At 42.6% G+C, this 72,089-nt stretch overlaps 1 non-coding gene and 1 pseudogene across 1 annotated transcript; one reads left to right on the top strand and one right to left on the bottom strand.

Moving 5' to 3' along the window:
* Positions 1–45,727: 45,727 nt before the first annotated feature.
* Positions 45,728–55,372, top strand: LOC103696240 (annotated as a pseudogene).
* A 2,779-nt stretch (positions 55,373–58,151) lies between these two features.
* TRNAG-CCC lies at positions 58,152–58,223 on the bottom strand. Its single transcript has one exon. It is a non-coding gene; the product is annotated as a tRNA-Gly (tRNA).
* Between the last annotated feature and the right edge of the window lie 13,866 nt (positions 58,224–72,089).

Below are 72,089 nucleotides of genomic sequence, written 5' to 3'. Positions count from 1 at the left end.
CTCCCTCCAGTCGCATATATACCAGGCTGGGGGGTCTTTCAGGGGGGTTCGTCATCGTGGGGCACGATGGAGCTGCCACTGACACGGCCGTTACAGGGCGTCGTGGGGCAGCGCTGGGTACGGCCGTGACAGGGCGTAGTGGAGCTCCGCCTTGTACGGCTGTTACAGGGGATCGTGGAGCAGCGCCAGATACAACCGTTGCAGGGAGCAGTGGAGCAGGAGGCTGCGGCGTGCCTCTGGGGAATAGCCTGTCGTTGTCGAGAGATGTCCGACTCGGGGTCGGGCTGCGAAGACGAAGATGTCCGACTCGGGGTCGGATTGCTGGATCAAGGGGCTGCCGACTCGGGGTCGGGCTGCGGAGACGAAGATGTCCGACTCGGGGTCGGATTGCTGGATCAAGGGGCAGCCGACTCGGGGTCGGGCTGCGGAGCCGAAGGTGTCCGACTCGGGGTCGGATTGCTGGATCAAGGGGCTGCCGACTCGGGGTCGGGCTGCGGAGCCGAAGATGTCCGACTCGGGGTCGGATTGCTGGATCAAGGGGCTGCCGTAGTCTTCCTGGGCGCGCGTGCCGGTCACGTGGGGCATGGTGGCTAAGTTCCCCCGTAACAGTAGCCCCCCACTTCCGAGCCTGGAACCAGAAGGGGAACGGGTGAAGGGAGTGATGCTTCGTGATTGCCGCCATCCCTCGGAGAGGCGCGCGCGCTTCGAGCTCCCCGCCTTCTTTATGGCGTATGGCGGTTGTTGCTGACCTGGCAGTCTGAGGATTTCGGCGGACATCCCTCCTTAATGGCGTCGATTCGCCTTTGGGGCGCGAGCGACCCTTTGGCAGCCAGGCGTCCTCACCGTGGCGTCACCCACCTTTCCGCCTATTTAACCGGGGGCCTCCTCCGTCCGCCTTTCTCTTTACAGACATCTCCGAGTTTCTCCTTTGCGCTGCCGTCATTGCCGTCGGACTGTTCGCTTGCTCCTCCTTTGACGCTCTCGGAGCCGTTCTTCCTTTTCTTCCGGTGAGTTGCCCCATTCTTCAATTTAAGGCTCTCCATACTTTCTCCTTTTGTATTAGGGTACTCCAGTCGTTCCGGTCCTTTCCCCCTTCTTGACCCCGTCCTGACCGTAGATTCACTGGTCATTAGGGATGGGCGAAGTGAGAGCAGACCGCATTAAGTCGGAGCTGGTCGCTGAAGACCTAGATAGGTTCGTGGCTCGATACCACCTTCCCGAGGCCTGCAATGTTACGCTCCCGGGGCCTGAGGAGAGGATGTCCCATCCTCCTCCAGGGAAGGTCGCCATCAATGAGGGCATTCTTCAGGCCGGGTTTCGCTTTCCCCCCTCGGACTTAGTTGTGCAGGTGCTTCGGGGTTTAAAAGTGGCGCCGACGCAACTGGTGCCGAACTCATGGCGCGCCCTGACGGCCTTCCAGGTTCTCTGCCGCATGCACGAGGTTCCCGCTACCCTGAATGTCTTTTGGGAATGCTACGGCCTGAGCGGCCACCCCCAGGACAAAGGGTGGTGGTGCTTTGCGGCGCGGCGAGGGTGCGGCCTCGTCAAGGAGGCTCCTTCCTCCATTCACGGCTGGAAGGAGCGTTTCTTTTTTATTGACGTAGATCCCTCTTGGGGAATCAGGGCAACCTGGGAGACGCCGATGAAGTCCCCGATTGGCCTATCGAGGTTGTCGAGGGAGAAATCCGATGGCGTCGCCGTCTTGAAGGGGTTGGTTGCCGAGGGCCGGCTCCCCCCGGTGGCTTGCCTTATTTCCGAGGATACCTTGGTGAACGTTGGTCTGAGCTCGGTCCCCGCTGACCGTGAGCCCGCCACCATTTCTTTTTTAGCTCTTTTCTCCTCTTTCGTCTCGTTCTTTCCTTCAGTTTCTCAACCTCCGACCACCTTGTCCTTTTTGCAGAGGTCGACGACGTCATGCGGTCGGACAAGGCAACGGCTGTTGGTAGGACGTCCCTACTGGAAGCAGTCCGGAGGAAGAAACGAGCTCCTCCGAGCGGGGCCCCACCGGCGAAGAAGTCCCGCCGGCAGGCGACTCCGACGCCGACGGACGGGTCCGGACCCACCGATCAGGGGGACGCCGCGGGCGCGGACCGGGAGTTGACGCTGTATCAGCCCTCCGATGCCGAGACTACCGTTTCTCCGGAGGCATCACCCGGGCGCGCCCGAGATGGACGGGTCGGACGTGATCGGTCCCCAGCCCAGCCTTCGACTCGGTCGGCTCCGGATGATACGAGGAGGGACGCGCCGAGGCCCCGGCCGAGCGGGACCCTGTAAATTCCAGGGGCGGTCCCCGCCCCTAGCATGGTCAGCATGACTCTTCCCCAAGCGATGGGTAAGGGTAAGGCTGCAGAACCACCGTCCGACTCCGGGGAGAAGTCGGGGTCGGCCTTCACTTTCGCCGGCGCCCGAAACCTCATCGAGACGGTACTGCTGGAGAAGGACCGCAGGCAGGTCCGGGAGATGAGGGTCCCTGACGTTGGGGCTGCCAGCTGCGTCTGTCTCATGTCGGTGAGTGTTCTTTTGGTCGCTTTCATCATTTATAGGCTCTGTTGATCCCCGCCTGACGCCCTCGTTTTTCCTATCTCTTAGCTCGCCCAGTACATGATCCGCCTGGAGGAGTGCTACGAGGAACAGGCGAGGCTTCTGGCGAGGGCCGAGAGCCAACTGAAGGCAGTAGAGGAGGGAGGTCAGGCTGCGGTGGGGAGGACGACCAGGGACCTCGAGATGAGGCTCCGGGTGGCCGAAGAGCGGGCACTCGGCTTCATCACCCTCGAGAAGCAACTGTTGGAGGCTCAGGAGCAACTCAAGGTTGCCTCGGGTCTCGAGGGCGAGATCAAGAAGGCAGAGGAGCGGGCCGAGAAGCAGTCCCGGAAGGCTGCCGACTACCGGGAGAGGTGGGAGAAGGCCCAACGGTCAGCCGACAACGCCCGCAACCGAATCCGGTCTCTTGAAGCCAAGCTGGGCGAATTGGAGTCGGCCTTGGAGAAGTTCCGCGCGAGCGACCAGGAGCTTCATTCGCGCCTGGAGGAGGCTGAGGCTGCTCGCATTGCTGCCGAGGCGAAGCACAAGGAGGCTCAGGCTGATCTGCTGAGGGTCTCCTCCGAGGCGGATGACCGGATTGTGGCGAAGGTCTTGGAGGCGAAGGCTCAGATTATGGAGCGGGCAGAGGCGGCGCTGGCCGAGAAGAGTGCGGAGATCGGGCGTCAGGCGGTACAGGCTTATCGTCAGTCCGCCGAGTTCACCCGTGATATGTCGGAGGCGGTACAGGCCTATCGTCAGTCTGACGAGTTCGTCCGTGACATGTCGGACGCGGGGTCCGACTCCTTTATCTTAGGCTTCGAGGAAGGCCTGGCAAGGGTGTCGGCTAAGTACCCCGAAAGTGACCTGAGTGGGATCTCCCTTCTCGACTCCCCTCCGGCGCCATTGCCTGCTGCTTCTCCAACCGTCTCCCTACCCCCTGCGGACGTGCCCGGATTTCCCGACCCGGGGGTTCCTCCAAGCTGACCTTCTGTATTTTTGTTCTTTTCTTTGTGTGTTGGCGTTTTGCCAAGTTGTATGGGTCTCGGCCCTAAAACAATGAAAGTTAATGCAAATAGAGTTTCTTCATTTCACTTTCGTCCTTCTTCTTTTTAACTCTTGGTAGCGTCTCGCTGACTCCCGACTCTTAAAATTCTTCTGGCGCTAGGCCAGGTATCTGAGGGTTAGGCCTCAGGGAATTCTTCCGGCGCTAAGCCAGGCATCCTAGGGTTAGGCCTCAGGGACTACTTCCGGCGCTAAGCCAGGCATCCGAGGGTTAGGCCTCAGGAACTTCTTCCGGCGCTAAGCCAGGCATCCGAGGGTTAGGCCTCAGTAACTTCTTCCGGCGCTAAGCCAGGCATCCGAGGGTTAGGCCTCAGGAACTTCTTCCGGCGCTAAGCCAGGCATCCGAAGGTTAGGCCTCAGGAACTTCTTCCGGCGCTAAGCCAGGCATCCGAGGGTTAGGCCTCAGGAACTTCTTCCGGCGCTAAGCCAGGCATCCGAGGGTTAGGCCTCAGGAAACTCTTCCGGCGCTAGGCCAGGCATCCGAGGGTTAGGCCTCAGGGAATTCTTCCGGCGCTAAGCCAGGCATCCGAGGGTTAGGCCTCAGGAACTTCTTCCGGCGCTAAGCCAGGCATCCGAGGGTTAGGCCTCAGGAACTTCTTCCGGCGCTAAGCCAGGCATCCGAGGGTTAGGCCTCAGGAAACTCTTCCGGCGCTAGGCCAGGCATCCGAGGGTTAGGCCTCAGGGAATTCTTCCGGCGCTAAGCCAGGCATCCGAGGGTTAGGCCTCAGGAACTTCTTCCGGCGCTAAGCCAGGCATCCGAGGGTTAGGCCTCAGGAACTTCTTCCGGTGCTAAGCCAGGCATCCGAGGGTTAGGCCTCAGAAAATTCCGCTCGTTGGTCGGCCAAGGCTGGCGCAAGCCGAGGCGACCGGTCGGGGCTTCAGGCTAGTCTGCTCCCGGGATGATCATCGGGTTAGCCTGGCATCCGAGGGCCGAGCCTCGGGAGATTCCGCTCGTTGGTCGGCCAAGGCTGGCGCAAGCCGAGGCGACCGATCGGGGCTTCAGGCTAGTCTGCTCCCGGGATGACCATCGGGTTAGCCTGGCATCCGAGGGCCGAGCCTCGGAAGATTCCGCTCGTTGGTCGGCCAAGGCTGGCGCAAGCCGAGGCGACCGGTCGGGGCTTCAGGCTAGTCTGCTCCCGGGATGATCATCGGGTTAGCCTGGCATCCGAGGGCCGAGCCTCGGGAAATTCCGCTCGTTGGTCGGCCAAGGCTGGCGCAAGCCGAGGCGACCGGTCGGGGCTTCAGGCTAGTCTGCTCCCGAGATGATCATCGGGTTAGCCTGGCATCTGAGGGTTGTCAGGCCTCAGGAAATTTCGCTCGTTGGTCGGCCAAGGCTGGCGCAAGCCGAGGCGACCGGTCGGGGCTTCAGGCTAGTCTGCTCCCGGGATGATCATCGGGTTAGCCTGGCATCCGAGGGCCGAGCCTCGGAAAATTCCGCTCGTTGGTCGGCCAAGGCTGGCGCAAGCCGAGGCGACCGGTCGGGGCTTCAGGCTAGTCTGCTCCCGGGATGATCATCGGGTTAGCCTGGCATCCGAGGGCCGAGCCTCGGGAAATTCCGCTCGCTGGTCGTGCGCCTGTCGCTTGCCGCCCGACGGGATTTCTCCATGGCCAGCTGCGATCGTGTTTCTCCTCCTCTCCAAGCGTCGCCTGGGGAACACCAGATGGGCATTAAATGCTAATTGAGGGGTTACCTAGAAAATCGGATCGCCAGTTGCTGCTTGCGAGGAGTGTCAGTTAAGCGGCCGCGATACGCGCGTTCTTCGAGGCGGATGCGGCCTGGGCGCGAGCGGAGATATGTGGACCTAGGGGTACAGGCCACCCGGAGTGTCCTGCACAAAGAATGCGATTAAGGAGAATAACGCTTAGGAAATCGCGGGAAGATACGCCTCGAGAGCCGGATCGGCTCCGGATTCAATGCGCCCGCATTTATTGGAGCCACCCGCATCGGAACGACCGGGGGGCCGCAGTTTGGCTATAAATATAGGTGCAGGTGCGATGGAGCCTGCCAAGCCGGAGCTGTTCAGGTTGCCATGGATCGTGGGCCTCCTCTCCGGCGCATGGTTGAGAGACCCCTACCGAAGGAACGGGAGGCGCGCCCTTCGCGATTTCCGCCAACTAGCCGTTTCATCTGGGATCAACAAGGAGGTTCTCCCCGGCGGAACTCCGCTCTAGGCGTTTCATCCGGGATCACGTCTCCCCTCCTTGAAGTTCGGCCTCCCGATTGAGCTCCGCACCAGGCGCTTGATCCGGGACCGCGCCTCCATATGCTCTTCTCCCTTGTATTCCTTCTCTCCCCTAACACTGGGAAGGACCGGAATATCCCTTGGAGGTGGCGTTCCCCTGGAGGCAGCGGGAGCTTCGTCTGCGGCGGCTCCTTGTCTTTTTCGTGAGGCGTGGATGGCGCCTCTGGGTAGGAGCAGTGTGGACTTCTCCTTCGTCCGCTTCTTCTTCATCCGCGCTGGCTCTTCGTCTTTTTCGTGAGACGTCGATGGCGCCTCCGGTTGGAGGCACCCACTTCCGGTGGGATTGCAGCCGCTTCGGATGGAGGTTTCGGGATCCTAGATCTCCAGCTCCTCGGAGTCTCCACCTCTTCTTTACTTTCTTTACACCCTAATTCCCCTCTGGGAATTCCTTGTAATCACACGAGCACGCCGTTGTAACCAGAAATTATTGAAATGAAAAGTGTTATACATTTTCGAACTGTCTTTCTGGCATTGTCGTTCTACTGGTAATACATCCGCAGGTTAGCGGAATTCCAGCTCCTTGGAATTTCTCGATCATCTAGGGCCTCCAACTGGTAGGAGCCAGGTCGGTTTACCCAGCGAACCCTATACGGGCCTTCCCAATTTGGCGCTAGCTTCCCACCTTCCGCAGGTTGAGATGCTTTAGCTCGCCTTAGCACCAGATCTCCGATTCTGAAAAGCTTCGGTCGGACCTTGGAGTTGTAATATCGGGCCACCCTCCGCTGATACATCGCCATCCAAACCTGCGCCATTTCCCTCGCTTCTTCCAAGAGATCCAGGTTCCCTCGGAGTTGCTCCGAATTGGCCTCGGGTCGATGCGCAGCCACCCGAGGTGAGGGGAGTCCGAGCTCCACGGGGACAACGGCTTCCGTGCCATAGGTTAGGCTGAAAGGCGTCTCCCCGGTAGGGGTCCGATGCGTGGTCCGATACGCCCAAAGGACATTCTCGAGTTCTTCGACCCAAGCTTGCCCCGTCCGACCGATTCGCGCTTTGATTCCTTGGAGGATTGTCCGATTTGTGACCTCGGCCTCGCCGTTGGTTTGGGGATGCGACACAGATGTGAACCGATGCTCAATCCCGAACTCCTCGCAGAAGTCACGGAAATGCTTGTTGTCGAACTGTCGGCCATTATCCGAGATGAGGACCCGAGGTACCCCAAATCGGACAATGATGTTCTTCTTCACGAACTTCCGGACTTGCGCCTCCGTGATAGTGGCCAGCGGCTCTGCCTCCACCCACTTGGTGAAGTAGTCGATTGCAACAATCAAAAATTTCCGCTGAGCTGAAGCGACGGAAAATGGTCCGAGGATATCCATTCCCCACTGGGCGAAGGGCCAGGGTGCAGTGATTGGTGCCAAGGGGACAGAAGGGACTCTCTGGACGTTGGCATGGCGCTGGCAGGCGTCGCATTTCCGTACATGATCCTTTGAGTCCTCCAACAAGGTAGGCCAATAATAGCCTTGCCTCATGATCTTGTGCGCCAAGGACCTAGCCCCCAAGTGTGATCCGCAAACGCCTTCGTGGACTTCGCCGAGGACGTAGGCCGCTTCCGAGGGGCGGAGGCACTTTAAGAGGGGGGCGGTGAACGAGGTCCGATACAGCCTCCCTTCATAGAGTACGTAGTGGGCGCACTTCATAACAAGTCGCCGAGCTTGATCTCCGTCTTCAGGGAGGATCCCTTCGGCGAGGTAGGCGACAAGCGGGTCCATCCAAGACGGCTCCGGATCAATCGCCATCACCGCTCCAGCCTCGCCGATGCTCGGGGCATCCAGGGTCTCCAGGTAGATCGCCCTCGACAAGTTGTGCGCGTCTGCGCCCACTAAGCGAGACAACCTGTCGGCCCTGGCATTTTCACTTCTTGGGACCTGCTGGATGTTGACACTGCCGAGGTCGGGAATGAGTGCTTGCACCTTCCGGACGTAATTCTGCATGGTCGGGTTCCGGGCTTCGAACTCCCCACGGACCTGCCCGACCACCAGCTGGGAGTCGGTGAAGACCTTCAGGCGCCGGATGCCGAGCTCCTTGGTGAGTTTGAGTCCCGTGACTAGGGCCTCGTACTCCGCCTCGTTGTTGGTCACTGGAAATCCGAACCTCAAGGCATACTCGGCTATCACTCCATCAGGACTGGTAAGGACCAGCCCGGCCCCTCCACCTTCGGGGTTCGACGACCCATCGATGTGAAGCGTCCAAATCGGGAGGTCGAGGCTGGGTGTTTCCGGCGACCTAGGTTCCGCCTCCTGCACCGTGCACTCAGCGAGGAAATCCGCGAGCGCCTGGGCCTTGATGGCGGGTCGGGGCTGGTAGCGGATGTCGAACTCACCAAGTTCTACTGCCCACTTCACCAGCCGTCCCGCATTCTCAGGATTGCTGAGGATCTGCCGCAGCGGTTGATCGGTCAAGAGGGTGACAGAATGGGCCTGGAAATAGGGGCGAAGCCTCCTGGTCGCGGTCAGCAGCGCGAAGGCGATCTTTTCAGCCTTCGTATACCACGTCTCGGCATCCCGTAGGACCCGGCTGATGTAGTACACAGGCTTCTGGAGCTTTGCCTCTTCCCGAACCAGTACCGCACTGACTGCGGTTGGGGAGACCGCCAGATAGAGGTAGAGCATCTCCCCTTCTTGCGGCTTGGACAGCAGGGGAGGAGACGCCAAGTATTCCTTGAGCTGGTCGAATGCTGCTTGACATTCGGCCGTCCAGAGGAAGTCTTTCGGGCGTTTCAACACCTTGAAGAAAGGTTGACAGCGTTCGGCCGATTTTGCCACAAATCGTCCGAGCGCGGCGACCCTCCCAGCGAGCTCCTGAACCTCCTTCACTTTGGTCGGAGGGGACATATCTTGGATGGCCTTGATTTTGTCCGGGTTGGCTTCGATCCCCCGCTGGTTGACAATGAAACCGAGGAACCTCCCGGCCGAAGCGCCAAAGGCGCACTTCGCTGGGTTCAGCTTCATGTGAAACTTCCGCAAGGTGGCGAAAGTCTCCTCCAGATCCGCGATGTGCTGGTCTGCATGGCGGCTCTTCACCAGCATATCGTCCACGTACACCTCCATGTTCCGGCCGATTTGTTCTTTGAAGATTTTGTTGACGAGGCGCTGGTAAGTGGCGCCAGCATTCTTCAGACCGAAGGGCATTACCTTGTAACAGTACAGCCCCCGGTCTGTTATAAAGGCAGTTTTCTCCTCGTCCTGTGGAGCCATCATTATCTGGTTGTAGCCGGAGAAGGCGTCCATGAAAGACAGCAGTTGATATCCGGAAGTCGCGTCGACCAGTTGGTCTATCCGCGGAAGCGGAAAGCTATCCTTGGGGCATGCCTTGTTCAGGTCGGTGTAGTCGACGCACATCCTCCACTTTCCGCTCGTCTTCCGGACAAGTACGACATTTGCCAGCCATTCAGGGTAGCTGACCTCCCTTATGAATCCTGCCTCCAAGAGCTTGTCTACCTCCTGGTCGACCACTCGGATCCGATCCGGGGCACAGTGTCTCTTCTTCTGTTTTACCGGTCGGTGGGTCGGGTCGACGTTGAGGGCGTGAGAAATGACCTCTGGGTCGATCCCAGGTACATCGGCCGCCGACCAGGCAAACACATCGACATTGGCTCGGAGGAATTCCACCAACCGGGCCCGAGCTCCCAGGTCGAGATTGGCGCCGACCCGGATCGTCCTGTCCGGGCGACCTTCCTCGAGGGGAACTTCGATCACACCCTCGGCCGGCTCCCCGTGCCGCAAGGCCACCTCGTCTCTGGCGTTGAGGGACTCGACGCTTAAGGCTTCTAAGGGCTTCTTCCCTTTGAGAGTTGCTAGGAAACATTGCCTTGCGGTCGGTTGGTCACCTCGGACCTCTCCAATCCCGGCCGCCGTGGGGAACCGCATGAGCAAGTGGTACGTAGAGACCACCGCGCGAAGGGCGTTCAGTCCGGATCGTCCGAGGATAGCGTTGTAGGCCGAGGGAACACGGACGACCAAGAACCCGAGCCGCACCGTGGCTTCTGCGGGTGCAACGCCCGCAGTCACAGGCAGCTCAACGACACCTTCGGCCGAGATAGCGTCACCAGTGAATCCTATGAGGGGGGTGGATGTTTTGTGCAACAATTGTCTGGACAAGCTCATCTTTTGGAAGGCCTCGTAAAACAAAATATCAGCTGAGCTTCCACTATCCACAAGAACATGCCTTACATCATAGTTTGCCATAGTGAGGGAGATCACCATGGAGTCATCGTGGGGGGTCTGAACCCCCTTTACATCTTCATCACAAAAAGTGATTACATTACCGACCCTCTGCCTCTTTGCGACGGCTGCCCCTGACGCTTCAGTCGAGCCCCCTGCGTTCCTCTCGGGCCGGGGGCAGCCCCCAGTGATAGTGTGGATCACGCCCGCGACGTGTCGATTCTGCCCCCGAGGCTCCTGAGGGGCCGGGTCGGCCGGACGCGAGTCTGCGGGGGGACGTCGGTCGTTCACATATCGACCGAGACGCCCTCGGCGGATGAGAGCCTCGATCTCGTCCCGAAGCTGGAAGCAGTCTTCGGTGTCGTGGCCGTGGTCCCGGTGGTACTCACAGTACGCCCGAGAGGGCCTCCTCCCAGGAATCTTCTTCATCTGTCTCGGGACCGGGAGGTCCTCCCGCCCCTTGATTTCCATGAGGATCTGGGCCCGGGGAGTCAGGAGAGGAGTGTACCGGTTGAAACGTCGGGGCGGAGAACGAGGGCGTAGGGCGCCGTGGTTCCTCGCCGGCGACAGGCTTCTGCGCCGACGTTGAGGCGTCGGGCTCCTCCTCTGGCGTGCCTCTTTTCGCCTTTTCTTCCCGAGCTTTGGAGGGATCTCGGCGGCCTCCTTGCTCCGGTGGGCGGCCGCCTCCTCGGCGTCCGCATACTGGTTCGCCCGGGACAACAGCTCCGGGCAGCTCCGCGGCAGGCGTTTGTCCAGGGAGAAGGTGAGTCTGCCCTTTCGGAAGCCACGCTTCAGGGCTGAAAGAGCCACCTCCTGGCTCAGGTTCCGGACTTCCAGCGTAGCCTTGTTGAAGCGGGTAAGATAATCCCGCAAGCTTTCTCCCTCGTTTTGCCGGACATCAAAGAGGGAGTCGGAGACCAGTCGCCGCCGGCTACTGACGGCGAAATGGGTGATGAAGAGGCGAGTAAACTGGTCGAAGGACTGGATTGAGCTAGCCTCCAAGCCGGCGAACCACGCCCTTGCCGGGCCACGGAGGGTCGCCGGGAAGGCCTTGCAGAGGAGAGGATCTGATGCTCCGTGGAGGAGCATAAGGGTCCTGAAACTCTCGACGTGATCCCGCGGGTCCGCCGCCCCGTCATAGGGCTCGATCGCCGGCATTTTAAACTCCGGCGGATTCGGGGTCCGCAGGATCCTCGAGGCAAGCGCCGGCTGGGAGGAGATCTCCAAGTCGGCGAAGGGATCTTTGGAGTGGCCCTTCAGGACCTGGAGTTGTCGGTGGAGATCGTCCACCCGCCGGTCCAGGGAGCGCGACCGATGGGTGGGAGACAAGGTGCACCGAGAGGGGGACCGACTGGAGCGCGGGTTCCTTGAGGACTGGGGGGTCTGGGAACGCGCCCGGGCCCGCCTCTCGTACCCCGCGCAGCTCCGATGGGAAGGTCCCGGCAGAATGGACCGTGCTCGAGAATCTTCTTCGCGCCGGCGCTCCTCCCCATGGGAGAGGAAGGAGCGCGGGTTGAGGAGGACAGGTGAGCGCTCAGGGAGCAGCGGCTCCTGGGCCCGCTGCGGCGCCCGAGACATCACACCCTGCAGGTTCTGCACTGCCTCCGCGAGGGTGCGAACCTGCTGGGCTAACTGGTCGAACTGAGCGGCTTCGACCATCTGAATGGGGGGTGGAACGGTGGAGTGTTGCTGAGAATGTGTTGGAGACGCAGCGGCCTCCCGGCCGGAGGCGCGAGAGGCCCCGCGACCGGAGGCATTGGAAGCTCCACGACCACCTCGCCGTGCCATTACGATCGCTCTGAGATTCGGGCCCTTCCTCTAGCGCCAACTGTTGCGGAATTTTCACCCCGGCAACAGCCTTAGTCCCAACCGAGCCGAGCAGAAAGAGACCGCGTCCCCCACGAGGTATTGTCCGCTTTGGGCGCTCCGGTCCGCGCGTCCAGCGCTGACGGAGGGAGACGTTTCCGGCCCGCGCGTCCAGCGCTGACGGGGGGATTGCCCTCACGGTTTTGTCCCACAAAAGGGCCCTCGTGAGGAAAAGGCTTCGCCCTCCTCATTATAAGGCACGGAACCTTTCCGCTCTAGCCGATGTGGGACTAAATTCAAGGCCCCCTCCCCCCCCACAACATAGCCCCCCCAGCAGGAAGGTTCCGGCCAGGTTTTACCTCAACGGGCCCCCACAGTCCTGGAGGGTAGTCAATGGAGAGAGGAGGCTGGCCCTTCCTCTAGCGCCAACTGTTGCTGGTGGTCCAAACCGAGAACGATTGGCACAGCGGTGTGAACGGGGTTCCGTTTGGGTTGCCTTGGTTGGTGTTGATTGCGCTCCACTTTCCACCGAGAAACCTGCAAGCAAGCCTCGCACCACCACTGGGGTAGTGGGGGCCCTCCGACGATCAAGTCAGAGGAGATTGGAGGAGAAGGAAAGATAATAGTAGCAAGTAGGAGAATGCTCTGGAAGTTCTTGCTTACCCCCCCTCCTCCCCCCAGCCGCATATATACCAGGCTGGGGGGTCTTTCAGGGGTTTCGTCATCGTGGGGCACGATGGAGCTGCCACTGACACGGCCGTTACAGGGCGTCGTGGGGCAGCGCTGGGTACGGCCGTGACAGGGCGTAGTGGAGCTCCGCCTTGTACGGCTGTTACAGGGGATCGTGGAGCAGCGCCAGATACAACCGTTGCAGGGAGTAGTGGAGCAGGAGGCTGCGGCGTGCCTCTGGGGAATAGCCTGTCGTTGTCGAGAGATGTCCGACTCGAGGTCGGGCTGCGGAGACGAAGATGTCCGACTCGGGGTCGGATTGCTGGATCAAGGGGCTGCCGACTCGGGGTCGGGCTGCGGAGACGAAGATGTCCGACTCGGGGTCGGATTGCTGGATCAAGGGGCAGCCGACTCGGGGTCGGGCTGTAGAGCCGAAGGTGTCCGACTCGGGGTCGGATTGCTGGATCAAGGGGTTGCCGACTCGGGGTCGGGCTGCGGAGCCGAAGATGTCCGACTCGGGGTCGGATTGCTGGATCAAGGGGCTGCCGTAGTCTTCCTGGGCGCGCGTGCCGGTCACGTGGGGCATGGTGGCTAAGTTCCCCCGTAACAGAAGCAAAGAAAATTTTTAGAAGCAAAAAGGAAGAGAAAGGAAAAATTTCTGAACTTGGGTCGACCCGACCCAGAATAGGGTCGACCCAACGTTGAGTCGACCTAAGAAAATTCTTGAGTCGACCCAACGTCGGGACCCCACTGTTAAAAGGAGGACCCGTGAGCTATCTAGGGCACTGTTTACCCTTTGTCCTCTTCCGAAAATCCTATTCCCCACTCTCAAATCTTCTCCAATCATCTCCAAACAGTAGATTACTTCAATATCTTGGAGAAATGGGACCCAAGAGAGCCGTAGCCAAGCGATCCGGGAGAGTCTCACGATCTTGTTTAGAGCCTAGGATATGTATCTAGTTCTCATATGTATTTTGTGTTGATCATGTATTTTGAACCTTGATTGAGGAACATTGTATTTGCTTTTGTTTTTGGCATGATTGTACTAAAATGTTCCTATTTTGATCAATGAAGTTTGAATGTTTGTTATTGTGTCTTTTCCCATGTACCTATTTGATGATAACAAAAAGGGGGAGAAGTAAAGAAAGAGTAATAGGGGAGAAGTAAAGATAGAGTAAATAGAGTAACAAAAAGGGGGAGAAGTAAAGAAAGAGTAATAGGGGAGAAGTAAAGATAGAGTAATAAGAGGAGAAGTAAAGAAAGAAAGAGAAATAATTTGTAAAACAAATTGAAAATCATATAGGAAAGCATATACATCCAAGGGGGAGCAATTTGCAACAATGAAAATGTTCAAGTCAAAAATTTATATCAAATTTCAGAATTTGGCACATATAATTTTAGAATTTGGCACGCACCTTTCACACCTCGATACATAACCTGAAACTCATGTTTTATCTCAAATTTTTGGAGTTTCATCTTTAATGAATTATAAATGAAAGGGGGAGTAATTCAAAAAGTCAAATTGGCAACATTTGAATGATATAGGGGGAGACTTCACTCTTATATATGAAAAGCTGAAATTCAGCAAGTTAAGCCCTTTCAAAAACTGATTTTAAAATAAGTATCAAAAGGTTCATACTCTTTATTTTGTAATCATCAAAAAGGGAGAGATTGAGAATGATAGTGTTATTTTGATGATTAACAAGCAATTATCTAGAGTATGTTATAAGTTAAATCGATACTTCATTTATAAGTTTATTACTCTCAGTATATTTTGTATTAATTGATATAGATACATTTTATTGTTCATTTGAATGAATCTAACCTTGAGATGCAGCAAAGTGTGGATTGAGTCGACCCAAAGGATGATTGGGTCGATCCCGGCACATCAAGAAAACATTTGGCACACTTCTGCAAAAATGGCAAAGATGAACAGTGAGTTGGGTCGACCCAAGGAAAGCATGAGTCGACCCAAGGATCAAGATCCTCAAAACAAGACAGAAAAATGGTTCTCTGGAATTACTGAGAGGGTCGACCCAAGAAGAAGTTGAGTCGACCCAAGTGAACTTTGAGTCGACCCAAAGAATGGTTGGGTCGACCCAAGGGAAGGAAGGCTGAATTTCAAGTTTCTGTGTTTTCTGAGAGCGCCGACCCAAGAAAAGCTTGAACCGACCCAAGAAAAGCTTGAGCTGACCCAAGCCTGATGAACAGTGGTTTGGGTCGACCCAAGAAAAGTTTGGGTCGACCCAAGCACGGGCAGAAGAATAACGGCTAGTTGTGCAGAAGTGCTTTTTGGACTCCCAACGGCTATAAACGGCTAGTTTCTTCAATCCAACGGTTAGGAAGGACTATTTGGAGGTTGGAGAAGTATTTAAGGGGAGTATTCATCAGAGGAAGGTAGCTTTGGAAAAAACATCAAGTGCATTCAAGAGAGAACCCTAGCAAGGCAAGCTTCATTCAATTGCTTCATTCAAAGAGCCAAAAGGAAGTGGTTGAGCAGATTCCAGGAGACATTAAGAGCTCCACCAACCCTTGAAGAGTGAAGCAATCGTGACAAAGAAGAGAAGAGCTTTATTAAAGGGATAACTATATTCTAAACTCTTCTTTGTAGATTATATTGTTATATTTGCTCATTTAGGAGTTTAAATCTTCTTCCTTTATTTGTTAAACTACTTGTAAAGGTTGGTTGGTAAGCCCGCAAAACCAACGGAATAGGTTGATTGGTGAACCCGGAAAACCAATTGTAAAGGTTCGTTGGTGAGCCCGTAAAACCAATATAGGTTCGTTGGTGAGCCCGTAAAACCAACATAGGTTGATTGGTGAATCCGGAAAACCAATTGTAAAGGTTCGTTGGTGAGCCCGTAAAACCAACATAGGTTCGTTGGTGAGCCCGCAAAACCAATATAGGTTTTTGGTGAACCCGGAAAACCAAAGTATAAAGGTTTTTGGATTGTGAGCCCGGAAAACAATCCAACTGTAATCCGCGGGATTATAGTGAATTCCCAAGGGGTCGCTTGGGGAGTGGACGTAGGTGCTAAGGAGAGCATCGAACCACTATACTTCTTGTTGTTTGTATTGTGATTTGTTTAAGTTCACTAACTCATCATTTAACACAAGTAAGATAGTTAAAATTAAAAGAAACCAATTCACTCCCCCCCCCCCTTCTTGGCTTGTCACCTTGGGCAACAAAGTTGTATGAACTTATTGTTTTTAATGAATATCTTTTTTATTTCATGTTTAATTTCTGTGATTTTAAATGTGAAGTTTATACAACTGTTCTTCATGATCACTAAGTAAATATAAGATAGTCCATGCTTAGGGAAGATGCGATGTGCTGCCACCTTAGATTAGGGTAGACATTTCATGCTAACTGAAGATGGATTATGCCCAAATTACTTTTGTGAATTTTTATTTAAATGCTTATTAGGCTTATAGCCAATTTGCATGTTAATCCAAGAACGAAATAAATTATAAATAACCCTTGTTCCGATGTTAGTGGTGAATTCCTTGCCCTAGGTCCCCTCCACACTGATATCACTTCAGTTGCATTTTCATTAAATTTCTTAGTTTACTTTTCTTTACAAATTCTCCTTTTTAAATTTTTTTTTAGAAAACAACTATACCCCAATCTCTGTGGATCGATACCCGTAAACACTATCCTTCTAGATACGTGCTATTGCGTGGTCTTTAAAGTTGACTATCACACCCCCCAAAAAATGGTAGCCATTTATTATTATTTTTACTAAAAAAAAAATAAATTGTAAATCAGAGCACCTAATATTAGCTCATTTCTCTTAATATAATGCAAGTCTTTATTAACGCTTTATAGCAACCCTTATTTTTCCAAATTTACAAATAAATTGAATATTTAGTAATAAAATAATGATTGCCAAGATGCTCGATATTTATCATTATAACAAGAAAGCAAGTCAATGACGAAATAGATAATAACAATATTTTTCTAAATCATTATTTATCGTTAGCTCATTTCTTTTAATATAGTGCTGTTAGATGTATGCCCTAGAAGCCAATTTGGCTGACACATTGTTGATTCTATGGACATAATTTTGTACTTGACTATTTATTATTGAATAAATAAAAGGCATCTTTTTCATTCATATTGTTTATGTGTCTATGAATCGTCCAAGAAATTAATAAGATGATGATACATATTCTCAAGAGTTGAGAATTTGAGCCATGTATCATTGGTGATTAATTTCTAAATGCTCCTGATCAAAGGATCATCACGAGGACGGTGATCGATCCGATCAGTGCACAGATCACTCTCCTTCTGGATGGACGAGACTTGAGTCCACAGTGTAGGGACACTGAAGTGATAGTGCAGGTGCTTGTTAGAGAACAAGGGTACTGAGCGTGACCAATACAAGAAGTCACTTGGATGTCTATCCACTCGTCAGTGACTTGCTTGATGTTGCAGTAGTGTGACTGGTCCTTTGACCTGCGGGGCTTCGGCTACTCACAGTGAGGTTATTGTAGTTTGACTGCACACATACATGGTCTCTAGCCATATGGGTCCATGCAGTGTAGATTGGCTGCAGTAGGTTCACTGTAGGAGTAGGGTATGCACCTATAAGGAATCTATCGACCTTGATAGAAGAGGAGTGATCCTATGTGATTTGTTAGACTGAGTTCTAAGACCTTGGCCAGGGCAGTAATATAAAGTGGAAAAAGAGCTTTCCACTATCGAACTCAAGTCGAATAAATCTTGACATATGACAGACGATGGGGTTTGACGAGTTGTCCATGACCTCCGTCCTGTAGGGATCCACGATAGTAGGACTGTATCACATGTTAACTGCACCTAGAGGTTCATCATTCCATTCTGCTGGGTAGCCACTACATGCTGCTAGGTGTCACTGGTGGATGGTGGGACTCATAGGGATCATCTTGATGATCGATAAACCCTAATGAGTTGAGTTGGAATCGTTCCAACCCATTGAAAGGAGTTTTCAATGATATAGTGATAGAGATCACAATATATCTCACTACCAGTCAGAATAGAACCTATGGGGTCACACACACTAGAAGTATTGACCGATCCGATGGTTGAAATCGTGATTAGGAATCACAAGAAATCAATTTGATTGATAAGAAGTTGAAGAAGGAACAAAGGGAATTAATTAATTGGACTTAAACACAAATCCTACTTCGAGTAGGATTCCTAGAGTCCTAATTGGATTAGGACTGGGAATCCTAGTTGGAGTAGGACTGGGATTCCTATTTGGAATAGGATTCCTACAATCCTAATGAGATTAGGAATTTTAAAATTGGATTCCTACTTGGAGTAGGATTCCTAGAAATCCTAATTGGATTAGGACTTCGAATTCAAATAGAGTCCTAATTGGATTAGGACTAAAATTAAACAAATCCTAATTGGATTAGGATTCCTTAAGTCTAAATTAATTAATAATCTAATAAATCAATATGACTCCTAATTGGATTAGGATTGAAGAGTTCAATTGAGTCATGGTTCATTCAAGTCCTAATTAGATTAGGACTAGCATAGATTGAACCCAATTTGGCCAATCCTAATTAGATTAGGATTAAACCATGAAAGAGGGACCTAATCCTCTTTGGAAGAGGATTAGGCTAATCAAGTAAGAGGGGCATCAGCCCCTCTCCACTTGGCTAGGGCGACATGAAGAGAAGGGGCCGGCGCCCCCTCTTGGAAAGATGTCAAGGGCTCCTAAATTGTAGGAGCCCTTCATGTCTATAAGAAAGGAGCTAGGGCCGGCGCCCTAGAGGAGTTATTCCTCTCTTCCCTTGGTGCCGTGGCCACCCTCTCCCTCCCTTGTTTCAGCCGGCAGCAAGGAGAAGAAAAGAAGGTGCTTGACGGGTCCCTTCCTCCTCCCTCCTTGTTCCAACGCAAGACAAAGAAGAAGGCTGCAAAAGGGCTTGGATCTTCTTCCTCTTCTTCATCCTTCTTCTTCCTCCTTCTAAGCACAATCAAGAGTTGATTGAGAGGGAGGACATCAGCCATCAAAGCTATCTCTGCAAGGGAGCTAGCACCCCGGTGAGATAGAAAGCTTGGATCGGATCCTGCTTCGTGTGGATACCCGTAGAGGCCGGACATTTGAACGGCTTCAAGCGAACCCTCTTCCAAAACCACGAATTCAGATTTGCGGTGATCATCTACCCGCGCAAGGTGAAGATTTGATCTTCCTAATAGTTTTAAAAGTTTTAATTCTTACCTAATTACGAAAGGTCTCGAAACAACGTTCATGCGATGAACGTCGAACCCGTGCATGCCGATTCCGCTGCCATCTGAAGAGTTTTGAAATATCAGCGGCATGGGCGGGTTCCCAACAGTGGTATCAGAGCCTAGGCTTCGTAGATTAAGGTAAGAATTAAATATCTAAAGGCATATTAGATCTGAAAATTAAATGATCATGCATGCTGAAAAATTCTGCATGCAGATTTTTTCAGGGGTGCTGATTTTTACATGCTGATTTTTATGTGATAAAAAGATGATTCTAATTGCATTGTTAATGGGATTACAAAGTTTAGAATCATGATTAGCATGATCAGCGACCTATGTCATGATATAATCAGTTAAGTTTCAGATCTGAAAATTATAATTGTAGCATACAGTGATGATCATAGGATTCAACCCCTTTTGGTATCAAATGTAATGACCTGCGATGTGATCTGCGATGTCATGTAATTTTTCAGATGCTTGCATGCATCTTATTTGATGTTTTGAGAGGCCTGCGTGCCTCCTAAAAGGAGATGTAAATTATTTTTATTTTTATTTTACATCTGGTTGTATTTCTATGATGTGATGTACATCAACGATCAAGTTGAAGCAAAGGCATGAGATGAAAGGTGATCCAAGCGGTTGATGGCGATGGGATCAAGGGTTGATCAAGGATCGAATCAAGGAGGCTTGGAACCAATTCAAGAGTTGAAGACCACTTGATCAATTGATGTGCATGTGCTTGTAATACGACCTAATTAGAATCCATGATCATCACCTAGTTAAAGTTTAGCTTTAATTATTGCCGCGATTATAACTGCCTGCAATGCGCCGTTTGCATGTGATATGAATGAGAGTCGGGTAGATAGGTCTACATGTGATGTAGCAAACCCAATTGAGACCTAAATCAAAACCTCCTCAATCAAGTCGAGAGTGAACCGACATGAGCAAGTCATATTAGATTAATTGATCTAATTGGTGTCTAGGAAAGCATGAAAGGTGGTTACTTAATTAGGACCTTACTCTCTGAGTAAGGGGAGCCTCCCACCTGCTTACCTGGCCAATTGTTCGATTACCTCTTATGAAAGGCTCAAGTTGCAAACACTAAGACCTGATTAACCAATATTAAGTCAATAGGTCTTCCACTGTAGTAGAGCTGTTAAGGCCTTTCTAATGTTGACTTGTCTCGGCTGGATACAGTGGTCAAGTTGCATTGGGGGGCTGGACCTCTCTATAGACATGAGATGTTGTAGGGTAAAGGTGGGGTTGGGCACCAATAACTGTTAGGTGAGGACCCAATGACGACTTTATTCCTACGGTTATACAGTGGGTCTGACTTAACTAAGAAATGGGACCAATAACTGTTAGGTGAGGTCTTCATGGCTTAGAGACCAAGTTGCACTGCAACATGCTTGAGAAGCATTGTACAAGAGTTGTACACTCATCCATCTATGTGTCACCAATAACTGTTAGGTGAGGTGGCATGTAAATTGGTGGGACCGCAGTACCCACTAGAAATCCTAGTCGTGTGGGATTTCCGTTTTCCTACCAGGGGAGTGTGAGGAATTCGAGAAAATAGTGGGAGTCATATTTGTTCTAAAAGACCTTAGGACAGATTAGGATCAAGTACAAAAGTCTAACTAGAATCTTTACTCTCTGCAGATACAATGTCGGCTTCAAACCCTTTGACCCGTATTCTTGAGACCAACCGACTGACCGGAACCAATTACAAGGACTGGCTTAGAAATCTCAAAATAGTTTTGGACTGTGAGAAGATAGGCTACATACTCGATTCAGATATCCCCACATTACCAGCACGTCCCACTGATGTTCAGCGTGAGATGCATAAAAAGTGGTTGGACGATGACATTAGAGTAAAATGCTATATGATGGCATCTATGTCTAATGAACTCCAATGCCAGCATAAAAATATAAAGACTGCTAGGGACATACTGGCACACCTGCAAGAGTTGTATGGTGAGCAAAGTCGCACAGCTCGTTTTGAAGTGTCCAAGAGGCTTTTCAAAGCGAAGATGCGCGAGGGGCAGTCTGTCCATGATCACGGTCTGACCATGATCAAGGACCTAGAGGAGCTTGAGAAGCTCGGTATGGACATGCACAAGGAATTGCAAGTGGATTTGATCCTACAGTCACTTCCTGATTCATTTGGTCAGTTTATAGTAAACTACCACATGAATAAGATTGAATGCACTAAGACTGAACTAATCAACATGTTGGTAACTGCTGAGGGAGCCTTGAAAGGTTCAAGAGGCAATGTCCTCGCTGCTGAGTTGACTTCTGGTTCCAAGAGAAAGTCTACTTGGAAGAAAAAGAAGCCTGCAAAGAAGCAGAAGAAAGACAAGAAGCCAAAGAAGGAAGTTCAAAAGAAAAAGGCTAACGACAAAGGAAAATGTTTCCACTGCAATGTCGAAGGCCACTGGAAGAGAAACTGTCCTTCATACCTCGAGAGCCTGAAGAACAAGAAAGGTGACACACCTTCAGAAGGTATAGACTTGCTCATTATTGAAACTAATCTAACGGTTTCTTCTACTTCTAGTTGGGTTATAGATTCTGGTTCTAGTGCTCATTTGTGCACTACCATGCAGGGTCTAAAGGAAAGTAGAAGGCTGGCGGAAGGTGCGGTAACCCTTCGGATTGGCAACAGGGCAAAAGTTGCTGCTGTGGCTGTGGGCACCTACCATCTGCGACTACCGTCTGGATTTAGTTTAATACTTAGAGACTGTTATTATGTACCTGTTGCTAGCAGAAATTTGATTTCTGTTTCATGTCTAGCACAGGAAGGTCATGTTTTTACATTTGACAAAGACTGCTGTTCTATTTATTTAAGAAATAAAATAGTCGCACGTGGTTTCATGATTGACAGTCTCTATCATTTACATATGGATGTATCTGTGAATGTTACCGAGCAAGATGTGAGTGCCAAAGGATCCAAAAGATCCAGAGATGAGATAAACCAAAGATATTTGTGGCACCTCAGACTTGGCCATATTGGAGAAGATAGGATGAACAAAATGGATAAAGATGGGCTCTTAGGCTCATTGACTTCCGAGTCATATCCAGTTTGCGAGTCCTGTCTTCAAGGAAAGATGGCTAGACTGCCCTTTGTAGGACATGGGGAGAGGACCACCGAAATACTTACCCTAGTACATACAGATGTATGTGGCCCATTCGATGTGCTAGCCAGGGGACGTTATTCATACTTCATTACCTTTACCGATGATTATTCACGGTATGGGTATGTGTATCTTATGAGACATAAGTCTGAATCCTTTGAAAAGTTCAAAGAGTTCAAGAATGAAGTAGAAAAACAAACTGGAAAACCTCTTAAGGCTCTTCGATCAGATCGAGGAGGAGAATACCTTAGTGGGGAATTCCGGGACTATCTCAAAGAAAACGGCATAGTCTCACAATGGACACCTCCGGGTACACCTCAACTCAACGGGGTGTCAGAGAGGAGAAATCGGACCCTATTGGATATGGTCAGGTCCATGATGAGCTTCACTGATTTACCTATGTTCCTTTGGGGAGATGCCTTACTCACAGCGATTTATTTATTGAATAGAGTTCCCTCTAAATCCGTTCCTACCACACCGTATGAGATATGGCATGGTAAGAAACCAAGTCTGGGTCATCTCAAGATTTGGGGATGTCCGGCCCACGTCAAGAGACTACAGGCGGACAAGTTAGAGGCTAGGACCATAAGTGCTCGTTTTATAGGATATCCTAAAGAGTCATTAGGATACAATTTTTACGTCTCAGAGGATCACAATGTGTTTGTGAGCCGTCATGCCATCTTCTTGGAAAATCAGTTTATCCTTGATAGAGGCAGTGGGAGGAAAATTGAGCTTGAAGAGAAAGTCTCTGAAAAGCAACGAGTCATGGATCCTATAGAACCTATTCATAAGGAGCCAGTACACGATGTCCCTCAACCACCTCGTAGATCTAGTAGGGTCTCCCATCCTCCCGATAGATACTTAGGTATACTAGAAGAGGATACAGAGGAAATGTTCCTAGTGGGGGATAGGGATCACATACAGGATCCCAAAACCTACAACGAGGCGATATCTGATATCGATTCCGAGAAATGGCTGGAAGCTATGAAGTCAGAGATAGACTCCATGCAACCAAGTCTGGACCTTAGTAGATCCACCAGAAGGTATTGTACCTATTGGATGCAAATGGATCTACAAAAGGAAGATAGGTTCGGATGGAGAGGTAGAGACCTATAAGGCAAGGCTTGTGGCGAAAGGGTATAGTCAGCGCGAAGGCATTGACTATCAGGAGACCTTTTCACCTGTAGCCATGCTAAAATCCATTCGAACATTGCTTGCCATTGCAGCATTTCATGATTATGAAATCTGGCAGATGGATGTGAAAACTGCTTTCCTGAATGGATATCTTGATGAAGATATCTATATGGAACAACCTTTGGGTTTCACTTCCAGTGATGGAGATCACAAGGTCTGCAAGCTGCAAAGGCCCATCTATGGACTAAAGCAAGCATCTCGGAGTTGGAACACTCGTTTCGATGACGCAATCAAAACGTTTGATTTCATCAAAAACGAAGAGGAACCGCGTGTTTATAAAAAGGTTAGTGGGAGTGCTGTCATTTTTCTCGTACTGTACGTAGATGACATTCTCCTGATTGGGAATGATATTCCCATGCTAACCTCGGTCAAGGTCTGGTTGTCAAAAGAATTCTCCATGAAAGACCTTAGGGAAGCATCCTATATTTTGGGAATAAAGGTCTATAGAGATAGATCTAAAAGGATGCTTGGCCTTTCACAGAAGATGTACATAGAGGAGGTGCTGAAGAGGTTCAGCATGGAAAACTCCAAGAGGGGTCTCTTACCCCTAAGACATGGAATTCATCTCTCCAAGAAGATGTGCCCCAACACATCTGAAGAGATTCAACGCATGAGCAAGATTCCTTATGCATCGGCAATAGGAAGCCTCATGTATGCCATGCTATGTACACGACCTGATATAGCTCTTGCTGTGAGTGTCACAAGCAGATATCAGTCGAATCCAGGTGAAGAACACTGGACAGCTGTGAAGAATATTCTTAAGTACTTGAGAAGAACTAAAGATTTATTCTTGGTCTTTGGGAGAAGATCAGAGTTGAAGGTAGAAGGATGCACACATATAGATGATAGAAAGTCTACATCAGAATATGTGCAATTGTGGTTCAGTAAATTGGAAGAGTTCCAAACAACCGATCATTATAGGTTCTACCTTAGAAGCTGAATGTTAAGCCGTATCTAAGGGTGCAGTGGAAACCTTCTGATTAAAAGTTAATTGCAGAGTTAGGTGTAATGTCATTAGATGCCATAACACTTTACTGCGATAACATTGGCACCATAACACTAGCTATGGAGCCATGGTCTCATCAGAAGTCCAAGCACATAGAGCGGCACTTCCATTTCATACGCGACTATGATGTAGAGGTGCAGAGAGTAGACTCCGCGGATAACGTGGCAGACCCGTTCACTAAGCAGCTGAGTCAGTAAAAGACTGAAGCCCACCTTGAGAAGATGGGCCTAAGATATATGACCAATTGGCTTTAGTGCAAGTGGGAGATTGTTAGATGTATGCCCTAGAAGCCAATTTGGCTGACACATTGTTGATTCTAGGGACATAATTTTGTACTTGACTATTTATTATTGAATAAATAAAAGGCATCTTTTTCATTCATATTGTTTATGTGTCTATGAATCGTCCAAGAAATTAATAAGATGATGATACATATTCTCAAGAGTTGAGAATTTGAGCCATGTATCATTGGTGATTAATTTCTAAATGCTCCTGATCAAAGGATCATCACGAGGACGGTGATCGATCCGATCAGTGCACAGATCACTCTCCTTCTGGATGGACGAGACTTGAGTCCACAGTGTAGGGACACTGAAGTGATAGTGCAGGTGCTTGTTAGAGAACAAGGGTACTGAGCGTGACCAATACAAGAAGTCACTTGGATGTCTATCCACTCGTCAGTGACTTGCTTGATGTTGCAGTAGTGTGACTGGTCCTTTGACCTGCGGTGCTTCGGCTACTCACAGTGAGGTTATTGTAGTTTGACTGCACACATACATGGTCTCTAGCCATATGGGTCCATGCAGTGTAGATTGGCTGCAGTAGGTTCACTGTAGGAGTAGGGTATGCACCTATAAGGAATCTATCGACCTTGATAGAAGAGGAGTGATCCTATGTGATTTGTTAGACTGAGTTCTAAGACCTTGGCCAGGGCAGTAATATAAAGTGGAAAAAGAGTTTTCCACTATCGAACTCAAGTCGAATAAATCTTGACATATGACAGACGATGGGGTTTGACGAGTTGTCCATGACCTCCGTCCTGTAGGGATCCACGATAGTAGGACTGTATCACATGTTAACTGCACCTAGAGGTTCATCATTCCATTCTGCTGGGTAGCCACTACATGCTGCTAGGTGTCACTGGTGGATGGTGGGACTCATAGGGATCATCTTGATGATCGATAAACCCTAATGAGTTGAGTTGGAATCGTTCCAACCCATTAAAAGGAGTTTTCAATGATATAGTGATAGAGATCACAATATATCTCACTACCAGTTAGAATAGAACCTATGGGGTCACACACACTAGAAGTATTGACCGATCCGATGGTTGAAATCGTGATTAGGAATCACAAGAAATCAATTTGATTGATAAGAAGTTGAAGAAGGAACAAAGGGAATTAATTAATTGGACTTAAACACAAATCCTACTTCGAGTAGGATTCCTAGAGTCCTAATTGGATTAGGACTGGGAATCCTAGTTGGAGTAGGACTGGGATTCCTATTTGGAATAGGATTCCTACAATCCTAATGAGATTAGGAATTTTAAAATTGGATTCCTACTTGGAGTAGGATTCCTAGAAATCCTAATTGGATTAGGACTTCGAATTCAAATAGAGTCCTAATTGGATTAGGACTAAAATTAAACAAATCCTAATTGGATTAGGATTCCTTAAGTCTAAATTAATTAATAATCTAATAAATCAACATGACTCCTAATTGGATTAGGATTGAAGAGTTCAATTGAGTCATGGTTCATTCAAGTCCTAATTAGATTAGGACTAGCATAGATTGAACCCAATTTGGCCAATCCTAATTAGATTAGGATTAAACCATGAAAGAGGGACCTAATCCTCTTTGGAAGAGGATTAGGTTAATCAAGTAAGAGGGGCATCAGCCCCTCTCCACTTGGCTAGGGCGACATGAAGAGAAGGGGCCGGCGCCCCCTCTCCACTTGGCTAGGGCCGGCGCCCTAGAGGAGTTATTCCTCTCTTCCCTTGGTGCCGTGGCCACCCTCTCCCTCCCTTGTTTCAGCCGGCAGCAAGGAGAAGAAAAGAAGGTGCTTGACGGGTCCCTTCCTCCTCCCTCCTTGTTCCAACGCAAGACAAAGAAGAAGGCTGCAAAAGGGCTTGGATCTTCTTCCTCTTCTTCATCCTTCTTCTTCCTCCTTCTAAGCACAATCAAGAGTTGATTGAGAGGGAGGACATCAGCCATCAAAGCTATCTCTGCAAGGGAGCTAGCACCCCGGTGAGATAGAAAGCTTGGATCGGATCCTGCTTCGTGTGGATACCCGTAGAGGCCGGACGTTTGAACGGCTTCAAGCGAACCCTCTTCCAAAACCACGAATTCAGATTTGCGGTGATCATCTACCCGCGCAAGGTGAAGATTTGATCTTCCTAATAGTTTTAAAAGTTTTAATTCTTACCTAATTACGAAAGGTCTCGAAACAACGTTCATGCGATGAACGTCGAACCCGTGCATGCCGATTCCGCTGCCATCTGAAGAGTTTTGAAATATCAGCGGCATGGGCGGGTTCCCAACAAGTGCAAGTCTTTATTAACGCTTTATAGCAACCGTTATTTTTTTCAAATTTCCAAATAAATCGAATATTTAGTAATAAAATAATGATTTCTAAGATGCTTGATATTTATCATTATAACAAAAGGCAAGTCAATGACGAAATAGATAATAACAATATTTTCCTAAATAATTATTTATCATTCGCTCATTTCTCTTAATATAATGCAAGTGCTTTATAATAGCCCTTATTTTTTCAAATTTGCAAATAAATTAAATATTTAGTAATGAAATAATAATTTCTAAGATCCTTGATATTTATCATTATAACAAGAAAGCAAGTCAACGACGACATAGATAATAACAATATTTTCCTAAATCATTAGTTATCATTAGCTCATTTCTCTTATATAATGCTAGTCTTTATTAACGCTTTATAGCATCCCTTATTTTTCCAAATCTGCAAATAACTTGAATATTTAGTAATAAAATAATGATTTCTAAGATGCTCGATATCTATCATTATAACAAGAAAGTAAATCAATGACGAAATAGATAATAACAATATTTTTTCTTAATCATTATTTATCATTATCTCATTTCTCTTGATATAATGCAAGTCTTATTAATGCTTTATAACAACCCTTATTTTTTCAAATCTACAAATAAATTAAAAATTTAGTAATAAAATAATAATTTCAAAGTTGCCTAATATTTATCATTATAACAAGAAAGTAAGTCAATGATAAATAGATAATAACAATATTTTCCTAAATTATTATTTATTAACTAAAAATATTTTTTCAGCTCATACAATGAGCTGAAATTATAGTATATTATTTGCTAGGTTAGCCGTTCAAACCACTATTTTTATTACATAATGATCATCATAAATAATAAGCAAAAAAAATCCTTATGGGATTTTTTTGTCATCACAAATTTTCTCCATCATAATTATGATGGCTTTTTTTTTATTTCCGATCTTACTGTTGCGCAATTTTAAAACCTAATGTAGCTCAATTTTAATATGCTGTAGCTTGAGTAATGCCACGCTGTGCTTTTCAATTAAGCCATCATTTACTTGTGCCAACATGCATAGCTGCGTGAACCATGGAATTGGTATGAATCATGGAGGGAATAATTAGTCCGATCATATAACTAATGTGAGTTTGTTTGCCTCTTTTTTTTTCGAGTTTTGGTAACATCAAGATTATAAAAAAAAATCTAACACGTCAAGTATGACTATTTATTGTACGACAAGCTGGAAGCGTGATTGGTCTGTGCTTTCTTCCGTTAAAAAAAAAAAAAGTCAGGGAATTCCCAGGTGCGGCGCCCACGGTATTTTGGTTGCTTTAAATTGGGTTGTTGACAGTTGGAATGGACGCTATAGGGAGTAAAACACGTGCGCGAGGAGTGCCGGACGGATTAGTTTGGGAGTGGTGGCCCATGTGGTTGTTGCCGAGAGGTCGGTTTTTAGTACTGGGCTGAGAGCTGCATGAGAGAACCTCATACATATACGGCAAATATTACAGGCTAGCTTCATTATTATGAAGGATGATTCAGCTACTATCATAGAGTGGATTCAGGAGCGTCCGTAGGTTGTGGGATGGGACCATCCTTTATTCCGTGATATTTGGGTGATGGGCAGCAACGGAGAGGCTTTTCTGGCTAAGCATGTTTATAGAGAGAATAATGGGACTGCCGATTGAGTAGTCTCTTACGTGGCTAGTTACTCAGGCGGTACTCTGTAGATGCAGGAAGGAGAGTTGCCTAGAGCTCTCTGCGATGTTTAAAAAAGGTGTGCCGGACGGTGCATTGGTCCATCATTTGATGAGTGGATGACCATACCATCCCTATCCGTGCAATATTTCCCAAGATATACCGATTTTATATAGGATAGGTTATCCGTGGAATAAACCCTGTATAGTTGGGTATGGTGGGATTGAGGGTGTATCTTCCGCATAAAAGATGATCGATCGCTCGCCTTCCATTGTCGCTTTCATATCAGTGTAGACATTGGATGCTGACGTTTGGAGCCCTTTTAGAGTTGTGCAATGGATGATTTGATGATGGAACCGTGCAAAGTAAGACGAATCCCTTTTTTTTTTTTTAATAACATGTTCTTTTGAATCGTAGTGACCTGTTGAAGTTAAATACTTCCATTGAATAACATCTCCTTTGTTTAGCAAAAAAAAAATAACATCTCCTTTGAATTCTTCTTTTTTTTGGTCATAAGTGGATAAAAGGCAACTTATTATAAAGCATGAGACGCCCCGGTATTCAAACGGAGTCTCAGATTCTTTCTCCTTGTAATTTGATAGATACGTTCATGACTAATCAAACTTTTGCTGAATTTACCCAAAAAAAAAAAAATTGCCGAATAATTTGTTTTGTTCTTTTGCGGGTCTCATATATATTCCTCATCCTCCCGAATTTTCTTGGACTTGTTTGGATCTACGCTCGCTGGATATCCAAAAAAGAATGGAGAAAACTAAACGACGGAGAGAAAAAGGAAAGATCAAAAGAATCCAAGAGAGGTATGGTGTGTTGTAATCGACACACCAACATTTTTGCGCATAAAGCAATTACATTGTCCATCCTACAAAATCCAAATTAAATCATGGTATATTATCTTGCCAAGCTTGTCTTACTATAAGCGTGCATGGAAAAGCATAATGCTATTCGGCTCCCATCATATATACACATGAATGATTTTTTTGCGGAGTGGATCAGAAGATTGGGGCAACTCCTGTATTTGTTGTCAAATACAACGGGTCGGTTGATTATAAAGCTATGAAATTAGCAGTCGTAAGCATGCTTAAGGCCCTGTTTGGGGGAGCTTTTGGAGGGCCAGAAAGCACTTTCTGGCCCTCCAAAAGTACTTTTAGATGAAAAACTGTGTTTGGTAAATTTTTCAAAAAGCTGTTTCAGCTTTTGCGGGAAGCTGAAAACAGCTTTTGGGAGGAAGCTCCAATTTGGAGCTTTTGGGAGGAAGCTGTTTCAGCTTTTTCGGAAAGCTGTATTTTTGACAAAAATGCCCATATTAAAATAACATAATTACATAGTTTGTCCCTTTATAAACCTAAAAATCTGCTGGAGCCAAGAACCCTAGCCGTCAGACTCCCTTCCATAAGAAAAGGTATTTTTCTTTTCAATTTTGTATGCATCTCTTGAACCACATTTTAGAAGAAAAAAATTTTAATCCTTTTCCATACCTTCCAAAATCAATCTATTGTTTTTTTTTTATCATCAACCTCGCGGCCCACGCTGAGGTCCTCCTCGAGCGTGGACCACGAAGAAGAGCCCCTGGACCGCGGAAAATTATTTTATGAGAAATTATGAAAAATTATTTTATACTAATAATTATAATATTTTATACCTTTATTTTTGTGTTATACTATAAATATAATATCATATTATATTATATCATAATACATTAATATGTTATGTTAAATAATTTAATATTATGTTATATTATGCAAAATTAATTTATACTAATAATTATAATATTTTATACCTTTATTTTTGTATTATACTATAAATATAATATCATATTATATTATATCATAATACATTAATATGTTATGTTAAATAATTTAATATTATGTTATATTATGAAAAATTAATTTATACTAATAATTATAATATTTTATAACTTTATTATTGTATTATACTATAAATATTATATTATATTACATTACATTATAATACATTAATATGTTATTTTAAATAATTTAATATTATGTTATATTATGAAAAATTAATTTATAATAATAATTATAATATTTTATACCTTTATTATTGTATTATACTATAAATATTGTATTATATTACATTACATTATAATACATTAATATGTTATTTTAAATAATTTAATATTATGTTATATTATGAGAAATTAATTTATACTAATAATTATAATATTTTATACTTTTATTATTGTATTATACTATAAATATAATATATATTATATTATATCAGCATACATTAATATGTTATGTTAAATAATTTAATATTATGTTATATTACCAAATATTAATTTACTCTAATAATTATATTACTATTATGCTATATCAACATAATATTATTTTATATTACAATAATATTATACTATATCATATATTTATGTATTAATTTATGTTATGTTTTATTATGTTCTGTTGTATAATACTATGCAATGTCCTTTATGGTAATTTTGTCATATAAAAGTACTTTCTCAGTTTGTTTACCAAACACAAAATAAAGTACCACAGCACTTTACGAATGTAGTTACCAAACAGCAAATAGCTTTTTATAACAGCTCTACTTCAGACAGCTCTACTTCCAACAGCTCTACTTCTAACAGCTCTACTGCCAACAGCTCCCCCAAACAGGGCCTAAGTAATTTTCGTGCGCACACAATGGATGTTTAGAAGCATTTTCCCATAAAAAAAAGATGATTATGGACTAGTATGTTGGTTATCGAAAATAACTTGTTCCAATATGTGCTCTATTTATAGGATAACTAGTGCATTTATGAAGTAGTAAAGGATAAATGGTGGAGCACTGTTACCAAGCACCTGCCAGATCACCTCTTAGTTCATCGAATAGGTGTGACAATTAGGAATTTATACCGTACCCATGGGTTGTTGGTGGTCAAGGTGCCATGTAATCAATTCATGGCTTCTACGTTGCTCTAGAGTTGTGAGTGGTATACCGAAAGAAGAACAGTGCGGCAGATTGGGTCGCCTCCTTTGTTACTCGGCACGTTAGAGAGTTTATATGAACGGGTGTTGCAGATATATCCTATCCTTTGTTTCAGCTCCTTTCTTTTGACTTGGTAGGTTGTACTCACGTTAGAGTAATATAAATGCCGTTTTCGCCAAAAACAAAAGAAAAAAGAGATGTGAGTGGTATCGAATAGTTGATCTTTGGTATTTTCCTACCATGTTATCATGGTAGGAGCACTTTAGACATAATTCATTGTTGCCCAGATAGACAACCCAAGAGGGGGGGGGGGGTGAATTGGGTTTTAAATTAATTTGGATAATTAAAACGTTATGGATGATTAATTAAAAACTATTGCAAGTTATTTAATTAATGCTAAGTGCTGTGAGTGATGTGAGAGGAAGAAGAGAAGAGACAATCCAATGCAAACACAGAGTTTTATAGTGGTTCGGAGCTACCCCTTGCTCCTACGTCCACTCCCCAAGTCTCTCTTGGGAATTCACTATAACCCCCTTGGATTACAGCCGGTTGTTTTGCAAGCTCACAACCAAACTTGTTGTTTTACGAGCTCACAACGAACTCGGTCGGTTTTCCCAGGCTCACCGACTAGAACCAACCCCGATTGTTTTCCCGGGCTCACAATCAAACCCTTACACACGTTGGTTTTAACTTGGCTCACCAACCAACCTTAATCCCCTTGATTCAATCCTCCGATTGAACCAAGTAAATACAGTGTGTAAAAGAAAATAGAAAACAGCTTCTCAAAAAGCAGATAAAAACAATATGAACAACAAATGAAGTTAAGAAGCCTCAAACGCTTTTAGATCGGAGATGAGGAATGGCTTCTTGAACTTCTGGTCTCCTCTTGAAAGAGTGGTCGACTTGAATGCAGGAGGAGGAAGCTTTTAATGTTGAGAAGATGTAGTTGGATGCAGTTATTGCAGATCTTCCCTCTTTTTCGTTGAAGAACAAGTTGCAGAGTTGAAAGCTTGAATGCTTGGAGTGGAATGGTTGTTCTCTACCTTGCTACAGTCTTCTGTGGCTATTTAAGCCAACCCCCACGGAAACTAGCCGTTACACTGTTTTTTCTGTCCGTTCTGCACACTCTGCGCAGCCTGACAATATGACCGTTGGTGGGTTGGAGTCGACTCGCGCGATCAGGAGTCGACTCGGCTGTAGCGGGAGTCGACTCAAGCTTTTCCGGAGTCGACTCGGCAACTGTTCCAAATTTGAATTAAAGTTGCCGTCACGACTGGGAGTCGACTCGTCTTGACCCGGAGTCGACTCGCCAACTTCTGGAGCTGACCTGGCAATTTTGGAGTCGGCTCATCCACAGAAGTCCGTGGATCCAATTTTGAATTTTGTCCATTCGAGTCGACTCGACTGTCCTTGGAGTCGACTCGAATCTCAGAGCCCGAACTCCCGATTCTCTGTCTTTTGGCTCATCCAGTCTTGGAGTCGACTCGAACTTCCTTGGAGTCGACTCGGCTCTCAGTTTCCGAAAGTTGGTCTTCTGCCTTTTGACGTGAAGCTTGTCTTGGAGTCGACTCGAGCTGTCTGGGAGTCGACTCGAATCTCAGAGGCAGTAACATGGTTTTCTGTCTGTCGATGGTCGCACAGTCTCGGAGTCGACTCGCGTATTGCGGGAGTCGACTCGAATCTCAGAGTCCATAAAATGCTCTCTGACCTTTTCTTTGTGTACCTCTTGGAGTCGACTCTTACTACCCTGGAGTCGACTCGTTGAACATTGGAGTCGACTCGCGCACTTCAGGAGTCGACTCGTTGACAGGTTCTGAGATGAGGCTTTCTGTTCTTCTTTCTGTTCTCAGTCGGAGTCGACTCGTACTAGTCTGGAGTCGACTCGAGCTCGTGCCAGTGAACTTGATACGCTTGGAGTCGACTCGTGATACTCGGGAGTCGACTCGAGTCTCAGACTTTGGTTCAGCAGACTTCTTAACTTATCCAAAATACTATGAACCAAATCTAGAGACACTTGGACAGGATTTTCACTGAAACACTCAATTGAATTCATTAGTAATCACAAGATATACTCAAATGCTTTGAGCTCATCAAAATCAAATGGGGTTTTAATCAATCACTCCACAATCTTCCCCTTTTTGATGATGACAAAACTTTGAGTATATGTAAAATGACTTGCTCAATAAATAATGAAATAAAATCCATAAATGAATTCAAATATCTGATAATTTAATTTATCCAAGTTTGAAAGGAGTGAAACAACAAATTTCGGAGTTAAAGCTCCCCCTTTCATTTGGAATTATATAAGCCTTCATATTATGCAATCAATTGTTTGGCTTATATGTCATTAATGATTTAGCTTGATTAAAATTCAGATTCTCCCCCTCAACATATGCATTCAACTATGTTTTGATTCTCTGAATTTCCTTTTAATGCTTTGAAGTTTTTGAACTGAATTTTTTGTTTTTAGAGGGAAAATCTGTCAATTTGTTCTTGAGTAGGATTCAGCTAATCTCCGAATATCCCTTGAATAGATTCTGGAGATTACTCCATTAGGAGCCCCAAAAGAGAGATAATGAGCCTCGAGGTACCGAATCCACTTAGAACAAATTTGTGTGTGTTTTTAAGAGTTTATCTTTTTATTTATTTCCATTGATTTCTTTTACATATTTTTCATATTTCTCCCCTTTTACACATTTTATACATATTTCTCCTCCTTTTTGTCATCATACCAAAAAGGAGGTAATCAACCACAATCAATGGCACAACCAATCATCAAATGGTACATAATTGAAGATAAGATGTCTACTCATTGTATTGATATGAATTGAAGTAGATTTGAGCATACAATAAGTAAAGTAAAACAATACAAACAGAACTCAAACACATCTATGTCCTCCTCGAGGATGAAGCTCCCCCTCTCGAGGATGCATCTCCTCCTCTGGAGGATGTGGCTCCTCCTCTCGAGGATGTGGCTCCTCCTCTCGAGGATGGTGCTCCTCCTCTCAATCGGCTCTGCTCCATGAGGAGGGTGACTGCATCTGTGACATGGCCAAGCTGTATGATGATAGACGTGGTGGCTCTGCTATGTGTAGTGGAGAGCTCTGTCACCGATGCCTGAAGCCCAGTCACCGATGTCTGAAGTGCGTCCAGCTTGTCGATGAGTACATTCGACAAGCGCTCGGCCCCCTCGGTGGTGGTGTGCATGTCACGACCTATCTCCTCTCGCATCTGTCGAGTGGAGCTCGTGACCTCACTCATGCTGTGGAACTGGGCCTGGACCAAACTCCGGACATTGTAGATCTCTTCCCGTACATGAGCCGTCATGTCAGTCACGGCTGTCAAGGAAGGGACCAACTGAGAAGATACGGGTGCAGGAGTGGGAGCAGGCACCGCACCTCGGAGCTCCCGAAGCAGCTCATCCCTCACCTCTCTGACTATCTCCTGTCGCAGCTCCCGGAGCTGCTCAGGATCAATTCGGACCGCCATAGAGGGTGGTGCCGAGGAGGAAGGTCCGGCGGAGGTGGTAGGAGCAGGAGGAGTGGATGGAAGGTCTGGATGGTCTGGAAGGTCTGGGTAGTCTGAATCGGGCTCAGGACTGGGTGAAGGTCTGGTGGTCTGAGCGGTGAGGGTAGACTTCCTAACCCATACTCCCTCTCTCTTCCGAAACCCCATCCTGTGCATGGTCCCCGTACACAAGCGATCTGTCCATCGCAATGCACGAGAGGGTTCCCTCTCAGGAATGGGAATCTCGTACTCCCTAAAGAGAAGAGTAAAAATCATGCCGTATGGGAGGGTGAGCCTAGGTCTATCTAGGGGCTCACACATATACCTATAGATGAGTTTGGGAAAGTTGACCGGGGTGTCCTGAAGAATGTAAGACGTAATAGCTAGGTCCCTCTCATTTACAAAATTAAATCTTCCTGTCTTAGGGAAGATGGACCTGGACAGAATACTCAAAAGGATTCTCACTTCAATAGGAAGTGAGCTAGCAGATACCTCGTCTAGGGGGGACTGAGGTGGATGCCCTAAGACGACCGTAAGGGCCTCAACTCTATCCTCAGGGTGTGCGGGAGCCACCCCTACTAATGGAAGGTGGAGGATGTGGGCAATGAGATCCTCCGTGACACGCACAGGGACACCTACTACTGTGCCCTCGATACCTCCATCTCTCCGATGGACGGTACTATAAAACTCTTGAACAAGGCCAGGGTAAGTGGGAAGGTCCAAAGTGAGGAAGTACTCTAGGCCCTGGGCTCTAAGCCTATCACCTATGGTGAACCCTTCCCGGGAGAGATAGTCAAAGTCGACATACCTCCCGGTGGTGACGGCCTTCCCGGCCAATGGCCTTGCGGGGAACCGCCCTAGGCGGGAACGAGCCGGAGGTAGTTCCCTCGCGGGATCGTGTCGCGCCTTGGAGCGCCGCTCGGGACCGGCCTCGGGACGGGACCTCTTCCTAACCACGGTCTTACGAGGCATCTTGACCTAAACGGGAAGAAACACCTAAAGGACGGAGAAAGGTCGACGGAGGAGACTCGGGACGGACAGGAGACGACCTAGGAACGGACGAAAACCCTAAGAACCGGTGAAAAATCGACCGAACAGAGGTTGGAGACGATCGGGGACGACCTAGGAGTCGGCTCTAGGGCTTTTTGAACAGTGGCGGCTTGAAAGAAAAGTGTTTGCGAAACGACAAACCTAGGGTTAAAAAGTCGGATTCCGACTGCGAGTCGACTCCCCTGAGTCGTGAGTCGACTCGACCTCGAGTCGACTCCAGAATATGCGCGAGTCGACTCTCCTTATGCGCCTGTAGACTTTCGAGTCGACTCCCGACAATGTGCGAGTCGACTCTCCCTCAGCTGCCATCTTTGCGAGTCGACTCCCGCAAATGCGCGAGTCGACTCCCCCTTAGGAGCCGGCTCTGAAACTTACTCGAGTCGTCTCTAACTTTGGCACGCACCTAAAACTCATGCTATAATCGTGCCAAATGAGGGAAAATCACCTAATTATGATCTGATTTGATGATCATTGAAAAGAAACTCTATTTTAACCACATTGTAATCATCAAAATCAATTATTCTAGTGAAAACCACCACTAGGATGGATCAATCACTCCTAATCCCCTCCTAAGCACACTAAACCTCTCTTCACTTAGGGGTTTTGTAAAAATATCTGCTAATTGATTATCAGTACAAACAAATTGGAGTGTCACATCACCATTCAATACATGATCTCTTATGAAGTGATGTCTTATCTCAATGTGTTTAGTTCTTGAATGTTGAATTGGATTTTTAGTTAGATTTATGGCACTTGTATTATCACAATTAATGGGAATTTTATCTTGTTTAATGCCATAATCTTCTAATTGTTGTTTAATCCACAAGATTTGAGCACAACAACTCCCGGCTGCCACATATTCAGCTTCAGCAGTGGATAATGCAAACCGAGTTTTGTTTCTTGCTAAACCATGAGATAAGGTTTTCTCCTAGAAATTGACAAGACCCGCTGGTACTTTTTCTATCAAGCTTACATCCAGCGAAGTCTGAATCTGTGTATCCTATTAAGTTTAGGCTAGATTCTTTAGAGTACCATAGCCCTATGTTCTTAGTTCCTATTAAGTATTTAAAAATTCTCTTAACTGCAGGCTAGGTGTGATTCTTAGGATTAGCCTGATATCTAGCACACATGCACACACTAAAACATAATATCAAGTCTACTTGCAGTAAGATACAGTAAAGATCCTATCATACCTCTATAAAGTTTTTGATCTACAGATTTACCTGATTCATCTTGATCTAATTTGCATGATGAGCTCATGGGGGTGCTGATTGACTTGTTTCCCTCCATATCAAACTTCTTGAGCATCTCCTTGATTATATTTTGCTTGATTGATGAAGATTCCTCCTTCAGATTGTTTGATTTTGAAGCCCCTAGGAAGTAGTTCAGCTCTCCCATCATGCTCATCTCAAACTCACTCTGCATCAAATCAGCAAACTCTTCGCAGAGGCGATTGTTAGTAGCACCGGAAAATGATATCATCAACATAAATCTGTACTAATAACATATCTTTGTTTGTTTTTTCAGAAATAATGTTGTGTCTACATTTCCTCCTAGAGAATTCATGTTCTAATAGGAATTTACTAAGTCTCTCATAACCATGCTCTAGGTTGCTTGTTTTAATCCATAAAGTGCTTTGTTCAGTTTATACACATGATTAGGGTATTGATGATTTTCAAAACCAGGAGGTTGTTCTACATACACTTCCTCATTAATATACCCATTTAAAAATGCACTTTTTTACATCCATTTGAAATAGTTTGAAATCCTTAGAGCATGCATATGCTAATAATAGTCTAATAGCCTCAAGTCTAGCTACGGGAGCAAAGGTTTCATCAAAATCTATGCCTTCTTCTTGATTATAACCTTTGCCACTAGTCTAGCCTTATTCCTTATAACAATTCCATTTTCATCTAGCTTATTTTTATATATCCATTTTGTACCTATAATTGGATATTCAGAAGGCCTCTCTACTAGATCCCACACTTTGTTTCTAGTAAATTGGTTTAGTTCTTCTTGCATTGCATTTATCCAATTTACATCATTTTCGGCTTCTTCTATATGTTTGCGGCTCAAAGTGTGAAACAAAAGCTAGATGGTTATTCAAATTTCTAAGTGAAGCTCTAGTCCTAACCGGTTGAGATGGATCATCTAGAATGAGTTCCTTAGGATGCCCGTGAGCATACCTCCAAGCTTTAGTTAGCCCATGATCCACAATAGGCTCTTGGCTTGATGATTCTCCTTCAATCAACTTTTGATTATCATCTTGTAATCCCATCTCATCTATCTTTTCTTCAAGTATTTCAACATCATCATCAAAATTAACCTTCTTACTAGATGAGATGTCACTAGAGTCATCAAAAACAACATGTATAGATTCTTCTATAACTAGGTTCTTTTATTAAAGACTCTATAGGCTTTACTAGTTGTAGAATAACCTAAGAATATTCCTTCATCAGATTTAGGATCAAATTTCCCTAGATTATCTTTCCCATTATTATGTACAAAACACCTACATCCAAAACATGAAAATAATTAACTTTGGTTTTCTGTTTTTCCACAGTTCATAAGGTGTTTTCTTTATAATGGGTCTTAATAAACTCTATTTAATATTGGCAAGAGTATTAATGGCTTCTCCCCAAAAGTACTTAGGGAGGTTACTTTCACATAACATAGTTCTAGCCATTTCCTCTAGTGTTCTATTTTCCTTTCCACAACTCCATTTTGTTGTGGTGTCCTAGGTGCAGAAAAATTATGGGTTATCCCCTTTTTACTACAAAATTCATCAAATAATTGATTTTCGAATTCGGTACCATGGTCACTTCTAATGGCTATGACTGAAGACTCTCTAGCATTTGTTACTTCCTTATGGAACTTCTTAAACATAGAAAATGCTTGATCCTTATGCGCTAGAAACATGACCCATGTGTACCTAGAGTAATCATCTACTATAACTAGACCATATTTATTTCCACCTAGGCTTGTTGTTCTAGTTGGACCAAATAGGTCCATGTGTAGTAATTCTAGAGGCCTAGAAGTAGAGACACATTTTATGGATTTAAAAGAGTTCCTAGATTGTTTGCCAAATTGACATGCTTCACATATTTTGTTCTTTTCAAATTTTAATTTTGGCAAACCTATCACGGAGTCTCTTTTAACTAGTTTAGTTATTGTGTCCATGCTTGCATGACCTAACTTACGGTGCCATAACCAACTAGCATCATTATCTTTAGTTTCATTACAACTAGACATTGGTTATGTTTTGCAAGATCTTCTAGGTCTACAACATATACATTTCCACGTCTAATCCTTTAAAAACTAAACTATTATCATTAGGATTTGTTATAATGCATAGTGATGGTTTAAACATAACATCATATCCTTTATCACATAATTGACTAATGCTTAACAAGTTATGCTTAAGACCATCAACATATCTAACATTATCTATAAAAGTAGAAGGGGTGATTTGAACTTTACCAATACCAATGATGTGACCTTGGTTGTTGTCTCCAAAAGTCACAGCACCTCCCTTCTTAGCTTCAAGGGTGAAAAATTGATCTTTATCACCCGTCATGTGCCTTGAGCAGCCACTATCCAAATACCAGCAGTTTTTGTTGACCTTGGCTGCAAGACACTCCTACACAAGCAAATCATGTCATCTTAGGTACCCAAGTTTTCTTGGGTCCTTCATGGTTAGTCAAGTTGGTTCCTTTTGGAACCCATACCCTTTTAATTTTTCTTTTAGTTTTACTTTTCCTAAAATTACACACATTTGCTTTATGACCTACTGTACCACAACAAAAGCAGTTATTTTCTTAGTTTTAGTTTCCCCAGCTTTAACAAAGAAGTTACTAAGAAGTTTTTGTTTATTTCTTGGTTTATACCTAAACCCGCTTTATTAAATACGGCTCGTTGACTTATTAAGTATCATGTTTAACTTTTCAGAACTATATGTAAATTTTTCAACTAAGGGTTTGTATTTGTTAAGTTCTTTAGTTAATGTTTGATTTTCTGCTTTTAGATCATTTAGTTCTTTTAGATCCTTGTTTAAGATTTGTTTATGGTTTTTAAGTTCTGAAAGTTCCTTAGTTAGTTTTTCATTATCTTTCGTTAAGGTGTTAGTCTTCTTAATTAAGTTGGTTGCTTGTCTTAAGTTCTAGATTTTCTTTGGTAAGATTATCTTTATCCTTAATTAATGAATCATGCTTATGAATGTAAGTTTGGTTAGTTACTTTTAGTTCTCTGTTTTTAACATTTATATTCTTATATTCAATCATTAATTCATTAAACGCATCATAAAGTTCATCAAATGTAAAATCAAAATGCGTATCGGAAGTTACCTCGTTTTCGTTGGCCATGAAGCAGAAATTGGCCTTCTCTTCTTGTTCTTCATCCGATGATGAAGATGATGCGTCGGAGTCCGATAGGGTGGTGACAAGGCTTTCTTCTTCTTCTTGTACTTGCTCCCTTCTTTAGTAAGGGGCACTCAGCTCTTATGTGTCCCGGCTTTTGCACTCATAGCACCCAATCCCCTCATTTTCCTTTCCTTACCTTTGTCCTTGCGGTAGGAATTTGAGGGGCCTCTCCTTTGATGATAGGACTTCTTGTGGTTGATGAATTTCTTGAACTTGCGCACAAGAAGTGCCTCACCACCATCTTCCTCATCTTCTTCTTCTTCACTGCTGCTACTGCAAGACAAGTCCTTGTTAGATGAAGTAGATTTTAAAGCTATTACCTTTTTCTTATGGGAGGACTCTTCCTCGTTGTGTTGTTTCATGGTGAGCTCGTGCGTCATAAGGGATCCAAGAGCTCTCAAGTGGTAGCTTGTTCAAGTCTTGCTTCTTGGATTGCCGTCACTTTAGCTTCCCACGACCTTGGTAGACACCGAAGGATTTTCCTGACAAGCTCACTGTTAGTATAGTTCTTGCCAAGGCTTTTTAGGCCATTGACAATATCAGTAAACCTAGTGAACATGCATGTGATTGTTTCATTTGAATCCATTTTAAATAGTTCATATTTATGAACCAAGATGTTTATTTTGGATTCCTTGACTTGATTCGTGCCCTCATGGGTCACTTCAAGTCTGTCCCAAATTTTTTTGCAGAATTACAAGTTGAAACCCTATTGAATTCATACGCTTAGAGTTTAGAGTTTGCCTTCCTCATGTCATGTTCATCCCAATCCTTTCTAGTTTGGGTACCTTAACACCCTCTACATATGGGATGGGATGTATGGGCCATTCACTACAATGGTCCACATCTCATAGTCTTGGGCTTGGATGAATATTCTCATCCTAGCCTTCCAGTATGAGTAGTCGGATCCATTGAAGAAAGGGGGTCTTTGGGTGGACTGACCCTCAATGTGAGAAGATCCAAATGGGGTTGTCATTTTGATCTTTTAACTCTTGAGTGGAAGAGTTTTTGGCTCTGATACCACTTGTTGCCCAGATAGACAACCCAAGAGGGGGGGTGAATTGGGTTTTAAATTAATTTGATAATTAAAACTTTGGATGATTAATTAAAAACTATTGCAAGTTATTTAATTAATGCTAAGTGCTGTGAGTGATGTGAGGGAAGAAGAGAGACAATCCAACAAACACAAGTTTTATAGTGGTTCGGAGCTAACCCTTGCTCCTACGTCCACTCCCCAAGTCTCTTGGGAATTCACTATAACCCCCTTGGATTACAGCCGGTTGTTTTGCAAGCTCACAACCAAACTTGTTGTTTTACGAGCTCACAACGAACTCGGTCGGTTTTCCCAGGCTCACCGACTAGAACCAACCCCGATTGTTTTCCCGGGCTCACAATCAAACCCTTACACACGTTGGTTTTAACTTGGCTCACCAACCAACCTTAATCCCCTTGATTCAATCCCCCGATTGAACAAGTAAATACAAGAGTAGAAGAAAACAGAAAATAGCTTCTCAAAAAGCAGATTTAAAACAATATAATCAAAGAGTTAGAAGCCCTCAAACGCTTTTAAGATGGAGAGAGGAATGGCTTCTGAACTCCGGTCTCCTCTTGAAAGAGTGGTCGACTTGAATGCAGGAGGAGGAAGCTTTAATTGCTGGGAAGATGTAGTTGGAGCAGTAAATGCAGATCTTCCCTTTTTTCGTTGAAGAGCACGTTGCAGAGCTTGAAACTTGAATGCTTGGAGTGGAATGGTGTTCTCTCCTTGCTACAGTCTTCTGTGGCTATTTAAGCCAACCCCCACGGAAACTAGCCGTTACTCTGCTTTTTCTGCCCGTTCTGCACACTCTGCGCAGCCTGACAATATGACCGTTGGTGGGTTGGAGTCGACTCGCGCGATCAGGAGTCGACTCGGCTGTAGCGGAGTCGACTCAAGCTTTTCCGGAGTCGACTCGGCAACTGTTCCAAATTTGAATTAAAGTTGCCGTCACGACTGGGAGTCGACTCGTCTTGACCCGGAGTCGACTCGCCAACTTCTGGAGCTGACCTGGCAATTTTGGAGTCGGCTCATCCACTGAAGTCCGTGGATCCAATTTTGAATTTTGTCCACTCGAGTCGACTCGACTGTCCTGGGAGTCGACTCGAATCTCAGAGCCCGAACTCCCGATTCTCTGTCTTTTGGCTCATCCAGTCTTGGAGTCGACTCGAACTTCCTTGGAGTCGACTCGGCTCTCAGTTTCCGAAAGTTGGTCTTCTGCCTTTTGACGTGAAGCTTGTCTTGGAGTCGACTCGAGCTGTCTGGGAGTCGACTCGAATCTCAGAGGCAGTAACATGGTTTCTGTCTGTTGATGGTCGCAGTCTCGGAGTCGACTCGCGTATGCGGGAGTCGACTCGAATCTCAGAGTCCATAAAATGCTCTCTGACTTTTTCTTTGTGTACCTCTGGAGTCGACTCTTACTACCCTAGTCGACTCGTTGAACATTGGAGTCGACTCGCGCACTGGAGTCGACTCGTTGACAGTTCTGAGATGATTTCTGTTCTTCTTCTGTTCTCAGTCGGAGTCGACTCGTACTATCTGGAGTCGACTCGAGCTCGTGCCAGTGAACTTGATACGCTTGGAGTCGACTCGTGATACTCGGGAGTCGACTCGAGTCTCAGACTTGGTTCAGCAGACTTCTTAACTTATCCAAAATACTATGAACCAAGTCTAGAGACACTTGGACAGGATTTTCACTGAAACACTCAATTGAATTCATTAGTAATCACAAGATATACTCAAATGCTTTGAGCTCATCAAAATCAAATGGGGTTTTAATCAATCACTCCACAATCATTAACTTGGACAATCATCTTACATGTTCAAAACCGTGGGCTAGTCAAATGGTTCAAAGACAATTGCACAGATGCACTTCTCATCTCCCATCCCTTTAGGTTTCTACTGGTCGAATAAAAATCTTATTTTTTTCCCTGTCTATTTGAATATCCAGCTTTATTGAGTGGAAAATGATAAATTTCCCAGAGTCATATCTCTAATTGGTTAGCATGAAATCGGCTTTTATAGGTGGATTTTTTTAGGATTGCATCAAGGGGATAAACTGCTTCGATCCTTCGGCAACACAGTTCAATTACCTCATGATAATCTCCAAACCCAGTTTGATGCTCCTAACCAGCCTACTGATTTCCTTCATTAAATATGAAGTCAACTAGTTGTTGTTGTAGGTATTTAATGTCCGGCTAACATGGCTGATTTGATATCCAATCTCCTTAAAGCTATTGCTGCAGTTTTTTTTTTTTTTGATGATATATATTGCAGCAGTTTTGACTTTTCTCGCAGCAAAGGAACACCATGGGATTTTTCACCTCTAAATCAAAACAATCAGTAAAAAACATCAGCTTTCAGCACCCATATCGGATCAATTGATTCATCAATACAAATATGTCCTTGCTTGATGCATGCTGCTCCAATAACTTCGTTCATCCAATAGCCAACAAAATAACAAGGTTGATGCACTAATTATTTTTTTTAAAAATAAAATCTCATAGAAGAACTTGGAATGCTCATTGTGATTTGTAAACTAACATCACAGGAAAGGACCATGCATGTGGCAAATTTTGATAAAGTCTCTGTGGCAAACATCATTAAGTCACAAAAGCAAGCAATGCCTTTACAGCCATCAGGTCAAATATTTACTTGGACCACGAATCAACATGCACAAAAAAACCTATATTACTTTTTTTAATTTCTTATGTATATATATTTGTTCATGGTTGGATTGGTATCATATCTGATGCATCCAATATATTTCCCATCCATCAGTCATTATGGCAGAAATTTACGTGAGCGACAGAGAGGTCATGTATTCCGGCTTTCCAATCATCGTGAGTTGACCTGTAGGCGGATAATAAGCCACGTGGTGAAGCGTGTTTTCTTTGACCAAAGAAAAGTCAATGCCTCCTTTTTTGCCCTTTCTAGTTGTTCAAACGTTTTGCTTCCCGGTTTCACTGGCGGTCACGAGAGGTCACTATTAGTCTTCAAATAAATACGTCATATCCGACCACTTTGTACAATATCTAAATCCCGTATATCTACAGGCCTATGTTGACAGTCTTGTCATTTCGAGCAATTCAATGGCACAATTCCGTGGTTTCAACGGCTTTTACCTTTCTGGAGGTATAATTCTCTGAAATATTATGCACCATAACACTGCTCATGAACTTGATTTATATTACCTTATTAATGTTTATTTAAGATAATGAATGAATTTTGTATTCATTTTTACCTCTCTTTGCATTTGAAATAATCATTTGCAATAATTTAAAATGTATAACTTCAAGATCAATATAGTTTCGTGTATAATTGCTATAACCATTAAAGAGGAGCATTTTTATCATTTACATGTTGCTTTGTGTGCTCGTAGTGGAAGACCATGAAAATCTTTCTATGCTACAATCTTATACAGGACCGAGCTAATAGGCTTTTCGATAGAACCATATCACAAGAACATATCAGAACAAGCTATTATACTAACTTTGCTCAAAATCTTCATTTCTTGCTAACACATTAAAAAATAGATCACTAGCACCTGCATCAAATGTGTCTTATAGTTTTGTAAGACGAGGTGTCACACCTTTATTAGTAGAACTCATGGGTATGTCAAGCGAGATCAATTATTATAAGTCTTGTCATGATGTGGACCTGGCATCAGAAACTCTCTCTATGGCAATGCAAATGACCCTTGGGCACACCAGACTCAGCATTGTGACATTGAAGTATAGAGGCACATAGTTTACAGCAAGACGGTGAAACATACTTGTTGAGTAGAATACATTAATTGCAACATATCCATCAACCATATGTTTATGCTTCATCGTCCACCTGCATTAGTAATTTCTCTTAGAAGTCAGGGTCATAATCATCCTTTGATGAGTTACCTGCCACATTAAGAAACTACTATTTCTTCTCGTGTCTTGCATCTACCGGAGCTTAGTCAATTAATATAATCATAATTATCCATTAATTGCTTCTCCCTCTCCATTAGAGTGGTTGTAGTTGTAGCTAATGCTGCGTGATAACAATCCACCGACCACCATACACTTCTGTAACAGTTTCTTGGCTAGTCTAGCCTACAGTTTAGATATTTTAAAAGCCTGCTCGGGTCATATTCTATATTCCAAAAATTAATAATAATGATAATAAAATAATTCTTTTTTTCTTTCTTATAGGTCATATCCAAATAGGCTGTTTTAATATGGGAGGAAATTTAATTCAAAAATTAATCTAGAGATAAGATTAAATCATCAAAAATTACATCAAGGGGAAGTAATGAATGCAAGTAACCCATATCCTGTGCCCGGGAGGATTATTCAGTGGATATTTTGCTGGATACCGGACCAATCCGTTTGGCTGCCTCCCAAGGGCATTCCGGTAAACTTACTTCACACGATACCTTTCCAAAAAATTTTCAACTCGGAGTCCGACCGACTTGTGGAGGCCTCCCCCCTCCCCTCTCGGAAGTAGTTGGTTTGAACTGTCCATCCCTCGGTTGGTGCGCGTCGTTGGCTCTGCCCTGCCCGAACCCGCATAAAACCCCCCCACCTCGACGCCCTTTCAAGTTTCACCGGTTCCTTTGTCTCTCCCTTTCCTACCAAACCCCTCGCCCGCTCCCCTTCTCTTACTTTTCTCCTCTCCGCCTCCAGGAATCGAGAAAAGAGAACGAGAGAGAACGAGGGGGACGGAGAGGCGATCAGGATGCAGTTGGCGGAGATGAAGCCCTTGGCGCTGGATCTGATGTCGGCGATCCTGAGCGGGAAGTACGACGGGGAGGGGGTGCCGCCGGAGGTGCGGGGGAAGTGGGAGCTGGTGGCGGTGCTCACCACGTCGGTGGCCGTGCTGGTCGGCTGCGCGCTCTTGCTGCTCTGGCGGAGGTCGGGCGGCAAGAAGGCCGCCCCGGCGATCGAGCCCCCGCGGCCGCCGGCGGTCGGGGAGGAGCCGCAGCACGAGATTGATGACGGGAGAAAGAAGGTCGCCGTCTTCTTTGGCACCCAGACCGGCACCGCGGAAGGCTTCGCCAAGGTCAGGATCTTCGATTTGATTACGCCGCACTTCTTGTCTTGGAACTTATTCCCCCTCAAAAAAAAAAAAAAAAAAAAAAAAACGTTTCTTTTATTTTTATTTTCCTTTTTTCAATTTCTTTCCCCTAACCGGAAAAATCCCTGCCTTGAACAGTCTCTGACCGAGGAGGCAAGGGCGCGATATGAGAAGGCCGTCTTCAAAGTGGTTGATCTTGTACGACTTTGCTTACTTCCTTGTCTTTTCTTGGAATAGTATCAGATGAGTCGAGAATTCCTACTCGTTTGATTGTTATTTGTGGTTTGATCTTGACCATTGGCTCGTTTTTATTTGCTCCACCATTCATAGGATGATTACGCAGCTGATGATGATGAATACGAGGAGAAGATCAAGAAAGAGACGTTGGCGTTGTTCTTCTTGGCAACGTGAGTTGTCATTTGTATGTTGTTCTTTCTTTCCAGTTTCCCCTATAATTATTTTTTTATTTACCAATTTTGTTTGGAAATCTCAGTTATGGAGATGGTGAACCAACGGATAATGCTGCTAGGTTCTACAAATGGTTTACCGAGGTTAGAGAAGATTTTAATAGCCTTTAGTAAAAACCGTGTCTTATACTATGTTGTCTTTTGCAATGGCGTACTGAAGGCATTGTCTGGCTGTTTGGTTTTAGGGGAAGGAGAGGGGAGTTTGGCTTCAGAATCTTCAGTATGCAGTGTTTGGTCTGGGGAACAGACAGTATGAACATTTTAATAAGGTTGGAATATAATTTATTTATGAATGTATTTATTTATGATTCCTGGTAATTGTGATGAGGAACATATTTCTGCTGATACTCAATATATGTTAAATGTGTTTTTTTTTGGAAAAATATAGGTCGCCAAAGCAGTGGATGAGAATCTTGCTGAACAAGGTACGTACTTAGCATTTAGCCTTTTGTTCTTTCATCATGTTCTGTTTGACTTGGGTGTTGTCGACTGTTGTCTTGTCTGTGCCCCCAGTACGATGTTAAGCAACCTGATATAGTAAGTTCTCGTGAACCTACACGTTTTAAGAAAGCTGGTACCCTAGAGCTCCTTACGGATGAATAACAAAAAACTTCTTGTCAGCATTTGGTTTCTTTTCTCTTTGAATATCTCTGCTTTTGGACAGAAAAAATTGTGATTTTGGAGACATAACTTCTCCATGTTCCCTTTCTTTTCCCTCCACTTATTGGCTTATTTTTCTAACCAAACGACAGAAATTTGATTTCTCTCCTCATTTGCTTTTCTATCCTCTTTATATTTCTCAATCCAAACAGGATGCTGAATAAATATCTATCAAAAGAGGTTGTAGCTTCAATAATCCTGACAAATCTTTCATTTAAATAAACTTGTTATTATGTTAATATTAACCAAACAACTATAACTCAATTAGGAAAAAGAACATAATGTCAGTATTAATTTTTTACATAGTTGTATATAATCATGTTTTGCTACAATACTGACCCTCAGATGCAGTAACCTATTTCTTCCCACCAAGAAAAACAAATCTTATTTCTGATATAAACATTATCAATATCTGTATATCTGCCTACTAACTGTTCTTGGCAGTCAATTTTAGCATTTCATGGCATTTGCTCTCACCCCATCCTAGCCCCACACAACCATACGAGGTTCTGATATTGTCACTAATTTACCGGCCAACTAGTGTTCCAGACATCCTAAGAGGATGATTTTTAATTTTTTTATAAACATATAGTTCATAGGATTTCTTCTACCGGGCTCTCTGATGTTGTCCGTGTGTCAAGATGCATAAAATCATTTCAACATCAGTGGATAACTGGTACTGATTATTCAATTCGATGTTGAAATCTGATAAAAAAGTGATAAAACTATCCTTTTTGAACAGTCTTTTATGACAAACATGAGGTCAATTGAAACTTTAATGCATGAATGGTGGACACCTCTTTTACATTTATATGATTCATGAGTTTTAAGGGGTCTTGACATGTTAAGAAGAAAATTTTTTGGGTTTAGATTGTCACAGCTTGTGGGCTTAAATCATATGTGCTCTGGGATCTAGCAAATCTGGTTTTGGATTTCTGGTGAATGTTGTACAGTGCTTTAGTTAATCCTATGGACTGAGTGTCCTATGGTACTATTTGTGAAGGGCAGCAAATATCATCTCTTACAATTATCAAACATTTTGGGGGAAAAAACTTCAATAAAACTAAAGAACATTTGAATCTGAAGTTTCTAAAATTGCATTCACTTTGATTGAGGCACCAAAACAGAAACCCTAGGTGCGGTCATTCGAAGATTTAGTACTGTTCCCTTCCAGGAGCTCTTCCTCCATTGAGTCACTGAAGCATGTTGCCATCTTCCATGAATATTATCTCTCACTTTAAGTTAGTCGTGGCATATGTTGTTAATATTTCTGCACATCTGAAATTTTCTCATAGCAAATTGTCCTGCTCTCCCCCTTCTTACCTTCCAATTTAAAGTTAAATATGTTTTCCAAGGTTTGCTTATAGAAAATATCCCTTTTATAGCATGTAGTTAACTAGACACTTATGAATCCGATCAAAGTTTTGCAGGAAACAATTACTAATCAGTCTATCATTTTTGTTTGCTTATTAGTAGTTTGTCATTCTTTTGATTGGGTGCTTTTCTTTTTTTGTGGAAGAACGAAAAATGAAACAAGTTGCAGTTGCCCAAATGCAAAAGACTATGCATTAATGGTTGTATTGGTTGGAGCAATCAACTTCATTATTTGAAAACTGTTACCTCAGTAACTTGGGAGTTAGGGACTCTTCTGTAAAATGAGGTTTGAAGTTTGAGCTGAGACCAGTCCAGAACTGACCCAAATTTTTAGTTCAGTTAGTTTTGGCTGGTTTTGGCAATATTGGCCAAAACCGATCGATACTGATATTTTTGTTATTTTTAATTTCATAGGTATATATGTTCAATATTTTCTAATATTTTTCTAGTACTTAACTGTTCAATATCACATTCAACTAAGTCTCTAACGATCTCATTTAAATTATTTTGACTAGGACTTGCTATTATAATGAGGAAGATGCAATCTTATTGTCTATCTTTACTAATTAAAAAGTATTATATATTCCTATGCTTTGTTTTCAATTTAAATGAATTTTTCCTTCTTTTAGAATAAATTGTTATATTAAAATGAAATAGTGATATAAAATGGTTTTTTTTTTATTTTGATGGATCCTTTTCTTGCTGGCAGATATTGAAATATGCTTAAATGGCTTTTTCTTGCTGAGATGAGTTATTAAAATAAAATAAAATAAAATATTCTTAGAAAATTAGTTAAATGCAAAAAATTAGAGCAAATATGGAAACTATAAACAAAAAAAGAAAATGTAGGAAAATTGTGAAATTTAGAGAATGTGTATGATGATTATAAAAGTTAGCAATAAGTATTATATATCTAATGCACAAATCCCTAAAACAGAAACCCAAACTATGATCCTAAATAACAATTAAATAACGTGATAACTTGCAATTTTTTTCTTAACTTTTCTAACTTTTGAATTTTTCCTGACTTTTTGAGCAAAATATTGAAATTCGGAGTGAAACTATTGCAAGCATCGAAACTACCAAAACCATAACTCTACCTAGAGGACCAAAACCAAAATAATGTTTTAAAATCTGATTGCTAGATGATGGTCATTAAAGGTCTTCTTGCATGTGTCTTATTCCCCTTTGTTTCACTTGTTACTGAAATTAATTTTGTTTTTTATTGCAGGTGCGAAGCGCCTAGTTCCAGTGGGCCTTGGAGATGATGATCAATGCATTGAGGATGACTTTACTGCATGGTATGAAAACATTATGGATACATCTGACATCACTTTCAATTTTCCGTTTTCATAGAAATTGAGACAGGTTTTAGTTTTCTTTATTTGAAAACCAGAACCCAAAACTTGTTTGGTAGTCACTTAGGCTGTATTTGGCGGAGGTGGTGGTGGTGGCCGGCCACAGAGGTGGTATTTATGGCTGGTGGTGGTGTGCCATGGTGGCAGTTGGTAATTGGTGGTGGAAGTGGCAGTGGCAGTCTATAGCCGGTGGCCAGCGATGGCAAGCAGCAGTGATGTTAGTGGGGGCCGTGTGACTGGTGGTGGCAGTGGTGACACAGGTGGTTGTGGTGATCATGGATGGTTTTGGTTTTCAACAAAAGTGAAAACCAAACGTCATTTCTCTCTTGGTTTCTGTGTTTTTGAAAAGAAAACCTGAAAATTGGAAATGGGACAGTGATCCCAAATGGGGCCTATATTAGCAATAGTCTAAAAAAACCCAATTGTAGGGCTTTATACTGCCCATTTAAAACAGCCCTTGCCTCCTAATATAATCATAAATTGTATACTTGACTAAATCTACTTTATGATTGATTTCAGGAAGGAGCTGGTGTGGCCAGAGTTGGATCAACTGCTTCGAGATGAAGATGATGCACCAGGGGCATCTAGCCATTACACTGCTGCCATACCAGAATACCGGGTTGTGTTTCTTGACAGCACAGGTGCATTACATATGGAGAGGAACTGGAGTCTTGCCAACGGCCATGCTGTTCATGACCTTCAACATCCTTGCAGGTACTGGAGAAATGTCAATATTTTGCCAAGATTTTCTATTATACAGGACCTGCTGTCTGTGTAGTTTAGAACCTAACAAGTGCTAATTTTCAACTTTGAAGAGCTAATGTGGCTGTGCGGCGGGAGCTACATACACCATCTTCGGATCGTTCCTGCATTCATCTTGAGTTTGACATTTCTGGAACTGGACTTGCGTAAGTTTCCTCGTATTTGCTTCGCACACATGCAACTGAGGCAATTTCTTCCTCGTTTAGTCTGCTTCTTATAGTGCAACTTCTCATTATTATAAAAATGATTCTGATGTGCATTGCCATCATCAAGTTTTGGTCATAATGTGCATAAGGGATGGGTGGTAATTCATTTTGCTTTTTGGAATTGCTTCATGGTGCTTTTTGTTTTTCCTTGATTCTTCTTTAGGCGTTTATGTTTTCTCATATATGAGCTTCTTTCTGTCTAAACAAGTAAAAACTGTTTTAGCATGTTATCTTTTGTTTGATGTGCATAAATGATTTCTGTCGAACCAGAAATTTGATGTGTAACTTCATAGTCTAGAATCCTATTTTCTGAATGTCAAGTATTAAAATTAGTCATCTCATCTTATTGGGGCCTATCAATTAATTACTGCTTAATATTTTGTTATGCTGTTCTTGACGAAAATTTTGAATAATCATCTTATTGTTTTATAAAGCAGAATTTCTCCTGACAGAGTTTCTGCAAAGTAAAATATTCATTCTTTTAACTTGACGATATTGAGTTGTATCAATTGAAAGCTTCGTGTTACAATATAATGCTTCAGAACCGATACCTTATTTGAATGCTGCTGAAACTATTTACAGTATTCAGAATTTATCATAAGTGGTTGCTCACCTTGGAGAATATATCATATGTGAAATGTCAGGTATGAAACCGGAGACCACGTTGGTGTTTTTTCAGAGAATTGTGTTGAGATTGTGGAGGAGGCTGAAAGGCTCTTAGGCTATTCATCAGATACATTCTTCTCCATACATGCAGACAAAGAGGATGGCACACCATTAAGTAGCAGCTCTCTAGCGCCTCCTTTCCCATCTCCATGCACTTTGAGAACAGCGCTTGCTCGATATGCAGACCTTCTAAATTCACCAAAAAAGGTCTTTTATATTCTGTATAGCTTACAGTTTCAATATTTTTACTTCAGAATTCTTCAATTGATTTTTTTTAATTGTGTATTTATAATGAATCTTCAGGCTGCTTTATCTGCTCTAGCTGCTTATGCTTCTAATCCAAGTGAAGCTGAACGATTAAGATATCTAGCTTCTCCTGCAGGAAAGGTTGGTATTATTTGACAGGAAATGAAATGCTGCACTATTATTGTCAATCTGGTTGACATGTAACTTTTGGTTTCAGGATGAATATTCTCAATGGGTAGTTGCAAGTCAGAGGAGCCTTCTTGAAGTTATGGCAGAATTTCCTACAGCTAAGCCTCCTCTAGGTGTTTTCTTTGCAGCTATAGCTCCTCGCTTGCAACCTCGATATTACTCTATATCATCTTCTCCAAGGTGAGTGCCATGTCATGTTTCATATGTTCTCTTTTATTTATTATTTTTTTTCATGTTGATACTAAATTTTTCATTATCCTACGCAGGATGGTACCTTCTAGAATTCATGTCACATGTGCGTTAGTGCATGGACCAACACCAACAGGAAGGATTCACAAAGGAGTTTGTTCAACCTGGATGAAGGTATTGACTATTTAACATAGGATTATATATGTTTTCAGATTTTGAGAGTAATTTAGGTAGCATTGGTATAGCTGGAGTATTTAAAATATATTTGCAGACTTGAAAGCTAGTGCTGGATATTTTAGGTGTATCCTTAGCATCTAGCATTCTTTGACCTATGATGCTGCTCTCCATCTCTAATTGCATAATTCTAAATTTCATCGCGATGCATCTAACTTCTTTGTTCTCACAGCCTTTGGTTGGTATATCAATTGATTGCTGGTTTCTCTGCTGCTTGTGATGGCTTCTTCCATCTGCTAGCTGAGCACAATAAACATGCTAGAATAACATTGGTTGCTGTCTCATTTGGTCATGGTTGAATTTAGTGATTCATGATTTTGAAAAACACTACTTCCCCATGTTTTTTAAAAAGAAAAAACTTTTTAAAATTGTATTCTTCAGTCAAAAGAAAAGGGAAATAATATGAAAAAACATTTGCCATTTTCCCCCTCCCATCTGTTTGCGAGGTACTTAATTGTGTGAACAATATGGAAGGAAGTAACGCCTGATCTAACTGCAAATGAGAATTCTTGGTGAATGAGGATTCACCAAATAGCTGAGACAAGGCTTGAATGGTTATGGTTCTTTCTAGTTGTGGCACACTTTTCTTGCCAGTCCAACTTACCAATTTTGATTAAACTATAATTCAAATTTTAAAAAAAAATGTCTGCCTATATGTCATCAAATTAAATCTTCCTATCCTATGCCTATTGAAAACATGACATGCAAATTCTCCATATGAAACTCCAGGTTAGAATTGTCATAAGAGTGCATGTTATGGCAAGTTAAGGTCCTCACCCAACTTGTGGCTACTTATTCTAAATCTATTATGTTGCCTGCACTAATTTTGGCTTTATCATTTCGGTCTTATGTGATATGATTCTTATGTATTCGACTGTGATTACTTATCATTTTATTTTTGGTCCATTATCTTCTCTTTCTCTCTCTCTCTCTCTCTCTCTCTCAAACACAAACAGAAAAGATTAGACCAAGGTTAATTCAATTTTACTTTGAAAATGGAATAGTTACTATTGTGGGTCCCATTATTTGATGATCACTTTGTCTTAGCTGAGATTTTGTATTTTTACAGAATTCAGTTCCATTAGAAGACAGCCAAGAATGTAGCTGGGCTCCTATTTTTGTGAGACAATCAAATTTTTAAATTGCCTGCAGATACCTCTGTACCAATTATCATGATTGGTCCTGGCACAGGTTTGGCACCCTTTAGGGGCTTCCTGCAGGTTTGTTTCATAACTGATGCTATCATAAATATTGTCTTGGGTTAAGATAAAGGCCTTACAGTGTGAGCTACCTCCACTTTGATATCTCCAGGAAAGGTTGGCATTGAAAGAATCTGGAGCTGAACTTGGCCCTGCTATTCTCTTCTTTGGATGCAGGAATCGTGAAATGGTAAATTTGTAATAATAAATCTATCTTGATGTACAATTGGTATTTCCTTTGTGTCGCTTTTGGAAATACCCTTGCAGATTTCAGCTGGATTTAATTTGAATGATGGCATGCAGGACTTCATTTACGAGGATGAGTTGAACAATTTTGTAAAAGCAGGAGCACTGTCTGAGTTGATTGTTGCCTTCTCTCGTCAAGGTCCAGCCAAAGAATATGTGCAGCACAAGATGGCTGAAAAGGTTGAATAACAATGATACTTCCTTATGCTGGTTATTCATGATGCTTTATCCCAAAAAACATTGAACATTTTGCAAACTTTTTTTGATATTAATATCTTCTCCTCCTTGTTTTCAGGCTGTGGACATTTGGGACATCATCTCCAAGGGTGGTTACATATATGTCTGTGGTGATGCTAAAGGCATGGCTAAAGATGTCCACCGAGTTCTTCACACCATAGTTCAAGAGAAGGTAAAGGCAAAATTGATCTTGCTCTGGTACAAACCCTTTAGTTTGATTAAACTCCGAATTTTCGTGAACTCCGAATTTTCATGAAAATACAATCTCTAAAATTGAATTGCTGAATGTGCTTGTTTTCATCTTTGAACCAGCTTTGCTAGTTCTTATGATATTAATGAACCTGTTTTTGTTTTCAAGAGCCCAAGAAACAGATCGTTCATAAAATCCTTAAAATTTTTGGTAGCAAAGATTTGTTACTTTCAAAAGTTTTGTAAATAAAAGCAAGGAATAGCAAAAGTTTTGTAAAAATGCTAACATCAATCTCCATATGATATTTCATTGATTTGTAGAGAAATAGAAACACAAAAACAACAAGAATAGCAAACAAGCCCTTAACTACTGGGTAGAACAATGCTACTTCCCCCCTCTAATTATGCATTGAAGTACCAAATCACTGGCAATTGCCTTGCAATTGGATTTCAGGGTTCTCTGGATAGCTCCAAGGCTGAGAGCATGGTGAAAATCTGCAAATGGAAGGGAGGTACTTGCGCGATGTCTGGTGAGCTTCCCCTGAAAAAAGAAAGGGTTCCAGTGGATTGCTTAAAGCTGTAGCACTCGGTTGCCTAATACAGGAATTTGGAACTCAGAATGAGTTTCCAATTTCACACATCTGGAAGTGCGTGTCATCTTTTTCCTTGATTTCTTTTGACCATCTGACGACGATTTTGCTGTGTTTTATGTATTCGTTGGAGAAGGAATAAAGAGTGTAACTCTGTGTAGTTGAAAGAGTGATCAGGGTTGGTATGTGGAAAACTTTCTGTGTCGGCCTTTAACAATTTATGAATAATGCCATCAATTTTACGATGAGATCATCCAGATAAAGCGATGTTGGCGATGTTGAACTCTGACACTCACTTCTTTCTGAAGTTTCATGCACTGTGGAGCATTGTGCTTGTTATCACAATGTGACCAAGCTTGGTTCTGCATAGGCTGTGTTCTTGTTACATTTTGATCAACATATTTCGACATTATTGAATCAGTTTAGTGCTGGTGGGGCCGAAAAAAACAAAAAACAAAAGTGATGTTTTGAATTAGAACAATGATTGAGATCGTGCTTATTATCACATAAATCTTCGTCGTCATGTCAACGAGGTGCAGTCCAGTCCCGTTGTATTCTCTTAAAATTTCACCTCGGTTGGATTAGCAATCAATTTTTTTTGCTTAAATCTGTTTAAGTTCTTCAAATACTTGTTTATTAATTAAAAGTACTTTACTAATATAATATTTTGTATCAAGTGAAGTTACCAATCAAATTGGATTTTTAGCATCCGGCTCTAGCATTTGATATTTTAAATCACCAGATAGAGTAAAGATCGGTATATGTTCAGGCTGACCCAAGATGGATGATCCTGATTTTGCTAGACAAAGCCTGGCCCATGCCTCTTAACAGCGGTTCACTAAGGGCTCGTTTGGTTCGCAGGAAAAGAAGGGGGAAAAGTGTGGTCAACGGAAAGTAATGAAATACCTCTTGTTTGGTTAGAGTTTTCAAAGAAGAGAGACGGAAAAGTTGTATTTCTATGGGAATATGATTTCCACATTTCATGGAAAAGTCTTTTCCATGAGAAACATAGGAAAGTTACTTTCCCATGAGACGTGAATCACTCAATTTTTATTTTTTTTCCAAAAAATTCTTTTAGCATTAAAGAAGCATTAAAGAGATATTAAAGACCTAATTTTTATTAAAGGCATAATAGAAATTATACATAACTTTCCACGAAAGTGGATGCCATCCAAACATAAGCACTTTGGAAATTTGTCACTTTCCTATGGTTAACCAAACATGCTAAAAGTACTTTCCTAAGCATCCTCTTCTTAGGAATCTATTTTCCAGGAATCATATTTCTAAGAGAGAAAATGTTTCTCGCGAACCAAACGAGCCCTAAATATGATATGTATTCATTCACTGAGTAGGTCACACCTCTTTTTGGTGGAGGTTTTGGGCTCCAGAATTGTATCCTGACCTGAGCAATGATCATAATTGGCGACCGACGACAAAATTGCTGTTTGATTATTAGGTCAATATTCACATTATTAAGAGAATAAAATAGTACGTGATATTTCGATATCCTCAAGTTGACATATAATGTTGATCTTGGTAATGAGTTGAGGAACCGATTTCAATGTAACTCATGCAATTTCGGGTGCTAAATCGCCTAAACAAGGTGCCAACATTTTGCCAAAATCTCCGAAAAAAGCTTTATTTTAGTTCACTACCACGCTATATTGTCATGCACGCTTGATGTGATTTGACCCAAACTATTATTTCGAGTGTTGATTCAGTATATGTTGGCATGTATAAGTAGCCAATGATTTTTACTTTTATAGCAGGTTCACTGTGACTAAAACACAAAAATTTAAAAGAAAATTATAGGCATTTCCAATAAAAAAAGGTCTGGCTTATAAACTAAAATCTAATCAAAATTCTCCTCTCTCTCTCTCTCTCAAAAAGGAAAAAGAAAAATTCCAATCGGAATCCATTGGAGCGAATGAAATGTTCCGGGACCGGATGTTGGAATTTTTAGGGGGTATGAGGAAGGATGATCACCGTTTTGTATTCATTGTCCAGGGGACTCTTTCCACGCTTTCCTCCCTGGCAACAACCATAAGAAAAAAGGGGAAGTTTAGACAAACTGGGATGAAAAACAACATAATTACAACTAAAGGCGAGAACATTCTCCTTATGTTTTTTTTATATTTATCAGACCTTCAAGCGGTTTTTCTGGGTAGCAAAATACTAGGCATTAGCCTCCGACGATAAGCATATTTAGCCCGAAATGCCATGACATAGTGTTAAGTGTAGAGAGAGAGAGGAGAGAGAGATGTAGAAGGAAAGGAGAGAGAGACATAGAGGGAGAAGAATAAGATCTTTATTCTATGTTTCAAACAGTGTTCATAGGGGTTGCTTGTACAGCTCATGTATTACAGCTCATCTACAACTAACATATAGAATAAGGTTTTTTGAGTCCCCTACCAATCAGCATATTTATGAACCTTAATATCTCAGAAAAAAGCTTGTCTCTCAAATCAATTTATGATCCAAACAAAGACAAGGATGGCAACAAAGTTGTAGCTGAAGTTCTTGCTCAAGCAGATCTAAGGCACTTTTTTAACCAAACACTTTCTAATTTCAAAGGAAGAAAATGGACAGAAATTTTGTAAACATCAAATACGTTTCCATTCGTCACAATTGAGGGAATTGGCCAAAAAAAAAAAAAAGATCAACTAGTTTGCCGCCCCTATGTCACCCCTAGTGGAAAAAATACTGCTTTTCCTTCTAAATTCTACTTCGAGTTTAATAATTTATATCATGTTTTGCTCATTGTTTTCGGAATAGAAAAGTAATCTATACGTATTAAAATTGATAATTTTTCAAGCAAAACAAGTTGAATCGCTAAATTCTCAAACTAAGAATTTGATGAATAACTTTATTTAACTATAATATGCAGTAAAACCTAAAAGCTGAGATCAAGGAACACTGGTTTTCATCGTAGATATTGAAATAATACCTAATCCATAAATTTTCAAACAAACAAACTCTGAGTATTCTAAGTTTCTAACAGAAAAGACATGCTGAAGTCTATTGTTATTTGTAGAGTAAACAATAAAAACGAAAAATATAAAAATCATTGCGCATCCGGGGAATCGAACCCCGGTCCAGTACCGTGGGAGGGTACTATGATACCACTACACCAGATGCGCATTGTGGCATCACAGTTGTTGGCTAATTTAAGAACCATAATAAAACAAATATTGCCCAACTTGCCAAAATCACCTTTGCCCCAAAACCTTAAGTCTATAAAATAAAGTAAATTTATTTATATATTTTATATTTTTTATTTATATATATATATATATGTATATATATTAAAAAAGAAGTCTAAAAACTCTTTCAATATATTAAGTATCAAGCACCATAAACATTATAAAAATACCCACATATTTTTTTTCTCCCCCGATCAACTACTCCCTTCGCCCCAGTGGTAGGGAATCCCACGGTTGGAGACCAACATATCGTTTTATTTTGATGAAGAGTTTTTTTGATGTTCTTTTCACCCAACATAGCTAGGAAATCACTTCCAAGCAGCTGTAAGTTCAACGCATACTACTAACGGAAAAAACGCAAGAAATCTATCATTATATAGAACACATGAATTCTATTATTATATGCCAAGTTATCTTAATTGATAAGCCTAAAATACAAGGCATGGAGCTCTCCTCTTTGCTGTCAATCTTCTTCTTCTCTTTTCTTCCTCTTTTTTTTTTATCACAAAATTCAGCTCACAAGCCTAACTTCATAGGGCTCAATTATATTATTTATTTATTTGTTTTTGAGCAAGTTCATGAGAGAGGCGATAATTTGCACTGTGCAAGTTTTGGCACTAGGCATGCATCCATGGGCACGACAAGAACCATTCAAATTACCTTGCATAATATGGTAGGAATTATTATTTATATCAAGTTCTTATCGGCAATTATTTTCTCAAAAAAAATATTTCGTGCAGCATCCAAGATATGTTATTTCGAATTTCTAGAAAAAGACCGAGTGAGTGCAATGGCTAGAAACAAGTGACATGGCCGGAAAACGAGGTCTTTCAGCCGGAAAGTACATTTCGGTGCCCAGTGTTTCATGATAGTATAAAAATAGCCGGCCGGCAATCATACAGTTATTACGATGTGACCAGCCTCAGGCCCTGCAATCATATAGTTTGGGTCACAAATGTAATGATATTAATAATAAAATTTTGTAGGTCATGGCTTTGCATTTAACATAAATGGTATACGTACAAAATCATGAGAATCATAAATGGGTACACTGTCATCCTCAAAGGAAACATGAAGCAACCATGTCATTACAATTATAGCCTTAATAACAAAGAAACGACTATATAGTGACACAACAGAGCAGTTGAATGTCTGATGCAAATCATAACTTAGAATCTGGAAGTGAGATCGATATATCATATGGCCACTTATAAAAGCATTGTAACTCTAACTGTATTGTTGTGAGGATCCATATAGGCCATTGTTTAGTCTCACATCAATTATTTGTTAGGTAAATCCTTAAATACTTATATAGGATCAGAAAATCCAAATAATACCTTCTGGCTAGCCATGTGGATGAGATTCTGATTGTTACAAATGGTATCAGAGAGAACCGGCCTATAATCTATGTGGAATAGAAGATAAATACAATACAAAGATCTGTTAAGGCTGAATGGATTTGAACCCTTAGCCTGAACTATTTTTCACTAGGTAGATCTTGGATACTTATACAAGATCAAGAAATCTAAATATTACCTTTCGGATGGCTATTTTAGGTGAGTCCGATAACATGTGTCTCAAGCCTAACATTCTTTATAAGCTAATTCCTTTGTATCCTTAAACAAAACTAAGGCTTCCATTTGTTGCCAACATCTGATCAATTGAAAATAACACCCCTCTCCCCCGGGCCATATGTCTAGTATTTCCATCACCTCCATCTTCCCAAGCTTCCTCTTTTGCAATCATAACCTGTTGGAGCAGACACTTCACCATTTCAATAAAAGTATAACAGCAATTTTATTAATGAGTAAGAAACAAGCAACTAGAAATAGTTATTCCAACTCAATAACACCCCCTATCTATGGCTACACTAGTATAGTAAACATCTATAAATTTTCGGCCTCATTTTTGGCGACTATTTTTCTAATTCTAAAGGCACGCTGATATAGGAAGCATGAAAAGATTACAAGCTCAAAAGCCCAGGTGGAACAAACAAGGCATGCAGTGGTAATACCTTGTAACAAAATTAAAACATATGTGCATGACATGAATACAAAACAAACCAAATTCAAAGAAAGATAGTTCGAAAATAACCCCCTACTTTGATTTTAGATTAATCAACAGCTGCAATCATAGCTGACGAGCCAATGAGATGTATTTCAAACTATAATATCCATGCCTCGCTTTGCTCATCACATCGTAGTTTCCAATTCAGAAAGACACCATTTAAATGGAGCTTTTGATAACGTAGTATCCAGTGCTTTAACACTCCAAAAAAATAGAAATAAGATATCACATCTATTCGGTTCCTTTCTGATCCTTGAACTCCTGGAAAATGACTAAGAGCAGAGGATGGTTGCAAAAACAATCTTGAGGAGATGCATGATTGCCGAAAAGCCTTGATATTATTCAAGGTTATGAATGGAGGACCTGTTGTTACAGTATAAGCAATGACCATGTTAACGATAAACTGAGTGCGCCCATTTGTGGTGGTCCAACCTAACTCAACGAATTTTAGACAGCAATTCTAGAAGAGAAACGGGCGCCGCAAAGGTCCTCAGATGGGCCTCTTTCCAAGCGGATTCACCGGCCTTTGGATAGAGAAAGGGCATCTCCCGTGCGATTGGGGTCGAAGCCGAGTTCCATTTTCCAAAGGAGGCTGCGAATTCATTGCTTTTCCTTTTTTTTTGGTCCACTTATCTAGAGAGTAGGGCCAGCTGCAGATAAGGGTGGTAACCGAGGTCCAACTTAGATACAGATCGAATTAAAATGCATGTCGGATCAAAAAATTCGCCAACTTGAGCTTGATCTCTATTTATTAAACAACTCAAGAATTTAGATATAAATCCAACTAATTTATTAAACAAGTTATCCGATGCCGACCTGAATAAGCCTATTTATTAACAGAGCAAGTCAGGTTAAATAGATTAAATAAGTTAAGTAGATTTTAACTAGTAAAATATACAGATTAAGCGGATCCGATTAAACATGACAGAAATAGTTAAGTAGATTTTAAATAAGTTAAACATATCTTAAAATGCATTAACCTGGCTCAATCCAACATGAATATTGATTAGTTAAACGGGTTAAACGGATCAGATGTCTGAAACCCAAATCTGACCCAAATGTTGAACATGTCGACTTATTTATGATCTAAATTCGTTTAGCTTAAACCCATATCTACTTATGGTAGGTCAACATGAATCGTGTTGACGGGTCGGGCCCATATTTTGCTAACTTGGATGGCAAATTAGTTGAGTCGATCTCAACCCAACTCGACTTTGTGCAGAATGTGGGCCCATTCACGTGTCATAGGAAGGCATACACATGGCATGCATGATTTGAACATAAAAATCCTATAGGTTGCTACCATGTTCACCAACTGCACCAACTTTCTCGCGCAGCATTTGCACCACAAACTCCTCTTGCGATCGAGCAGCATGATGTATCACTCTTCCTCAAATGGCCATGCATTCACATAAGCTACTTAGCTCGAATGTATTATTTGCTCACGTTGGTTAGAGCTCACCCACGGTTGGTACACAAACTGAATTGATGAACTTGGGGTGATCCTCAATCACAAATGGAAAGAATTGAGATGTTTTTAGATCCTGACCAATTATACTGTAATATTGAGTGATGCAGCAAAAACGTATGTTAACCACTATTTACCATTATAATAACTATTTTATAACATTCCTAAAAAGTAACTATGTTTTATGATAATAAACAACATTTCTCTTTTATTTAGAACTAAAAGAAAGCTTAGAAAATCTCAAATCTCAATCGACATGCAGGGAAACATTGATTTACATCAATGATAATAATCTCTGTGGACCCTCGCCCTCCATTTCTCCCAGAAAAGAAAGAAAGAAAGAAAGAAAGAGAGAGAGAGAGAGGAATGCAATGGAATGAGAATTTTCATACATACCAGATCGATGACCAATCTGTATTGTTACAACCCATTAGGCTGAGATGGAAACATGATGGACCACCAAAGCATTCTGATCTTAACTAATGCAGACATGCCTAAAGAAATAGAACTAGCCCAGCTGAAACTTATATAAGACTAACCTTGCTTTAGAGAGTTGCTGCTTATAAATTAGCATTAGAATATGCTAGTAATTAAATGCTCCAAACAAGGCGTTAAAGTTGTTTGTGAAGCTTTTCATAGGTAATTAGTAGAAAATCAGAAAGCAATAAATCTTGCAAAATCGTGATTAAAAATCTTTTAAATTCAATCTGTGGCTTGGCCGGCTCTCTTCTAGAAAACTTACCCCAATCGACTTTGTCAACTGTTCAAAAATAAAGATCCGAAATCAATTTAGGGTTTAGCCTTGACTCCTTCGGTTGCCCACAAGATGAGATAGAGACTAAATTGCATGTGTGAAGGTACTCAAGTTGGGCTACTAATTATAGAGTCCGATCCATGTAACTCTTGGCCAAGGGTCCAACGTCGACTGGGACAAACGTAGCAACCAGCTGAACCTAGCACATACGCATGCATGTGTAGTAAAAGAGTTATAGACTCTCGGATCCAACTAGAATCTACTAATTGGGAACATTAATAAAAAAAGAGAACAAGAAAGGATTATCAACAAGAATGTCTATCCCCTTTGACAAAAAGGGACACCATTTTAGATCAGGATCAAACTTTTTGCAACAGTAAAGTTGCTTTAATTATGATTCAGAGATTACGGATTCAAGATTCGAAAACAACCTCTTCGCATGAAAGAGTGAGCATGCATAGATCCGACTCTCCCATATCCTGCAATGATGAGAGATCCCATGAGTATCTAGATTGCTATAGAGATAAGGTAATTAAAATGTAAAAGCTTGTTAAGCTATATATTGAGTAGTGTTTTAGATATATCACTCTTTGATATGTGTATAGCTCGTATCAATGATTGTGATAAAAACAATATATTTTATTAGTATATAATTTATTATTAAAATGAAGACCAATGGTTGTGGTGCACAGGCGGTGGCATAGCATAGCATGATGTAACAGAAACAATTTGCTTGCAAGTATGAAATGAGTCATTAAGATTACGGTGTGTTATGGCACTTTTGTAAGTTTCTGAACAATAATTAACAAATTGCAAGTCAAATTTTAATTTACAAAAATAGCAACATCTTAGCTTTTTAGGAATATTGTATATTAAATTCTGAGCTCGAAAATTGTGATCAAATATTTGCTAAAGGTATTTGTTTACTATTGAAAAGTTTGTTATTTATGGACCACGGAAAAATGATGCAATCTCTTGGTACATTCAAACTTCAAATGCTCCCCTCCTATGGGAAGAAAAAGAACCCTTATATGTTAATTTTCCTTCATCAAAGTCAATAAAAAGCATGGTCCTATTTTCTTTTCATCTTTTCAGAATACATCGATCTTATTTATTAGGTTAATCCTTTTCTGAAAAAATCTTGAATGATTACATTGTTATCTAATTGATGATGACTGCTGATGCCGGCTCTTTTTTTTTTTTGCTAATTTCGGTGACTTACTAATATCTCCAGAAGCCTAGTTAAAATGTCAAAGTTTGAAAATTTTAGCAAGAATGGATGGATACAGTAATACTGTTGGGCAAGCGAAAGATGGTGGATTAAAATAGACAGAAAATATGTAAAGTTGCAAGGTTGAAAGGAAACTTGACAAATTTTTGTAGAATACTTTAGCTATAGCCAAAGTATATTTTTGATAATATATTTTTTTTGGCTTATTCAACTGACTTCAGCTTCTCATATTTATAGGCCTAGACAGAATTTTCTAAACTAGTTTAGATACAAAGGTGACTCTTAGACTACCACAAAGGTAAACTCTTAGATCTCCCATATGACTCTTAGTTTACTAAGTTCTAAGTACATAGAAATTAACTATTCACTATGAACACTTATCAAAATACATTGGGAGACTAAACCATCATCTTCTAGGTTCTTCCATTTACATTCTTTAGCTTCCAGATACATTGGAGATTATCTATAATTCTTTCAGTTCTAGAAAATTACGAATTATTTTTTCAACAAATACATGCAACTCCAGGATGTGTGGAAGTTCATGGCAATTGACATTTGGAGTTTGGAATTTGGATGTACTTATAAGAGGGGCAGATCATTTGGACTTTGGATTTACTTATTCGAGGGCTACATAATTTACTCGAAAAAAAAACTATTGATATTTCCATTGGGTTAGAGTTGCAACTTTTGTATGAAAAGAATAATTGATCTTTTTTACGACGTCGATTGTTAGATCACATCTTACATAGATCTCCAAACACTTTGAATTTATTCATTCATATCCATTTGTATAGATTTCGAAGCAACCATTGCATAATCCAGTAGTGAATTGGTAAAGATTGAACCCTCCCTTCCCACAAAACTGACAAGCCCTGCCGCCCATTTTGGCTACCTTTGCTCGAGGGAACAATATAGGGATAGAGTTGTATCCTTCACGCAAAAGAAGGGTTTTACCTTTATTCCCAGGAATCCACGTTATGGTGCAAGGGTCGCATCAGGATCTATGCAGACCGATAAATGCTGAAGTTCTGGTGCTTTAAAAATCTGTGAAAAGACCAACCATTCGTTCGCGTGAAAGATACAAGCTGAATCAAACGATAGGGCTCTCCTATCACTAGAAAGAAAACACTAGAAGTCCCCTGCATCCAAAGCGACAGCATGACACCAGCCTGCCATTGCATGATCGAAGACATCACTTGTGAGACGCACCCTTGAAGTGGCTAAATTCTTCTTTTATTTTGTGGCATAAGACCTCCGCCGTCGTCGCGGTTATACCACGCCATCAACAATTCCACATCAACGTCGGAAGGGATCAGAAGGCGAAAAGGTGGTTCCGCCGTCCGTCCTCACTCCGGTCTTCACGTGAACATTTGTCTCCGTTCGGCCTCCCGCCGCTGTTGCAGTCCCGTCGTCTACCTCACCCGTTCACGTGCACTGTTCCCGTTCCAGCTCCCTCCCCTCTGGAACCGCAACCAGATCCATGCCATCGCACACGAACTGACGTCTCTCTCGTGTTTGCGTGTGCTCTTTTATATAATATTCTGCCAATATAACTACTTTTTTCTTTTCGAGAAGTTAAAGCAATGGCCGAGAAGCAAGGAGAGAGATCTGGAGTGCGTGGTCCATGACTCATAGACGTGTAAAGGGACGGTTAAGACGGAATTTTCGACCATGACTAGGTGAAGCAACAATTTTCTTTTTCTTTTTTTTTCTCCGAACCGAATAAAGTAGAAAAGAACAAAATTCTTGTATAATAATTTAGAATCATCACCTAAAACAATAATTATAGATATTAGTTAAATTTTTTTATTCTGTATAAATATCTAAAATTTGACCAGTCCGTGGTTAATTCAAATAAGCTCGTGTCATGGTATCCCTTAATTCACTTTGATACTATTTATAATCATTCAGAACTTCATCCAAAAAATTTAACCAAAAGTATTATTTAGATTTTTTTGATTTTATATAAGTATCAAAATAAACTATCGTATAGTCGATGTGAAATACGAGATTAAACTCATGTTCGCAACGGGTTCTAATATCTTTGACAGGTTGCCGGCTCTAAATTCATCATGCTTTAAATGTTTCAGATCAGGTCATATTGGACTTAAGTGACTGTTGAGATAGGGAGATCATGGGATACTTAAATATTCGATATCTTTGTGGAGATTGACTATCTAGTTCTAAACATACTAGGATTCTATTTCTACTTTATCTTGTTTCTTATTCTAATTTGTTGGAATAGTTTGCCTTTTAGTGCTAGTTCACTTTTATTAGATTGAGCCTTAAACTTAATATATTTGAATTTATTATTTAGTTGGAGCCGGATAGGGATAGTGATAATTTTCACCTCTTTAGTAGGAAATGTTAATGTTTTTGTTTTATACATAGTGACAGAAAGAGTAATAGTTTTTATAAATAGAGAGAGAGAGAGTCATATGAAGCATTAGAGGGTTTTTTTTTTTTTTTTGATGAGGAGAAAATGCTTTGAAGAGACTTAAGGCTTCTTTATAAAAAAGAAACTCATTATTTTAACTTTTATATATATATATATATATATAATTTTATTTTTTATTTTTGTTTGGGATTTGTTTGGACCGTAAACTAGCAGTTTTTATCTGCTTCGGATGACATACCAATCTGCAAGTTTTTCTCTAACAATTATACATACATACATACATACATACATACATACATATATACATACATACATATACATATATACATACATACATATACATATATATATATATACACACACGCATATGTATATATATTTCTTCATTTATCACAGCCATATGGATCCGGATCTGACGGGGAACACAAAAGCTGACCAGCGGTGATTATTGCTGACCTGAAGCCTGTGGTCTTCAAATCCGTTTGCAACATTTATGTTCGATTCTTCATTTTCTGGTACATCACGGAAGCTACAGCATATATATTGTTGCATCTGGCATGCCACAAGTGAAATGTAGACAAAGACGATCATCCCCAAAGTACAAGCAGTCAGCATGAAGTTATGTAACCATATGATAGATTACGAAAATGGAAGTCCACACCCTCATGCCTTCTGAATTTTTTTCAGCACCTCGCAGGTTTACTTCTCTTCCTTCTTTTCCTTGGCACACCTGCATGGGGAGGGCCCAAAGGTATTTAGTTTATTTTAATGCATAAAGAGTTCAGTTTGAACAAACTGATATAACCGCTAGTTGCAGGAGATGGTTGATTTTCTGAACATATAAAAACATAGCAAACAACATTTTGAAGTATCAATTAATTGCCTTATCGGTATCTGTCGCAAGAATTTCTGGATATTGCCCATCAATGTATTCTTCCCCCGTATTGACAAGCTACGTCGGACATAAAGAATTTGTGGTTGGTAGAAAAATATCAATTTTTCTGTTGAGACACAGTTCTATCTTCAAATATTTCTCGAGCTATCTTCTTACGAAGTTTCATTAAAGCATCTATAATTGGTTTCTGATTTAGGTGTAAAGAAGGATCTTACTATTAAAATAATCTAATTAAATGAAAAGACCATAGAAGTACATGAGGAGTTGGCAAATCCTAACAAAGCTACTTTGTGAAAAGTGAAACCTGTAAATTAAAATAGGAATCTACTGAGAAAGGTAGGCTGCGAAATGAGTTACATAAGCATGTTCTTATATAATAGGAAAGATAAAAACTTGACATCATGTATTCATGATCAGTTGACGATATAAAACATGAACATAAAAAGAAAATTACTTTGTTGATTACTAGAATACGAATTATTACCTGGGGACCCCTATGTGGCATTATGAGCTAGAATTGCTAAAAGTAAGATGGTCTGAGGCAAGGCTAATTTTAACTGATTTTATGAAATTCATCGTTATCGTTATTGTCATCACCATCGTTCTTGTCACGGTCTTTGTCCTGGGCTTTTTTTCTTTTTTTTGGTGGTATATATCCTCGTCATGGGCTTGAAAAGCTATGAAGATGGCTAGACATGATTCTCCTTGCTTCCTTTGCAATCTCCATCCATGGTCCATGCATTATTCATGGTACTTAGAGATGATCGTTATCACTGGCCCATCTCGATGTTCCATTGTATGATGTGTGCTGGATGCTTGGACTAATTATTCAAGGATAAGTACTCCTCCATAAATTGAATATTTAGAAACAGAAGCAGAGAATGATTAAGGGAATGGGAAGCTTGCCGTTCCTACTCTTTCAAAAAGAAAGAAAGAAAGAAAGAAAGAAAGAGAAATGGGATACCTTCTGAAAGGTGACTTCTGGGTGTTGAGAAAATGTGCCTCGAAACTCGAAAAGACTGCAAATTGAATTCGGCTCAAGTTTGCTTGAAAAAGTCTGTGCCAACTGAATGGAGTTGACCCCTAGCATCTAGGAGTCGACTCATGTGAAGCTTGAGTCGACCCCAGGGATGAGAGGGTTGACTCGCATCTGCCACAGTGAAGAAAACAGAGAGCTGTTTTTTTAGGATCGCTTGCAGGAGTCGACTCCAGCCCTGTAGGAGTCGACTCCAGCCCTGCAGGAGTCGACTCGAGGTCTGCTCGAGTCGACTCTAGGTTGAAGGAGTCGACTCTCTCAGGAAGACAGAGCATGCCAGTTTTGGTGCTGATACTTGGAGTCGACCCGAGGATGTCCGAGTCGACTCGAACTTATCAGGAGTCAACCCCTGAAAGTGAAGAGTCGACTCCTGATCACGGGATTGATTGAAACGGTGACAAGATAGGCTTTTTGACTTAGGGTTTCGTAGAGAAGTTTTCTTATGTGTTGAAAACTTATAAATAGGGTCTTTGTGAACCCCTAGGAGGATGAGAGCGGCTGTAGAGAGTTTCTTTTGGAGTCCTATCTCTCTTGTAAGCCCTAGGCGTGCAATCTCCAACGGGGAAGAGAGATCATTGTAACCCTTGCTGAATATATTGAATCTGTGTGTGGCCTCCATGGACGTAACCCGTATTGGGGTGAACCACGTAAAAATTATTGTTTTTGTGATTATTTGATTTTATTCTACTACTTCTTCTTCTCGATTCGTCTTTCCACATTTTAGATCCAGAAAAGGAAATAGTACGAATCGAAGGGTGAGTGCTTTCATTCGCAATAACTGCTATCAGAGCTACGTTCCCTATGTTCCAATGGCTGACGAAGGAAGATTGAGGATAGAGAAATTCAATGGATTAGAACTTTGGTGTGTGGAAGATGCAGATAGAGGATTACTTGCTCTTAAAGGATCTGGATCTACCACTGGACGGAGAAGAAGTGAAGTCGATAGACATGCCGTCGGAGAAAGTGGGAGCGTCTTGATAAGAAGGCGTTCGCCGCTATCCGTTTGTCCTTGGCATCGGAGATCCTCGCCAATATATCCAAAGTAAAGACTGCAAAAGATTTGATGGACACATTGGCTTCTATGTATGATGAGCCAACAGGAGCGAACAAGGTATTCCTGATTCGACGATTATTCACTTTGTAAGATGAGAGACAGCGGAAGTGTTCCATTCACATCTGAGTGAATTCAATACCCTATGTGCCCAATTGAAATCTGTGAAGATCACGTTCACTGATGAGGTGAAGGCATAGGCTCTTCTAGGTCAGATGCCTGAAAGTTGGGAAAGCTTCATCACGGCTGTTAGTAATTCTTCGGAAAAGACTACAGCGAGGTTTAATGAAGTGGTAGCTCTTATTCTGAGTGAAGAGGCTCGGAAAAAAATTCTGGATCCATCAGCAAGTTCATCTAGGAACGCACTGGCTTTTGAAGAACGTGGAAGGACTTCAAAGAAGAGAGACTGAAATAGGGATGGACCATCCAAGTCTAAAAACAAGTCTAGATCTCTTGAAAAGTGCTGAAATTGTGGGCAAAAGGGTCACCTGAGAAAAGGCTGCAAAGTGCCCAAGAACAACGGTGGTTCTGACACTAAAGTAAGTGCTAATCTAGCCGAAACTGCAAGTGAAGACGATGCCCTGATACTTTTCTGTGATGTTCATCCGGAGTCGTGGATAGTCGACTCAGGTGTCTCGTTCCATGCTATGTGTGGAGTGATTGATTAAAACCCTATTTGATTTGATGAGCTCAAAGCATTTGAGTATATTTCTTGTTTACTAATGAATTCAATTAAGTGTTTTCAGTGAAAATCTTCTCTAAGTGTCTCTAGACTTGGTTCATAGTATTTTGGATAAGTTAAGAAGTCAGCTTGAATCAAAGTCTGAGACTCGAGTCGACTCCAGAGTATCACGAGTCGACTCCAAGCGTATCAAGTTCACTGGCACGGGCTCGAGTCGACTCCGGATCGGTACGAGTCGACTCCGACTGAGAACAGACAGACGAACAGAAAGCTTCAATTCAAAACCTGTCAGCGAGTCGACTTCCGAAGTGCGCGAGTCGACTCCAATGTTTACCGAGTCGACTCCGGAGAAGTATGAGTCGACTCCAAGGAGTCACAGGCAGAAAAGTCAGAGAGCAGTTTTCGGGTCTGAGATTCGAGTCGACTCCAGTGGAACGCGAGTCGACTCCGATGGTTGGCAAGTCGACTCCAAAGAAAGTGAGAGTCGACTCTCAGAGGAACACAAGGAAAAAGACAGAAAGCATTTTTCGGACTATGAGATTCGAGTCGACTCCCGCAATACGCGAGTCGACTCCGAGACTCCGCGACCACAAAGAAGACAGAAGACCAAGTTACTGCCTAAACTCTTCCACCCAAGAGTAAAAGATCGAAATGACAACTCCATTTGGATCTTCTCACATTGAGGGTCAGTCCACCCAAAGACCCCCATTCTTTAATGGATCCGACTACTCATATTGGAAGGCTAGGATGAGAATATTCATCCAAGCCCAAGACTATGAGATGTGGACCATTATAGTAAATGGCCCATACATCCCATCCATATATGTAGAAGGTGTCACGGTACCCCAAACTAGAAAAGGATTGGGATGAACATGACATGAGAAAGGCACAACTAAATTCTAAAGCTATGAATGTGCTTTATTGTGCCTTAGATAGAAATGAATTCAATAGGGTCTCAACTTGCAATTCTGCAAAAGAGATTTGGGACAGACTTGAAGTGACCCATGAGGGCACGAATCAAGTCAAAGAATCCAAAATAAATATTTTGGTTCATAAATATGAACTATTTAAAATGGATTCTAATGAAACAATCACATGCATGTTCACTAGGTTTACTGATATTGTCAATGGCCTAAAAAGCCTTGGCAAGAACTATACTAACAGTGAGCTTGTCAGGAAAATCCTTCGGTGTCTACCAAGGTCATGGGAAGCTAAAGTGACGGCAATCCAAGAAGCCAAGGACTTGAACAAGTTACCACTTGAGGAGCTTCTTGGATCCCTAATGACGCACGAGCTAACCATGAAACAACACAACGAGGAAGAGTCCTCCCATAAGAAAAAGGTAATAGCTCTAAAATCTACTTCATCTAACAAGGACTTATCTTGCAGTAGCAGCAGTAAAGAAGAAGAACATGAGGAAGATGATGGTGAGGCACTTCTTGTGCGCAAATTCAGAAAATTCATCAACCACAAGAAGTCCTATCATCAAAGGAGAGGCCCCTCAAATTCCTACCGCAAGGACAAAGGTAAGGAAAGGAAAAATGAGGGGATTGGGTGTTACGAATGCAAGAAGTCGGGTCACATAAGAGCTGAGTGCCCTTTACTGAAGAAGAGGAGCAAGTACAAGAAGAAGAAGGCTCTTGTCACGACACTATCCGACTCAGACTCATCATCCTCTTCATCGGATGAGGAACAAGAGGAAAAGGCCAATTTCTGCTTCATGGCCAATGGAAATGAGGTAACGCTCGAATCGCCTTTAGATTTTACTTTTGATGAGCTTTATGATGCTTTTAATGAACTAATGATTAAATATAAGGCTATAAATGTTAAAAACAGAGAATTAAAAGTAACTAACCAAACTTATATCCGTAAGTATGATTCATTAGTTAAGGATAAGGATTTAATCACCAAAGAAAATATAGACCTTAAGACAAGCAACCAACTTTTAACTCAAAAGACTAATACCTTAACTAAGGATAATGAAAAACTAACTAAGGAACTTTCAGAACTTAAAAACCATAAACAAATCTTAAACAAGGATCTCACAAAAGAACTAAATGATCTAAAGGCAGAAAATCAAACACTAACCAAAGAACTTAACAAATACAAACCTTTGGTTGAAAAATTTACATGTAGTTCTGAAAAGTTAAATATGATACTCAATAGTCAACGAGCAGTATTTAATAAAGCGGGTTTAGGGTATAAATCAAGAAATAAACAA

Source organism: Phoenix dactylifera, unplaced genomic scaffold (genome assembly GCF_009389715.1).
Source record: "Phoenix dactylifera cultivar Barhee BC4 unplaced genomic scaffold, palm_55x_up_171113_PBpolish2nd_filt_p 000519F, whole genome shotgun sequence".
NCBI lineage: Eukaryota > Viridiplantae > Streptophyta > Magnoliopsida > Arecales > Arecaceae > Phoenix > Phoenix dactylifera.
The sequence above is the reverse complement of the archived record's forward strand: the minus strand, read 5'-3'. Positions and strand labels throughout refer to the sequence as shown.